A 72,089-nucleotide genomic window follows, 5' to 3' on the forward strand; every position below is an offset into this window, starting at 1 on the left:
GGATGCAGGCGATTGCGTGTGGCTCCTGGAAGCCCCCAGCCTCCTCGTCCTGGTGGCGGTCCTCGTTTCTCCTTGTCTGCGGCGGCAGCGGTGGGAGGCCTGCGTTGCCTTGCGGGCGATCCTCGCGAGGCTGATCCCTCCAGCCTCTGAGGGAGTCCTGGATTAGGGGGTGTTCGGGTAGCCGGACTATACCTTCAGCCGGACTCTTGGACTATGAAGATACAAGATTGAAGACTTCGTCCCGTGTCCGGATGGGACTTTCCTTGGCGTGGAAGGCAAGCTTGGCGATGCGGATATTCAAGATCTCCTACCATTGTAACCGACTCTGTGTAACCCTAACCCTATCCGGTGTCTATATAAACCGGAGGGTTGTAGTCCGTAGGCAATCAACTCCATATACAACAATCATACCATAGGCTAGCTTCTAGGGTTTAGCCTCCTTGATATCGTGGTAGATATACTCTTGTACTACCCATATCATCAATATTAATCAAGCAGAACGTAGGGTTTTACCTCCATCAAGAGGGCCCGAACCTGGGTAAAACATCGTGTTCCCTGCCTCCTATTACCATCCGGCCTAGACGCACAGTTCGGGACCCACTACCCGAGATCCGCCGGTTTTGACACCGACATTGGTGCTTTCATTGAGAGTTCCTCTGTGCCGTCGCAATCAGGAAGGACGCCTCCTCCCGTCTTTAAAGACGGCACCATTGCTAAGGGAGCCTTGGCTGTCGGCCAAACTCTCCGGCTAGGTGGTTTCCTCATGACCGCCTGTTCGGCTGTTGCGCCGATGGTGACCTCTCGGGTCATTAAAAGCAACCTACACATCGGCTTGGAGCTCGTCGAGCAGCTAGATCCAATGGAGCTCTCTTCCGTAAACGAGCTCTTGGATCGCATCGCCGCCCTGGGGATCGCTACGGATTACGACCAGGTTGGGCTTAAACCCGATCTAAGAGAAATTAACTCTCCCCAAGTCACCCACCATGTTGCCGTGGTAGAGGCGCAGAGCGGCGACCCTTCATCTATTTTAAGGACTAGCTATGTCCGAATTCCCAACTCCTCCAAGCCGGATACCCACGGAGAGGAGGATGTAACTCAAGACCTGAGCTTAGGATCAGGCAACGGGCTAGATTCATTGGACAACATCCAAGAATCCGAACTTCAGAGTTCGGAAACTCTTCGGCCTCCGAATCTTGGATTGGGTGAGGTTTCAGATTCAACGACACCCGCCCACCCGAACATAAGCGATCTCTCCCAAATCAGGCAGAGGCCCGAGGAAACAGTACATCATTACTGGGCCAGATTCCTCCTGATTATGAACAGGATAAAGGATTGCCGCGAGGGAGACGCAATCTCAATTTTCTGCAGTAATTGCACGGACGAGGGAATCCTTAACGCCATAAGTCGTCGTGATATTACACGCTTCGCTGACTTGGCGTCCATAGTACAAAAATATTGTGCGATGGAAAGCGCCTGGAAAACCAAAATAAAATTTTGGGATAATCCGGCCTTGAATAGTAATCCCGTCCGAACTAAGAGGGTGCATCATCATAGGACACCCGGGATAAACACCAAAAAGCCAAAACCCTCTACAGGGCATGGAACCATACTGGAAAGGTGGCTTGATGGACCCTGTAGAATCCACCCCGTTCGATATAACCTATAAGCCATGGCGAGCTATTAAATCGCAAGTTTTGGCCGACTTCGTCGCAGAATGGACGGAGGCCGAGCTCCCTAAAGAGTACGGCACATATTCAAACTGGATTATGCATTTCGACGGCTCCAAAATGTTGGCCGGACTGGGGGCTGGCGTCGTCCTGACGTCCCCCACAGGAGACACAGTCCAATATGTGCTCCAAATCATGTACATGGATTCCAACAATGCAGCCGAATATGAGGCCCTCCTACATGGTCTCTGGATAGCAGTATCCATGGGTATCTAGCGCCTAGAGGTACGCAGGGATTCAAACCTCGCGATATCCCAAATAAATGGAGACTTCGATGCCAAGGACCCAAAAATGGCAGTTTACCGCAACGCCATCCTAAAAATGTCAGCTCGGTTCGAAGGGCTGGAGTTTCACCATATAGCCCAAGAAAACAATCAAGCAGCGGACGTCCTGGCATGCATCGGAGCAAAACGCGATGCAGTCCCCCCAACATCTTTTTGGAAAGATTGTTCAAGCCATCCGTAGCACGGGAGGGGGAACCCGCAAATAACAGCCCAGACCCAGCCGCACCACTCGACGTCGAACAATCTGACACAATTGGAGGCTCTGCCAATGAAATTACACCTTCAGCCCACGTAATAATGGCGGTCATCGCCCCGTGGACAGAACCATTCCTAGCCTACCTTACTAGGCAGGAACTCCCGGAGGACCAAAACGAGGCCCGCTGCATAGTGCGGCGATCTAAAGCCTATAGAGTCCATGAGGGAGAGCTTTATAAGAAAAGCACTACCGGAGTCCTTCAAAGGTGCATCTCCGAAGAGGAAGGGTGGAACCTTCTGGCTGAAATTCATGCCGGACTCGGTGGCCACCACGCCGCTGCTCAGTCCCTTGTTAGCAAGGCTTTCCATACAGGCTTTTATTGGCCGACGACCCGGGCAGACGCTCAGGACCTAGTCCAACGATGCGCTGGTTGCCAACTTTTTGCCAACCAAAGCCATATGCCACCCACCGCACTCCAAACTATACCCGTCACCTGGCCTTTTGCGGTCTGGGGGCTTGACATGGTCGGACCCCTTAAAGGTGGGACCGATAGGAAAAAATACTTACTGGTCATGGTGGATAAATTCACCAAATGGATAGAAGCCAAGCCTGTTAAAACGGCCGAATCCGGACCCGTGATAGACTTCATATCCGGGGTTGTACACCGTTATGGCGTCCCCCACAGCATCATAACCAATAACGGTACAAACTTTACCGCCGACGAGGTAAATCTCTGGTGCAAAAACATGGGCATCAAGCTCGATTATGCTTCCGTCTATCACCCACAAACCAACGGCCAGGTCGAACGTGAAAATGGTCTTATCATGAGCGGCATTAAACCCAGACTAATGCGGTCCCTCAAGGAATCTAACACGCACTGGGTAGAGGAGCTCGACTCCGTGCTATGGGGGCTGCGGACCACGCCAAATCGCACCACCGGATACACACCATTTTTTATGGTGTACGGCATAGAGGCAGTTCTGTCATGCGACATAATTCATGACTCACCTAGAGTGCGCATGTACAAAGAAAGAGAAGTCGAGCCCGATCGGCAGGACAACTTGGACGCCATAGAGGAGGAGCGTGACATGGCAAAAGCCCGTTCCGCATTTTATCAACAGCAGGCCCAAAGATATCAAAGCAGAGAAGTACGGGCCAAAAATTACAATGTTGGCGAACTAGTTCTACACGTGCCGGATAAGAAAAAGGACAAACTCAAGCCCAAGTGGAAAGGTCCATTCATAATCGACCAAGTCCTGACTGGCGGGGCGTACCGCCTGCGAGATGCGTCGGATAACCGACTCGAGCCGAACCCGTGGAACGCCACCCATCTCCGAAGATTCTATGCCTAGCGCCAGACTCTGTGTTCGTCTCCTTCCTCTGTCCATTTTTTGCATTTTTTGTCTTACATTTCTCTCCTTCCCCTCTTTTCTTTTATAGCCCTTAAAGGCTCATCTAGTGACACGCCACTCGCGCTCATTAAACCTGGGGGCTTCTTTAACAGAAGCTTATTTATACGGGCTTCACGCCCAACACATGCGTCAAACTTCCGCATGTACCTTTTTCTTCACCATATATGCATCGATATGACTTAAGTTTTGACCAAGCTGGGTTGCCTGGCTCCTGTGCTTACCACTACGTTCCCGATTGTTCCGCTAGGCGGTAAAGGGAGCACCTCTGCGATTGTTACTGCCGGGTCAGCCGGATGTGTACCTCAGACTGGGTGAAGCCGAAAGCTAGCGTTCTTAAGGGAATATTCGGTCGGTGAGATAAAAGATGATCTTTTTGCTCATTTTATGCGCCCCCAGATGCTTTTTCTGCGTCTTTTTACGCAGTCCGGACATGCACTTTAGGGCATGCCTCCCAGCGAAAGGAACCCCTAACGGAACTATTCTCTCTGGAAGATGTTTCTTACTAACCATGTATATAACATAACTAGTTGGGCACTTGTCTGATAAAGTACTAATGACCCCTACGCCTGGTCTCCACGCATACCACGGTTCTTATATAACCGCTATGGTATTCGGACACACTCCGGACTGTCAGGTCCCGAGGTTGAAGCGAAAAGGTCGGCAACGACAAACGATCTACAATCCGGCTAGAAGGCATTACACATGTCAATTCAAAATTACATAGTCATTCTGACTGATTGTATTCCTCTTCTATACCATCTAACAGGCTGTCTAATTTAAAGTCCTGTTGGGAATACTTCGTGGCCAACTCTACTTGGCCGTATACTAAGCTCACAGGGATCTCCTTCCCGTCAGGCCCCACTGGTCCGACCTCGGCCATGTGGTTTGGGTTAGACTTCATAAAACGGGTCTTCACCATGGCCCAGGCTTCCCTAGCGCCTTGTCGGCAGGCCGATATCTTCCACAACTGGAAGCGCCGCCGAGCTCCCTTCAGCTTCTCCGCAAGCTCTCCAAGGCCCTCGGGCATGGAGTGGGCAGGCCATAAGGCTTGGGCAACACCTCGCATCGCCTGCCGAATTCGCTTGTGCAGTTGCATGAGTTCGGGAAGAAGGTCACCCGTAGAACCGGGCATTTCCTTTGCAGGACGACCTATGAGCATACCTACAGACATTACTCTGTTAGTCGACTTCCTCGCTGAACTCTTTTTTTCAAAGTTCGTTCAAGCACTTACTGAATATGCCGCGTCGAAGCCGCTGATTCTCCCTCGTGGAGTCCGACAGCTGGCCACGAACATCTTTAAGTTCGACGTCCAGCCTGGTGTTGGCATCCTAAAGATCATTCTTCTCTCGCCTCACCTTTGTCAACATACTCTCACCGGCCTTTAGCCGGCGTAAGAGTTGTTGCTTTTCCGGATCGAGTCCGGCGCCATCTGCAACATGATTTGTCAGATTTGCACCCACACCGCACAATACTAATCTTTCGAAGCGTATCTTACCTGAGGGGGTCTCTTTGGGCTCCCCTGCTGCGGCTAGTGCGGCCTCTAGTTGGGCCTTGCACTTTTCCAGCTCCTGGGACAGTACGGTATTCTTCTCTGTAAGAACCTGCTTATTAAATGATCCTTAAATCAGTTGCTCTAACTATTTCAAGTCTCGGGGGCTACTGGTATATCTATATTTGACCAAAATTTTCTTACCCATATGTCTTTTACATACTACTCCATGGCTCTGGCTAAACCATTTTGAGCGGCACGGAGGTACGCATCTCCCGAATTAAAGGCATCTAAAGCCTCTTGGGAGAAACAAGCGTCGCGTAGAACTGTCCGGCGATGCCTGTGGTTCATGGCACTCTCCACTTCAGAATTTGTGGTAGACAGGATGTTCGCATCCTTTGTCGGAGGAGCGTCCGGTGCATGCCTTGTGCTCGCCTCCGCTTCCTGGCCAACCGTTGGAGCCTGGCTGGTGGGGGCGCGATTGGCAACCTCTCCGGATGTAGTCCGGCGAGGTCTCCTCGTTCTGAAGATAGCACGAACGTTAATATGCCCTGACAGAATAACACCAGGGAAACAGAGGGTGCGCTATACCTTTGCGCCAGCATCTCAGTCCGGACTGCATTCCTTTTTGCCCCACGGGGTCCTGCGGCCCCTCGTTGGCTAGCCGCCGCAGGTTCGGCCTCCTGCCTCGGAAATCTCCCCTGCAAAACACGGTTGTCGTCAGAAACACCGGAATACGTGAGAGTGGAATCTCTCTCAAGGGAATGAGACTCCAGTTTCTGTCACCTGGGAGGCCGGGATTAACCTTGGGTAGTTAGTCGTGATGGCTACCAAGATATTGTCCTTGCTTAGCTGATGGAACACCCCGTCGATAAGCTCCACCGATATGTCCGGGTCCTCTTCGGAGTCCGGATCGAGGGACCGTTCTGGGTCCTCGGGCCGTGGAGGGCGGCTGTTTATATCCTTTACCTTCTGTCATAGTTCCTGCACTGAAGTCGTTAGACTACATATCTAACCATGGATGTAAAAACGCCCCGGCTTTTCGCATTCGTTTGACACGTGGAAGACGACCATTATTGGGCGTGGGAGTCGAGGAGCGCTACATTACAAAAATCGAACATTATTCCTACAGGCACACAGGATTTGGAGAAGAACCCGCCTTGCAATGCCGAACAATCTGCGCGCCGGACTCATCGTCGTTGAAGCCTGGTTCGGGGGCTACTGAGGGAGTCCTGGATTAGGGGGTGTTCGGGTAGCCGGACTATACCTTCAACCGGACTCCTGGACTATGAAGATACAAGATTGAAGACTTCGTCCCGTGTCTGGATGGGACTTTCCTTGGCGTGGAAGGCAAGCTTGGCGATGCGGATATTCAAGATCTCCTACCATTGTAACTGACTTTGTGTAACCCTAACCCTATCCGGTGTCTATATAAACCAGAGGGTTGTAGTCCGTAGGCAATCAACTCCATATACAACAATCATACCATAGGCTGGCTTCTAGGGTTTAGCCTCCTTGATCTCGTGGTAGATCTACTCTTGTACTATCCATATCATCAATATTAATCAAGCAGGACGTAGGGTTTTACCTCCATCAAGAGGGCCCGAACCTAGGTAAAACTTCGTGTTCCCTGCCTCCTGTTACCATCCGGCCTAGACGCACAGTTCGGGACCCACTACCCGAGATCCGCCGGTTTTGACACCGACAGCCTCCCTCGCGAGGCGGGTCTTGCCAGCGATCCTCACGAGGTTGATCGCGCCACCCCTAGCGCGGGCCACGGTCTTCCCAGCGTCCTACGTTCCTTCCTCCTCCTTGACCGTAGCCCCGGTCACCGCGGTCGGGGCGACAGCCGATCCTTCCTTCTCGCACGGCTCGGAGTTCTTGACATTCGTTGGTGTTGTGGGTGTGGAGGTCGTGGTACACACAGTACCGGCTGCCCTTGGAAGGTTTGGGCTGATCTCTGCCCCGCTTGGTGTCTGGTTCTGCCGCGAGCACGGCAGCCCCCTTGCGCTTCACATCCTTGGCCTTGAGCTTCTTCTCTTTTGGGTCTGTGACAGGCAGCTCGAGGAGGGAGAGACGCCCTTCCTCAGCCTTGGCGCACTTGTTTGCCAAGTTGAACAGCTCCAAGGAAGTGCACAGGTCTTCATGCATCGCCAGCTCCTCCTTCATCTTGACATCGCGCACGCCGTCGGAGAAAGCTGAGATGATGGCCTCCTCAGTCACCTTGGGAATCTTGAGGCGTGTGTTGTTGAAGCGCTGGATGTACTTCTGCAGGGTCTCCCCGGGTTGTTGCTTGATGCGGCGCATGTCACTCACGGTGGGTGGCCGGTCGCGAGTGCCTTGGAAGTTGGCGATGAAGCGGGTGCGCATCTCTTCCCAGGAGGAGATTGTGCCTGGAGCCAGGTTCAGAAGCCAGGTGCGGGCCCCGTCCTTGAGTGCCATGGGAAACCAGTTCGCCATGACCTTCTCGTCTCCGTTGGCAGCTTCGATGCCCAGCTCGTAGAGCTGGAGGAACTCCGCAGGGTTGGCCGTGCCGTCGTAGCGAGGAGGCAGGTCTGGCTTGAACTTGCCGGGCCACGCGACGCTGCGTAATTCGGTGGTGAAGGCGCGGCAGCCTGCTGTGGCCACGGGAGGCCTTGGGTGACGGAGAGCTTGGTCTTGCATGTCCCCACGCGCTGCAGCTGAGAGCAGCGCGGGGTCTTGACGCGCGGGAGCAGGAGCATGGTCGCGACGTGCTGGAGCAGGGAGCGCCCATGCGGCTTCTTGCGGGCGAGGGACTTCTTGGCAGCTCTGTTCTTGTCGCGCTGGCACCTGACGGAGCGGGTTCCGCCCAGGGGCCACGCGCCTTGGAGCCATGGCGTCTTCTTGAGGAGGAGGCGGCTGGGGCGCCGCCGGAGCCTCGTCGCCCGCGCGGGGCGGGGTGCGGTGCAGTGGAACGGACGGCGCAGGAGAGCCCCCCGCGGCGCGAACGAGCTCGGCGACGCGGTCGAGCCATTCTTCGTAGACGTCGTTGACGGGATGGTAGCATGGGAGCTCGTTTGCCGCGATGAGTGCAGCCCGAGCTTCCATGGGCGCGCGGAGCGCACGGGACGAAGATCCAGCTGGGGCGAGCGAGGGAGTTGCGGTGCGGCCGTCTTGCCGCACGTACGGATGCTGGGACGATGCTTGCTGCTCGTCCCCCGCTGGGCCGGTGGCGGCGTTGACGGCAGGTGACGGGGAACGGCGAGGACGCCCGCCGATAGGGGCCGTCTGGGCGACGCGGGAAGCGAGGGCGGCCCGGCGCTCGGTGCGGGCCCGACGAGCGTCAAACATGGGCGCGATGGTCGGAGGAGAACGGAGCGGTGGAAGACGAATTCCGGCGCACCCCTACCTGGCACGCCAAATGTTGGATTTCGGGTTTTGGCAGACCCTTGAGGTTCGAACACTGGCGTGCGCGCGGAGATTTCGCCTCCTACCTACCTGCACCCCTCTGCCATGCTAGGATCTAAACTACGGAAAGAACAACACAAGAGACACAGGGTTTATACTGGTTCGGGCCACCGTTGTGGTGTAATACCCTACTCCAGTGTGTGGTGTGGTGGATTGCCTCTTGGGCTGATGATGATGAACAATACAAGGAAGAACAGCCTCGCGAGGGTCTGTTCTTGGCTGGGGGGATGAACTACTGAAAAGAGTTCAGTCACCTTTCTCTCTCTCTCTCTCTCTCTCTCTCTTTGATCGAGACCCTCTCTAACGAGCCTCTTCCTTCCTACTTCCCAACCTCTTCAACTCACCGCCCTTGCTCTGTGGGTGGCTGGTCCAATTTATAGAGGCCCTGGCCCTCTTCCCAAATATCGAGCGGGAAGGGAGCCAACAATGGCGGGCTAATTTGAAGGGGGACAGCAAGTATCAGCTATCCTGACAAAAGTAGTCTTCGTCTGCGCAAAGCTCTGGTGATGACGCCGTCTTGGGCTCCACGATGACCTCCGTCTCGTAGTCCTCCCGGTCTTGGTCTCATTGCACCTAAATGGCAACCTTTGCCTGATGCCTCGGTACTCCGCGGCTGCGCTTGCCCCCTTTGCACCAAAGAGGAAAGGAGGACGCTGCGCGGGCTGGCACCCGCCTGGCGCCCTGTGTCGTCATGGCTTGCGCCACGGGCACCTCGTGAGGTACCCCGCCTTGATCTCTCCGCCTCCTCGTGAGCCAGCCTGATGAGGCCGTGCCTGAGGAAGCTCCGCGGCGTCCGCCCCACGAGGCTTGGCCCCTCGCGAGGGTCTTGGGTTTGTGTTGGTGAAGACGGGCCGTGCTGGGCACCCCTTTGAGCCACGCCGCAGGCCGTAGGCAGGCAAGTCTGGGGACCCCCGTTCCCAGAACGCCGACAAAACAGGAATTTTTTTAAACACTTTTTTAGTTGTTCCTTTTATTCTAATTTGAACTTCTAGTTTTTTTGTAATGGGGAAAATCTTTTTTTACAAATTCTTTTGATATGTTCCTCTTTTTAGGTTGGACTTCTCTTATTTTTTACAAACGTTAAAAATCCATGAAGATTTTTGAAGTACTTTTTTTATTTTGAACTTCTTGGTTAACTTTTTTAACTTGCTCCGGCCGGTCTCCATTTTCCTCGTACTAATGCTCATGTGCACAGCATGCACGCACACACAGAAGAATTATAGGCAGCCACACACTGATGTTGCTGGACACCTACTATTGCTTTTTCCTTCATTTAATATACACATTGAACCATATAGGCTGCCGGGATGAACTTCTGTCTTTCTGCTCCAGAGAAAAGAGGTGCATCGGTGAATAATGTAAACTACTAGGCGCCATGAGGCCCCAAAATATTGGATACAAAATGTTGACAACAAGTGAATTGCTCGACATAATATAAAGGGCTACAGATTCCGTGAGCAAAGGAGCCACTACCACTTAGACGGGGCCTGACACATTTTTTGTTGTTTGATAGAAGTTTGTATGGCATGCTCATATTCGGCAGAGGGATCTCTGAAATTTCTCTCTGTGTTTTGTCTAAACATTTCAGCAAAGGGATCTTTGAGGTTTGTGCTTAATATTCCTTCTTCACTGGATTTGCATTAGTAGTAGTACGGCTGCAGCAGCTCCCCCGTTTTGGCCACATTCCTTGTGCCATCGTTGGAAGGTGAGGCGGACCAAGAGGGTAGACACGATGAGGTTGGGGACGAGCTGAGCCAGCTCTGGCGGGGATCCTCCTAAACCACTGTACAACAGCGGCTGCAGCACAACCACACGATGGTGGGTGAAAGCTGTAGGCCGGGGAGGCTATCGCTCCCCGACGCACTGGCCAGCATCATAGCGGGCAGAGGAATCTCTTGACCTGCCAAGTTGTACTGCCTGAACTGCACATCTTCAGTCTTCAGGCGCCCACTACCTCCTCCCATGTCCTCTGATCATGTCTGCAATCTGGGCGATGATGCATAGAGCGGGTGCACCGGCGCACCAGAAGTAGGCGGGGCAGTCCAGTTGAAGCTGAGGCGTCCAGCAGATTCGGTGGGGCGAGCGTCGGTGCGTGGTGGCTACAGGCGGTATCGGGATTGGTCCCTGGGTGGATCCGTCGGAGGGGATGGCGCAACTGTTGTATCCGGCAAGCGAAGGCGGAGCGACAGCCATATCCAGAGGCCGGCGGCGGGAGGCACGTCGGGGAACGGGGAGACAGCGACAGGAGGTGCGTCGGAGCCGGGGGACGACGGTGGGAGGTGAAGGAAATATGCCCTAGAGGCAATAATAAAGTTATTATTTATTTCCTTGTATCATGATAAATTTTTATTATTCATGCTAGAATTGTATTAACCAGAAACATAATACATGTGTGAATACATAGACAAACAGAGTGTCACTAGTATGCCTCTACTTGACTAGCTCGTTAATCAAAGATGGTTATGTTTCCTAACCATGGACAAAGAGTTGTTATTTGATTAACGGGATCACATCATTAGGTGAATGATCTGATTGACATGACCCATTCCATTAGCTTAGCACCCGATCGTTTAGTATGTTGCTATTGCTTTCTTCATGACTTATACATGTTCCTATGACTATGAGATTATGCAACTCCCGTTTGTCGGAGGAACACTTTGTGTGCTACCAAACTTCACAACGTAACTGGGTGATTATAAAGGTGCTCTACAGGTGTCTCCAAAGGTACATGTTGGGTTGGCGTATTTCGAGATTAGGATTTGTCACTCCGATTGTCGGAGTGGTATCTCTGGGCCCTCTCGGTAATGCACATCACATAAGCCTTGCAAGCATTGCAACTAATGAGTTAGTTGTGAGATGATGTATTACGGAACGAGTAAAGAGACTTGCCGGTAACGAGATTAAACTAGGTATTGAGATACCGACGATCGAATCTCGGGCAAGTAACATACCGATGACAAAGGGAACAACGTATGTTGTTATGCGGTCTGACCGATAAAAGATCTTCGTAGAATATGTAGGAGCCAATATGAGCATCCAGGTTCCGCTATTGGTTGTTGACCGGAGACGTGTCTCGGTCATGTCTACATTGTTCTCGAACCCGTAGGGTCCGCACGCTTAAGGTTTCGATGACAGTTATATTATGAGTTTATGCATTTTGATGTACCGAAGTTTGTTCGGAGTCCCGGATGTGATCACGGACATGACGAGGAGTCTCGAAATGGTCAAGACATAAAGATTGATATAATGGAAGCCTATATTTGGATATCGGAAGTATTCCGGGTGAAATCGGGATTTTACCGGAGTACCGGGAGGTTACCGGAACCCCCCGGGAGGTATTTGGGCCTTAGTGGGCTTTAGTGGAAGAGAGGAGAGGTGGCCAGGGCTGGGCCACGCGCCCCTCCCCCCTAGTCCAAATAGGATAAGGAGAGGGGGGCGGCGCCTCCCCCCCCTTCCTTCTCTCTCTCCTCTTTCCCCCTCCCGAATCCTATTCCAACTAGGAAAGGGGGGAATCCTACTCCCGGTGGGAGTAAGACTCCTCCTGGCGCGCCCTCCTCCTGGCCGGCCGCACCCCCCCTTTGATCCTTTATATACGGGGGCAGGGGGCACCCCTAGACACACAAGTTGATCCACGTGATCATATTCTTAACCGTGTGCGGTGCCCCCTTCCACCATAGTCCTCGATAATATTGTAGCGGTGCTTAGGCGAAGCCCCGCGACGGTAGTACATCAAGATCGTCACCACGCCGTCGTGCTGACGGAACTCTTCCCCGACACTTTGCTGGATCGGAGTCCGGGGATCGTCATCGAGCTGAATGTGTGCTAGAACTCGGAGGTGCCGTAGTTTCGGTGCTTGATCGGTCGGGCCGTGAAGACGTACGACTACATCAACCGTGTTGTGCTAACGCTTCCGCTGTCGGTCTACAAGGGTACGTAGATCACACTCTCCCCTCTCGTTGCTATGCATCACCATGATCTTGTGTGTGCGTAGGAAATTTTTTGAAATTACTACGTTCCCCAACAGTGGCATCCGAGCCTGGTTTTATGTGTTGATGTTATATGCACGAGTAGAACACAAGTGAGTTGTGGGCGATATAAGTCATACTGCTTACCAGCATGTCATACTTTGGTTCGGCGGTATTGTTAGACGAAGCGGCCCGGACCGACATTACGCGTACGCTTACGCGAGACCGGTTCTCCCGACGTGCTTTGCACAAAGGTGGCTAGCGGGTGACAGTTTCTCCAACTTTAGTTGAACCGAGTGTGGCTACGCCCGTTCCTTGCGAAGGTTAAAACAGCACCAACTTGACAAACTATCGTTGTGGTTTTGATGCGTAGGTAAGATTGGTTCTTGCTTAAGCCCGTAGCAGCCACGTAAAACTTGCAACAACAAAGTAGAGGACGTCTAACTTGTTTTTGCAGGGCATGTTGTGATGTCATATGGTCAAGACATAATGCTAAATTTTATTGTATGAGATGATCATGTTTTGTAACCAAGTTATTGGCAACTGGCAGGAGCCATATGGTTGTCGCTTTATTGTATGCAATGCAATCGCGCTGTAATGCTTTACTCTATCACTAAGCGGTAGCGATAGTCGTGGAAGCATAAGATTGGCGAGATGACAACGATGCTACGATGGAGATCAAGGTGTCGCGCCGGTGATGATGGTGATCACGATGGTGCTTCGAAGATGGAGATCACAAGCACAAGATGATGATGGCCATATCATATCACTTATATTGATTGCATGTGATGTTTATCTTTTATGCATCTTATCTTGCTTTGATTGACGGTAGCATTATAAGATGATCTCTCACTAATTATCAAGAAGTGTTCTCCCTGAGTATGCACCGTTGCGAAAGTTCTTCGTGCTGAGACACCACGTGATGATCGGGTGTGATAGGCTCTACGTTCAAATACAACGGGTGCAAAACAGTTGCACACGCAGAATACTCAGGTTATACTTGACGAGCCAAGCATATACAGATATGGCCTCGGAACACGGAGACCGAAAGGTCGAGCGTGAATCATATAGAAGATATGATCAACATAGCGATGTTCACCAATGAAACTACTCCATCTCACGTGATGATCGGACATGGTTTAGTTGATTTGGATCACGTAATCACTTAGAGGATTAGAGGGATGTCTATCTAAGTGGGAGTTCTTAAGTAATATGATTAATTGAACTTAAATTTATCATGAACTTAGTCCTGGTAGTATTTTGCAAATATGTTGTAGATCAATAGCTCGCGTTGTTGCTTCCTTGTGTTTATTTTGGTATGTTCCTAGAGAAAATTGTGTTGAAAGATGTTAGTAGCAATGATGCGGATTGGATCCGTGATCTGAGGTTTATCCTCATTGCTGCACAGAAGAATTATGTCCTTGATGCACCGCTAGGTGACGGACCTATTGCAGGAGCAGATGCAGACGTTATGAACGTTTGGCTAGCTCAATATGATGACTACTTGATAGTTTAGTGCACCATGCTTAATGCCTTAGAATCGGGATTTCAAAGACGTTTTGAACGTCATGGAGCATATGAGATGTTCCAGGAGTTGAAGTTAATATTTCAAGCAAATATCCGAGTTGAGAGATATGAAGTCTCCAACAAGTTCTATAGCTAAAAGATGGAGGAGAATCGCTCAACTAGTGAGCATGTGCTCAGATTGTCTGAATACTACAATCGCTTGAATCAAGTGGGAGTTAATCTTCCAGATAAGATAGTGATTGACAGAATTCTCTAGTCACCATCACCAAGTTAGTAGAACTTTGTGATGAACTATGATATGCAAGGGATAACGGAAACGATTCCCAAGCTCTTCATAATGCGGAAATTGACGAAGGTAGAAATCGAGAAAAACATCAAGTGTTGATGGTAGACAAGACCACTAGTTTCAAGAAAAGGGCAGAGGGAAGAAGGGGAACTTCAAGAAGAACAACAAGCAAGTTGCTGCTCAAGTGAAGAAGCCCAAGTCTGGTCCTAAGCCTGAGACTAAGTGTTTCTACTGCAAAGGGACTGGTCACTGGAAGCGGAACTACCCCAAGTGATTGGCAGATAAGAAGGATGGCAAAGTGAACATAAGTATATTTGATATACATGTTATTGATGTGTACTTTACTAGTGTTTATAGCAACCCCTCAGTATTTGATACTAGTTCAGTTGCTAAGATTAGTAACTCGAAACGGGAGTTGCAGAATAAACAGAGACTAGTTAAGGGTGAAGTGACGATGTGTGTTGGAAGTGGTCCCAAGATTGATATGATCATCATCGCACACTCCCTATACTTTCGGGATTAGTGTTGAACCTGAATAAGTGTTATTTGGTGTTTGCGTTGAGCATGAATATGATTTGATCATGTTTATTGTAATACGGTTATTCATTTAAGTAAGAGAATAAATTGTTGTTCTGTTTACATGAATAAAACCTTATATGGTTACACACCCAATGAAAATAGTTCGTTGGATCTCGATCGTAGTGATACACATAATCATAATATTGAAACCAAAAGATGCAAAGTTAATAATGATAGTGCAACTTATTTCTGGCACTGCCGTTTAGGTCATATTGGTGTAAAGCGCATGAAGAAACTCCATGCTAATGGGTTTTTGGAATCACTTGATTATGAATCAGTTGATGCTTGCGAACCATGCCTCATGGGCAAGATGACTAAAACGCCGTTCTCCGGAACTATGGAGCGAGCAACTGACTTATTGGAAATAATACATACTGATGTATGAGATCCGATGAGTGTTAAGGCTCATGGCGGGTATCATTATTTTCTGACCTTCACAGATGATTTGAGCAGATATGGGTATATCTACTTAATGAAACACAAGTCTGAAATGTTTGAAAAGTTCAAAGAATTTCAGAGTGAAGTTGAAAATCATCGTCACAAGAAAATAAAATTCCTACGATCTGATCGTGGAGGAGAATATTTGAGTTACGAGTTTGGTGTACATTTGAAATAATGTGGAATAGTTTCGCAACTCACGCCACCCGGAACACCACAGCGTGATGGTGTATCCAAACGTCGTAATCGTAGTTTACTAGATATGGTGCGATCTATTATGTCTCTTACTGATTTACCGCTATCGTTTTGGGGATACGCTCTAGAGACGGCTGCATTCACGTTAAATAGGGCACCATCAAAATCCGTTGAGACGACGCCTTATGAACTGTGGTTTGGCAAGAAACCAAAGTTGTCGTTTCTGAAAGTTTGGGCTGCGATGCTTATGTGAAAAAGCTTCAACCTGATAAGCTCGAACCCAAATCGGAGAAATGTGTCTTCATAGGATATCCAAAGGAAACTATTGGATACACCTTCTATCACAGATCCGAAGGCAAGACTTTTGTTGCCAAATTCGGAAACTTTCTGGAGAAGGAGTTTCTCTCGAAAGAAGTGAGTGGGAGGAAAGTAGAACTTGACGAGGTAACTGTACCTACTCCCTTATTGGAAAGTAGTACATCACAGAAACCTGTTTTTGCGACACCTACACCAATTACTGAGGAAGCTAATGATAATGATCATGAAACTTCAGAACAAGATACTATTGAACCTCGTAGATCAACCAGAGTGAGATCCGCGCCAGAGTGGTACGGTAATCCTGTTCTGGAAGTCATTCTACTAGATCATGATGAACCTACGAACTATGAAGAAGCGATGGTGAGCCCAGATTCCGCAAAATGGCTTGAAGCCGTGAAATCTGAGATGGGATCCATGTATGAGAACAAAGTATGGACTTTGGTTGACTTGCCCAATGATCGGCAAGCAATTGAGAATAAATGGATCTTCAAGAAGAAGACTGACGCTGACGGTAATATTACTGTCTACAAAGCTCGACTTGTCGCAAAAGGTTTTCGGCAAGTTCAAGGGATTGACTATGATGAGACCTTCTCACCCGTAGCGATGCTTAAGTCTGTCTGAATCATGTTAGCAATTGCCGCATTTTATGATTATGAAATTTGGCAGATGGATGTCAAAACTGCATTCCTGAATGGATTTCTGGAAGAAGAGTTGTATATGATGCAACCAGAAGGTTTTGTCGATCCAAAGGGAGCTAACAAAGTGTGCAAGCTCCAGCGATCCATTTATGGACTGGTGCAAGCCTCTCGGAGTTGGAATAAACGCTTTGATAGTGTGATCAAAGCATTTGGTTTTATACAGACTTTTGGAGAAGCCTGTATTTACAAGAAAGTGAGTGGGAGCTCTGTAGCATTTCTGATATTATATGTGGATGACATATTACTAATTGGAAATGATATAGAATTTCTGGATAGCATAAAGGGATACTTGAATAAGAGTTTTTCAATGAAAGACCTCGGTGAAGCTACTTACATATTAGGCATTAAGATCTATAGAGATAGATCAAGACGCTTAATTGGACTTTCACAAAGCACATACCTTGACAAAGTTTTGAAGAAGTTCAAAATGGATCAAGCAAAGAAAGGGTTCTTGCCTGTGTTACAAGGTGTGAAGTTGAGTAAGACTCAATGCCCGACCACTTCAGAAGATAGAGAGAAAATGAAAGATGTTCCCTATGCTTCAGCCATAGGCTCTATCATGTATGCAATGCTGTGTACCAGACCTGATGTGTGCCTTGCTATAAGTCTAGTAAGGAGGTACCAAAGTAATCCAGGAGTGGATCACTGGACAGCGGTCAAGAACATCCTGAAATACCTGAAAAGGACTAAGGATATGTTTCTCGTTTATGGAGGTGACAAAGAGCTCATCGTAAATGGTTACGTTGATGCGAGCTTTGACACTGATCCGGACGATTCTAAATCGCAAACCGGATACGTGTTTACATTAAACGGTGGAGCTGTCAGTTGGTGCAGTTCTAAACAAAGCATCATGGCGGGATCTACGTGTGAAGCGGAATACATAGCTGCTTCGGAAGCAGCAAATGAAGGAGTCTGGATGAAGGAGTTCATATCTGATCTAGGTGTCATACCTAGTGCATCGGGTCCAATGAAAATCTTTTGTGACAATACTGGTGCAATTGCCTTGGCAAAGGAATCCAGATTTCACAAGAGAACCAAGCACATCAAGAGACGCTTCAATTCCATCCGGGATCTAGTCCAGGTGGGAGACATAGAGATTTGCAAGATACATACGGATATGAATGTACCAGACCCATTGACTAAGCCTCTTCCATGAGCAAAACATGATCAGCACCAAGGCTCCATGGGTGTTAGAATCATTACTGTGTAATCTAGATTATTAACTCTAGTGCAAGTGGGAGACTGAAAGAAATATGCCCTAGAGGCAATAATAAAGTTATTATTTATTTCCTTATATCATGATAAATGTTTATTATTCATGCTAGAATTGTATTAACCGGAAACATAATACATGTGTGAATACATAGACAAACAGAGTGTCACTAGTATGCCTCTACTTGACTAGCTCGTTAATGAAAGATGGTTATGTTTCCTAACCATGGACAAAGAGTTGTTATTCATTAACGGGGTCACATCATTAGGTGAATGATATGATTGACATGACCCATTCCATTAGCTTAGCACCCGATCGTTTAGTATGTTGCTATTGCTTTCTTCATGACTTATACATGTTCCTATGACTATGAGATTATGCAACTCCCGTTTGCCGGAGGAACACTTTGTGTGCTACCAAACGTCACAATGTAACTGGGTGATTATAAAGGTGCTCTACAGGTGTCTCCAAAGGTACATGTTGGGTTGGCATATTTCGAGATTAGGATTTGTCACTCTGATTGTCGGAGAGGTATCTCTGGGCCCTCTCGGTAATGCACATCACATAAGCCTTGCAAGCATTGCAACTAATGAGTTAGTTGTGAGATGATGTATTACGGAACGAGTAAAGAGACTTGCCGGTAACGAGATTGAACTAGGTATTGAGATACCGACGATCGAATCTCGGACAAGTAACATACCGATGACAAAGGGAACAACGTATGTTGTTATGCGGTCTGACCGATAAAAGATCTTCGTAGAATATGTAGGAGCCAATATGAGCATCCAGGTTCCGCTATTGGTTATTGACCGGAGACGTGTCTCGGTCATGTCTACATTGTTCTCGAACCCGTAGGGTCCGCACGCTTAAGGTTTCGATGACAGTTATATTATGAGTTTATGCATTTTGATGTACCGAAGTTTGTTCGGAGTCCCGGATGTGATCACAGATATAACTTGGCAAGTTAACTCCTAGTGATTGCGTACATAAGCTTGCAAAGATTTTACTGACCAATGCAGTAATAGACGTGCAATCATGTGTTTATGTTTTTATAACATTTCTCCGTCTAGCCCAACATGATATTTTCACCTAGCCCAGCATGTCTGCGGATTTCGAGAAAAATTCAAATGGGCTTTAAGTTCTATCATATATATATAAACGGGCTGCATAGATGCTACATCATTGTTTCACCCAGCCAACCAAATGGACTAAAAAAACAAATGAACTGGCTGAAATGTGGACCAGTAGGTCGAAGCCTAAGAAGGCGTTGGATTTATATCCAACGGCCGACATTCTTCTTCAATTTCTCGTCTTCTTCCCCCAGCGCTGCCGGGACCGCCTGCTCCAGCCTCCGGCGTCTAGCGGCGTTGTTTTGCGCTCCTCAGCGAAACGCTACCCCGCCAACGGCTAGGCCATCCCTCTACTCTGGAGCTCCTGTTATTCTCTGCCGAGTGTAGGCCCACCCCGCACCCGAACCAGTCAAGTTTCTCACTCCTCTCCGTCTGTGACTCCACTGTCGCGTCTTCCCCATCTCCGGGACGTTCCATTCTAGGGCCTCACCGTCATCCACCGCCTTGGTGCGCTCGACGCGGCGTGGTCAACATACAAGAGTCATCGGAAGAGGACTGTACGTGGAGAGCCTGACGGCTAGAACCCACGAGGTCCATGGTCGCACACAAGGAAAGTTCCTCCTTATTACGCACTGTACGTGGACTGTACGTGGGAAGGGCTTCTGTATTTAGCGAAAAAAACGTTCCCCCGCTGACAGGTCGGACCCACCAGCTATATCTTCGCACGCAAGGAAGTGCCTCCTTATTACGCACAAAAAAATGAATACCCCTGCTAGCTAGGACCCACCATAGTGGGTGGCTAACTTGTGGGCCTACTAAGTTGACGGGGACAGAGGGCTTTGTCAACTTAGTCAATATGAACGATTCTAGCTCCAGTGACCGTACGATGTCCAACAAACGGCCATAGTGCTTCTTCAACCTCTGGTCTTCTTGCTCCAGCTGCCCAAAGTAGCGCCGGTTGTGCCGCGTGCTCCTGCCTCCCGTGGCCGGCTGTGATGCCGCAGAGGCCTCACCGCCCCCTACTACTCCCACCGCTAGCCAGGGCATTCCTCTACTCACCCACACCCCCTGTTATTCTGCGGCGACGGCAGCCTCACACCGCAGCCGAACCAGTGAACCCTCGTACTCCTCTCCGTGTGGGCATCCACTGCCACATCTTCCCCGGCTCCACGTCGTCCCCTTCCTAGGCCTCGCCGTCGTCCACCGCCTTGGTGCTCTCGGCGACTTCCATCAGAAGAGTACTATACATGGAGAGGCTGACATCTGGGTCCACGGACGCAACTGGGTCCACGGCCACTGCCCAGTTTTTTTGTGATTTGCCAAGTAAGTCGCTCCTCTTGGGCTGCAAATCTTTCAAGACAAGGAGAGCTTCATTCGGCTGGCCGAGAAAATGGCCTATCAGTAATGAGAAATGGGCTGAACATTTTTAAAACACATCAAACCGGCAATTAGTTTCAAATTTCTTTTTTTCATTTCGAGATTTTAAATTGCATTGATTTTTATGCGTGAAAAATTTGTTGGATTTTATATTGATATATATTTATTTTTAAAATCAGTTTGAATGTGACTCAAAATTTCGGGATTAAAAACAGTTCGGACCGCACCGAAATATGCAAAATTTCGTATAATTTTTTAACTGTGGCCACAATATGGCCTGTAATGCTAACAAAAATAATATGGGCTCCAAAAAACCGTTAAGAATTAGCAAATGGGTTGTAAATTATTAGAAATAATGGCAGATGGGTTGTATGCTGTTTTCCACAAATTTGAGGCTTTCCTGAAAAAAGGTTGACGCACAAGCAGTGACTGTTGGGTTTCCATCCAACGGCCGTCGTGCTGCTTCAATCTCTGCTCTTCCTGCTCCAGCCGCTCAAACAAGCGCCGGCGGGACTGCCTGCTCCCTCCTCCCCGTGGCCGGCTGTGCTGCCGCGCAGGCCTGACCGCCCCACCGTACTCCCATCGCTGGCCTAGCCATCCCTCACCCACACCTGCTGTTATTCTCCGGCGACGGCTGACGAACCAGTAAACCCTCGTACAGTTGTACTCCCCTCCGTGTGGGAAAAAACTGCCGAGTCTTCCCTGCCTCCGTGTCGTTTCCTTCCTAGGCCTCACCGTCGTCCACCGCCCTGGTGCTCTCGGCGCGGCCTGGTCAACGTGGTCAACGACCGACATGCATCTGAAGTGGACTGTACGTGGAGAGGCTGACAGTTGGGTCCACGGCCGCACGCAAGGAAATGCCTCCTTATTACGCGCAAAATAATGATTCCTCCACCTGACATCTGGGACCCACCGAAAGGGCCTCTGTATTTCGCGAAAAAACGTTACCGCCGCTGACAGCTTGGACCCACCAGCTATATCTTCGCACGCAAGAAAGTGCCTCCTTATTACGCAGAAAAAATGAATACCCCCTGCTAGCTGGGACTCAGTATAGTGGCAGACTGATTTGTGGGCCTACTAAGTTGACGGGGACGGAGGGCTTTGTCAACTTAGTCAATATGCACGATTCTAGCTCCAGTGACCGTACGATGTCCATCCAACGGCCGTAGTGCTTCTTCAACCTCTGGTCTTCTCGCTCCGGCCGCCCAAACCAGCGTCGGTCGTGCCTCGTGCTCCTGCCTCCCATGGCCGGCTGCGATGCGGCGGAGGCGTCACCACCCCTACTACTCCCACCGCTGGCCAGGCCATCCCTCTACTCACCCACACCCCCTATTATTCTGCAGCGACGGCAGCCTCACACCGCAGCGAACTAGTGAACCCTCATACTCCTCTACGCGTGGGCATCCACTGCCGCGTCTTCCCCGGCTCCGCGTCGTCCCCTTCCTAGGCCTCACCGTCGTCCACCGCCCTAGTGCTCTCGACGCGGCGTGGTTAACATGGTCAAGGAACGGCTTCCACCGAATGTGGACTGTACATGAAGAGGCTGACAGCTGGGTCCATGGCCGCAGCAAGGAAGTGCCTCCTTATTACGCGCAAAATAACTATTCCTCCACCTGACAGCGGGGACCCACCGGACGAGCCACCGTATTTTGCAAAAAAACGTTTCTCCCTAACTGCTAGGACCCACCAGCTACATCTTTGCACGCAAGGAAGTGCGTTCGGGCAAAAAAAAAACAATTCGCCCCCGTGACTGCTGAGATCCACCAGCTACATCTTCACACGCAAGGAAGTGCTTGGCAGTCGGGACCCACCTGGTCAAAGCGTACGTAGTGTTGTCATTCTGGTTGCGAACGTGTACGTACATACTAGTCGATGTAGAGGCGCGCACGTGTCGTAGTAGAGGCGCTCATGTAGCATGTACACGTACGTGCAGCGGCCAGTGTGTAAGAAAGAAAATATGGCCACGTACATACATACATACGGGCAGGGTCTCGAATGCCTACTCACGCATACGTACGGCTAGGTCTCATGTACATGGCTGGGTGGGAACGGAGAAACAACATAGTCGTCGTGTTCATGGGGAGCCAACCGGCTGGGTCGGAACGGAATGCGTCGTCGTGTTCATCTGGAGGGCTTGGACGGAACAACCGATGGAAACGAGGCCTGGCATACCGCAGAATGGAGGAAACGGCCTTGTGTTCAACCGGCCATGTTCAAAACAGAATCCTGTTCATCGGGGAGGGTCTGGCGTACCGTAAAACGGAGGAAACGGACCTCCTACGGTCGAAACGGGGGTCCTGTTGATCGGGATGGGTGTGGCGTACTGCAAAATGGAGGAAACGGACTTGTGTTGGAGCGCTACGGTCGAAACGGGTGTCCTGTTCATCGGGAGGGGTGTGGCATACCGCAAAACGGGACTCCACGGGATACTGTTCATCTCCACCGTCGACCCCCTCCAGCCTCCACGAGCTACTGTTCATCCACCATAGACCTCCTCCAGCCTCCACCTGCGACTGTTCATCCACGGGCTCTTGTTCATCCAGCCTCCACCGCGCGCTACTCCGCCGGCTACTGTTCAACCAGCCCTATCCACGGGCTCCTGTTCAACCACCCCTCCACGGGCTACTGTTCATCCAGCCATCCATCGTCTACTGTTCATCCTGCCCTCCACGGGGTGGTCCTGTTCATCCAGCCCCAGCCGGCTCGATCGCTCATACATATAATAGTCTACTGTTCATCCAGAGGCAACACCACGGGGTCCTGTTCATCCACCCTCACCGGGAACTGTTCATCCAAACTCCCAGTAACACTCACTGTTCATCCAGAGGCAACACCACAGGGTCCTGTTCATCCACCCCCACCGGGAACTATTCATCCAAAGCCCCCCAGCAACGCTCACTGTTCATCCAGAGGCAGCATCGGTCGGCTTCAGTTAGCAGTAGTAGCGAAGGAATCGCTCGATCGGGTTCAGTTAACACCCATTGATCGATCGCTCGGGTTCAGTAACGCGTAGACTGCAGTACAATCGCTCCGGTTCAGTTAGAGCCCAACGCCTCGCTCGGGTTCAGTTAGAGCCCAACGCCTCGCATGCACGCGCGTGCGTGTACGAGAGAAACGCGCATCACTCGGCCCCGACCACCCGCCGTAACCGGGAACACCCCGATATTTTCCTCGCCCTCGCTTCTACCACGGTTTTTTCCATCATGGACGGCCCAAAGAATGTCATGCAGCTGTGTCTCCGGCCCGCCCAGGACGAAAAGCCCATTTTCTGTCATGATTTTTTGTAGGACCCCACCACATCTACGATGATACTGGGTTTGGTCACAATTATCATCATAGAAGTGTCCAAAGTATGACAGAAAAAAATTTCGTTCGGCCCAAAATGTCACGGATGTGTCTTTTTTTGTAATGGGCCCCGTGGAGGTGGTGCGTCACCGTGTCAGTGAGGAGAACGCGCATGTCCGTCGCTACTTGTTTTTGTTGGAGCACATGTTCTCCAATACCTGACAGGTTCTCCAGGGATCTCACTAGAGCTATGATCCTGTGATGGTTCCTTCTCTGTGGGTGTCCACCGCCCGCGCTGATACCCGTCGTGCGCTAGGGTTTTAGTTGTATTAGTGATGTTATATGTATGATACTATTCGGGATGTATTAGTGATAATATTCGACGATGTACAGACGCATGAGATGATTTACTTTTGCTTATTGAATGCATGCTAATTTTAATACTTATTTATTTTACGATTTGGTTTTGCTTATTGAATGCTCATGTCAATATGAGTCCTATAAGATATTTTGAAATGTATATCTTGTGTTTCTCAAATAGGATATGTGCTTGCCCAAGTGGCCGGTCATGTTTGCAGGTTACACCTCCGAGTGGCCTATATTTTGCCGGAGTGTTGATTCATTTCCGTCCAGGCAAATTTCAGGCGCTCGATATGTCCTATTTTAGCAAAGGTCATGCCGGTTTTTTCCATGAATTTTGGCATGACTTGTGCCAGAATATGTAGGAAATATCGAGTGCCTCAGATTTGTGTGTTGAGTATCATGGTAGTTGCCTTCGATCGATTTTCAATTAATGTTTCAACTATGAACATAGGAAATGTCTGACGACGAAAAGGATTTCGGTATTTGCGAATACTGCAAAGACGAGCGCGACCTGTGCGACATAATCTTCCTAGATGATGATAGGCGCTTCAGCATCAAGCTGGACGAGAACTTTGAAGGGGATACAGTAAGTCACAACGACAAGTCTTTTTTCATAATTAAGCATGGCATCTGCTTCATTTGCTTCAACTTATATTTTTTTACTATTCTACTAGTGTATCCCCTGCCATGCAAGAGTTTTTTGTCTTGGATAAGATAGGTTTCAGTTCTATGAAAAATACTATGGAGGTAAAGAGAGTTTACTTGAAGACCGAGCATGGTTATACTTTCCACACAAAATTATACAACGTAGACACCTACACCTATTTTGAATGCAAAACTTGGCAAGCACTATGCAAGACTTATGCATTTGAGCCTGATATGGTTATCACCTTTGATATTCGTCCGGAAGATGATATTGAAGGTAATATCGACATCTGGGTCGATGTGCAGATGCCTCCAGTTATACAATTATGTGAGTTTCTCAACCATATTTATGTCTTCGATATTGTTTATTCAAAAATAGTTGACAACTAATTTCTATTGACAGCTTATTTCCGTTCAAACAAACATGTCCAGCGCTTGGTAGACAGGACCTACTACTGTCCCGGGGCTGAACTAAACTACGAGGAGATAAGTCATTATGTTTCATGGCTTGAGGATCTTCATACTATGAAGACAAATTATTTTTCTGGACTTAAAAATCTTAGTACTCAAAACGTGCGACCAATAGTGTTCGTACTAAACTGCGGTCACATCTATTTAGGAAAGATGGTAAGATTTTTACTATTTGTCCTCAGTGCATCTTTTGCATACATTATTTTTTAAGATAAACTTCATTGCTAAGTATGTTACTATACGATGTTCTTCAACATGGACTCCCGATGAATATTGTGCCTCATTGGATTGAGACTAAAGGTTGCATGAGAATTGTTAGCTTACGGCCAAGATTTCCTACAATGCACTTTAGTGCATTCAGGATTTCTAATAGCGAGGAATGCTTAATAGTGAAAGACTGGAGCAAAATTCTGAACGATCGCAGAGAAGTACTAGGGGGGAAGCAATCAGAAGTGCAACCCATGATTAGGAGACATGTTCATCTGCATGCTCCAACTTGATGAAGCAGGAGTGCTACACATGTTTTATGTTATTTTAGCTGAGAGAGAGCAGCAGGAGTGATTAGCTAGCTAGAAATGAGTTATGATGATTAAATAGCTAGTGTTGGTGGTAATGACTATTATGATTATTATTAGCTAGTGTTGGTGGTGATTAGATAGCTACCGCAGCTAGTGTTGGTGGTGATTAGCTAGCTAGAATGAGTTTGAAGATGATGATGTGTGCTACACTATGACTATGATGATTAAATAGCTACTGTTGGTGGTAATGACTATGATGATGATTAAATAGCTTGTGTTGGCGGATTAGATTCAAGTGGAGGCAACATGTGGTGCACATCGAAAGTACTACTAGTCCAAACTAGATCAAGTTTGGATTAGTAGTATACTTTTGACATGCGCCACATGTTCCCTCCACTTAAGCCTAATCCACCTTCATTTGACACATTGTTATGGACATATTGATATAACAACCTCATAAATTGGTATTGTACCAAAATTTGTATAACGGTGTACAAATACACTAAAAATAAAATAAAAATAAGAAAAAGAATACTAGTAGCGATGGAGAGTAAACACATTACAACTAGCTATATTAGCAGTAGCGCTGGAGTGAAGAAACGTTGCTGCTATATGTCTTAGCAGCAGCGCGCGTAGCACGCGCTATAGCTAAGGAATAGCTGTAGCGCCTTATCAGTAGCGCGTCCTCTCGTGCACTGATAGGCAAAATACCTGCGCTACTGCTAGGGTTTTCCCTACTAGTGAATAAGCAGGTGGTTAATGAGACCACGGGAAATTGTTTTTGTCGGCTATCTGCTCTGAGGAGCTTGAGCAACTTATGGCGAAGAAGTCGATGCCAACAAACATGGCGCGCAGATTGCCCAGGGACGAAGCCCCGCCGCCGAGCACGTGCTCCATCAGGAGTTATTTGGCCAGGGGCTCGAATTCCCACTGCACAAGTTCGTGCGCGGACTCTTCTTTTTCTTCGGCGGCCAGCTCCACCATCTGATGCCGAATGAAGGTTTCCATGCCACGAACTTCATTATGTTCTACGAGTGTTTTCACAGGAGAGCTCCCTACTTCAATTTGTTCTGTTATTTCTTCCGGGTGCGAGTGTGGATGAATGGTGAGGCCATCTGCAATCTCGCAGGGGCAACCTGCAACTCTGGCCTACGACAAAATTCTTTTTGGTCGCCTTCTCGAAATCTATGCGAGAATGGTACTAGGTATGGTTCTATGCTTCCGGCCTCGGGACAACTTGTCAACCTTTGTCAACGAGCCTCCAAAGAAGCTAGGTTCTTGCGCTCCCCTCGACTACCTATCCAAGAGCACCTAGGAGCTCACTGAAGCTAGAGCCCCCCTGAAGGACCGCAGACTCAAGGGGGAGCACATCCTCAGGACTTGGGTGTTGCATCGTGTCCTCCCGATGGCAGCTCGGGAGACTCCAATGTATGCGTACACAGGGCGAGAGGATCCGACGCGGGTAGCCAGGAACAAGCTTGGACTGATGGAGGTCCGACACCGTTTCAACATCTTGACTGGCTGGAGCCGAGAAGGTCCCTATGGAGGTTGTCGTGGAGCCCTTCCATGTTGAGAACCCGTCGAGCGGCGTAAGTCATTCTTGATCATCTTGCTTCGGTACTGGATTTTGCTTTTGTCACCAAAGAACTAACTATGGACAAGAACACGTGTATATTTGTGATAGCACCATGACTTGGTTTCGAGATCTTGTGAGTGTTAATCCTAATCTACCCTAACTTGTTTGGGACCGGAAGGATTTGTTACTGTGTTACTATCCCTTTTGTAAATATATAGCTTGTATTGAACTCTTCTGGTATTCTCCCATCTTAATGAAAATTGGCGGAGCGCCTGCCTATTACGAAAGAAAAAAAAATGCACGTAGAAATTCACATGACATGTACTCTCTTCAGTCCAAAATAGATGACTCAATTTTATATTAACTTTGTAGTAGTTTCTGCGTTTTTTTCGTATTCTTTAATAGTACTCCAAAAGACGTTATATTCCGACAGCGAAGAAGGGCAGCAGCGCTGCACACGCAGGCACGCAGAGAAAACAAACAAACAAAGTCAGACGAAAAAGCCGATGACTGCCCGAGACGGGCTCCACCTGTCAGTGTCTGCGCGTCGGCCTGTCTCACGTGTCCCCTAGTAGCCGCTACGGCTACCCGCTCGCCCTAGTGCCCTAGCCTCGCGTCGCCCTCATTTCAAAATTCAAAACCCACCTCTCTCACTCAGACCAGACCAAGGAGAGAGAAGGCGGCCAGCAAATCCTCGAACCCTCCGCGACCTCGTCTCGGAATCCGGCGAGGAGCCCCATAGAAAAATCCTGGGCGTGGGGAGGGGGACGCAGGAACGAGGCGAGCATCCGAAGCTGCCCTGCCCTCCCTTCCCTCCCTTGTCGCGTCCACCCTCCACCTCCTCTTCCTCGTCCTCCCCTCGTTCTGCTCCCGTCCCCTTCTCTGTTCATCAGTAGCTGCTCAGCTCGGTTTCCAGGGGGGGAGGCCAAGGTCGCGGCTCTGTCTGGGGCGCCGCCGGTAGGTCTCAAGCTCAGGGCTTGGAGCATGTTTGTTTTGGGTGGGGGCTTCTGATGTCGGAGGGGGTTTGTTTGCCGCTCGAGCTCAGATTCGTGTTTTTGTGCAGTGTTTTCAGGTGCATCGGAAGGTGTTCTGACAATCTCCACTCTTTCTTCGCCGGACGCCGGTCTGCTGCATTCCGGCAGCGGGATGGGAGGTGAGTTTGTCTGAAAATCACTCATCTCAACTGGCATGTAGTACTACAGTAAATAGTTACTGCACTATTTAAGCTCGATTTCTTCAGCTTAAAGGTTCGATTTTGCCATGCTGTTTGGGCGCAAATGTGTTGTTCTGGGCAGCAAGGATTAGGGATCTGGTACTTCTCGATGTGCGGCCTCATACCACTGAACTTGATTGGTCAGGCCTGTACGATACCTGTTTGCAATTTGCTTCTTGTAAATACTACTGCGGATGATTGGGGGATAGATAGATTCAGTTTCCAATGCTACTATGCTAGCGATAAACGTTACTTCCTTCAGAGCCCAGCCCGCACTGCATAAAAGGCATTCATGGGAGCAACTAGACATGCATTCTCAAGGTTAAGTGTCTCTTTATGATCCTGCCTAGAGTCTTGCCGATAAGAGCTCATGGTCCTGGCTAGAGTCTAGCGAAAAGGACTAATTTGAACAGATATTGAGTTGATGTGCTTGTTTGTTTATGGGAAAGTTGGAAGGGCATTTATATCTGGTCCTTCAGTTCTGTAGCAATGCCTGTTTGTTATACCGTTTATTTTTATACTGTGGTGGTGACATTTGTTTCTTCCTGGTGAATTACTCACATTTCCGTTCTCTTTTATTTGCAGGCAGTGTGACATTGTAGTAAAATTCTGCCACCGTTGCATGGTTGGTGTTCAGAGTATATTTGTCTTGAGTAAACATGAAAGAGGAGATCATGTTCGACAACCAATCCAAGCCATGCAGATCGAGGGTTGACTCCAAGAGTAACCAAAATCCTCTCAAGCCCAAGTTCGGGTCATCATGGGGATCCCAAATTGTCAAGGGGTTCACAGCCGACAAGAAAACCAAGAAGACATCAGCTATTGCAAGCAAGAAGCCGCCTCTTGCAAGCATGGAGAATGTTAACCAGAGCAACCAACAGATTACATACCAATCTAGGGTTAAGAGATCTCTGATAGGAGATTTTCCTTGCTCGCCTGCTGGTGCTCAAGTTCATCCCCATGCCTTTGATTGCCACGGTATTAGGTCCCCGGCATCTCATGATCTTTTTCTTGAGTTGGACCATCTCAGGGAACAACTGCGTGAGTCCAAGGAAAGAGAATCAGCTTTGCAATCAGAGTTGCAGCAATGCAGAGAAAATCCAAGGGTTTCGGCACTTGAGAAGGAGCTTGATTCTAGGAAGAATGAGATTGACAAGCTTGCACGGCTTAAAACTTCACTAGAAACTGAGAAAACAAGCCTTTCTGAACAGCTATCAGTTCTATCTTCTATGGTGGAGCAGCATGAAGAAACTGTAAGATTGGATGGGCATGGCAATCGCACTTCTAGTGCGGATGGGGACAATGTATATTCTTCAGGAAACTTGGAGTTTGAAGTTGTTGAGCTGCGTCGTTTAAACAAGGAGCTTCAGTTTCAGAAACGAAGTCTTGCAATCAAGCTCTCTTCAGCAGAGTCCAAATTGGCTGTCCTTGAAAAGAATGCAGAGGTACCATCACATCAATTTGACCATTTCTAGCACACTACTAGTTCTACTTCAACTAATCTTTTCTGCATCCTTATTTTCAACAGAGCGAGATAGTCGCCAAGGTTCAAGCAGAGGCCTCATTGTTGCGGCACACCAATGCAAACTTGAGCAAGCAAGTTGAGGGCCTGCAAATGAGTCGGCTGACTGAGGTTGAGGAGCTTGCTTATCTTCGCTGGATCAATTCATGTTTACGTCATGAGCTCTGTAGCTCGGATCAAACAGCCAGAGCAATCACTGATCTTGATTATAATGATGGTATGGCTTGTAATGATGATCATTGTGATGGCAACACCAGAAATGGTGAGAACAGTTCTGATGATAAAAGGCTCAGCATTGCCGAACGTATCAAGCAATGGTCTCAGAACGATACAAACTGTCAAACATCTAAAAAGGAATCTCTTCTTGATAGAGCATGGATTGAAGCCACAGAACCGCGAAGCCCCACACGTAGGCACTCACTTGGTGGATCAAAGGGATGTGCACAGGACTTGAACATTGTGAAGAGGAGGCAATCTGATACCTTTATCTGCCTTCCAGAGGCAACAGAGGAAGCAGTATCCTGTAATAAGGATCAGGCAAGCAGGGAGAAGCGTGAGCTCCTTGTGGACAAGTATGATTTTGGTCAATCTGATAGTTCAAGATTTGCTCTTGGCAAGCCAGAAATATGCAAGTCTCAATGCTTGGATGTCGAAAAGCGCACCCTGCGCATTCCAAACCCTCCACCAAGACCTTCAGTGTCTCTGCCATATTCTGGTCCATCAAATGGATCGACTGTAAATCCACCCCGCCCACCTCCTCCGCCTCCCCCGCCTAAGTTTTCCACAAGAAGTACTGGAGTCATGAAGAGGGCACCACAAGTTGCAGAGCTATACCATTCACTTATGAGAAGGGATTCAAAGAAAGATACTTCTGGGGGTGGAATCACTGAAACTGCTAACTCCGCAAATGTGCGGAGTAGTATGATTGGTGAAATCGAGAACCGTTCTTCGCATTTGCAGGCTGTAAGTAAAGTAGCCAGATTGAACCCATAACCATGATACAATGTAGATAACAGTAAGCAGCTGGTTCCTGCACTGACTCTGTGCTTTGACTTGTCATTCCATTTTCAGATCAAGGCGGATGTTGAGACTCAAGGTGAATTTGTGAAATCATTGATCAAGGAGGTGACTGATGCAGCTTACAAAGATATAGAAGACGTTGTTGCATTTGTGAAGTGGCTTGACGATGAACTCGGTTTCCTGGTATGCATATTCTAATATTACCATTCTGCAAGCATTCTTTTCAGCTGCAGCAGTCACTGAAGCTACTCTTTTTTCATTTAATTGTGTTACTTGAAGGTGGATGAGAGAGCAGTGCTGAAGCATTTTGATTGGCCCGAGAGGAAGGCGGACACTTTACGAGAGGCGGCTTTTGGCTACCAAGACCTCAAAAAATTGGAATCGGAAGTTTCTAACTATAAAGACGATCCACGCCTTCCCTGTGACATTGCACTTAAGAAAATGATAACAGTGTCTGAAAAGTATGGCCAAGTTAACTAGTATAAGAAAAAATTGATCTGTAGAATCACACTGTGTACTGAACTTTGGTTGGCATTCCTAATCCAGGACGGAGCGAGGTGTGTACAACGTTCTGAGGACGAGGGATGCAATGATGAGGCAGTGCAAGGAGTTCAACATTCCAGTTGACTGGATGCTTGACAACAATCTCATTAGCAAGGTAAATGCTGTATAGTTTTCTGTACTAGACCACCCCTCTGCAGGTTTTTGAGCTCTTGGTGCCACATTACTATCATACCAGTACCGGCAAATGTAGTTTGGACATATCATCGGAGTAATCCATTTCCCTTGGCCACTGCAGATCAAATTTGCTTCTGTGAAATTAGCAAATATGTACATGAAAAGAGTTGCTATGGAGCTTCAGTACATGGGACCTCTGAACAAGGATCTAGCTCTGGAGTACATGCTCCTTCAGGCTGTGAGATTTGCCTTCAGAATTCATCAGGTTAGTACCTATCATTACTTACTATCGCATCTGCCTTCTTGATTTTTTTTGTTTATGTTTAATCTCCATGCTATCTGTGTTGCTTGAGAACCTCTGGCTATTTGGGGCTATTCCCAGGGGAAACCTTATGGCGCGTGCTCTAAATTACCGTTCATTTTGTGTTTCAGTTTGCTGGAGGATTCGACACGGAGACCATGGATGCATTTGAGGAGCTGAGGAATCTTGTTCATGTCAGGAACAGTACCCAGTAGGAAGGCAACTCGATGTAGCATGATCTGAACTTTTTTGTTCGCGAGAAACTCTGGCTTACCTTCTCGGTAAGCATGACGGACAGTTTGAAGGGTTGGTGTGTATGTATGTTGTGTATTTGTGTGTGCTAGCATGAAGAAACCAGCTTCGGCGGGTGTAGGGATTTGGTAGCAACATTGCTGAAACATGCGATTTATGCATGCTATGTTTTCAGTTTGCAGAGGCAGGGTGTTTCAAGCTCCTTTTCGAGAGAAAAATGTTTTCAGTTTGCAGTTCCGGTACTCAACGGGAACTCTCGCCAGTCTGCTAGGAATGGGCGAGCTCCTAAGATGTCATCTCAGCCGAAAATTTGAAACCATCTCTTTAATGTGTAGAATTTTCCATTTTTTTAATTTGTTTGATATTTTTTAAAATTTACTGTTCACTCAGGTGCAGATGTGCAGATACATCTGAGCTCCGAAATGTTGCTCTTTAAAAAACGCTTAAGTAGCTTTATATTTTACTAAGAAAACAGAAGCTTGTTACACCTACCTTTGCACCAACTAAAAATATGTACAATCAAATTATTACAGACATTAAACACCGCAAAATGTTGTCATCATGGGTCTAAATAGCCAGACCTAAGTTTTCACGATAAGTACAAAATAATGAAGATATGAGAAACGTTAATCACACCAACACATGCACATCACACTTGCCGCCACCACTGTCAAGACATGCATAAGTGCTAGACAACAGACCACTAGATCTATTTCGACAATGTGGGCCAAAACATCACACTGTAGTCGGTAGGCTCCCGAAGATAGAGCCACAAGAATTTTTTTCTGCGTGACATTGTCTGTACCCTTAAGCTTCGCCACTAATGATACATAAACTAGCATTGAAAACAACTAATTAGCTGCATGGAGAACATGCTTTCTCACACGGTTTGGTCGCACTATTCTTGTTCAGACAGTTCTAATAGATATACCTATTTCCCCCTTCAATGTCGCTTGATCCATCGGCTTGGGTTTTCAAAGCCATTGGCAAAATTCAAAGAGCCTTCTTATGGAAAGGGGTCGAAGCCATTGCTGGGGGTCATTGCTTGATCAATTGGAAGGCAATTGGCCGGCCTAAAATCGACGACAGTCTCGGCATTCTCAATCTCACAATCACGAGGAGGGCTCTCAGACTGCCACCGCCATATAGACTGCATGCAGCTACTAATCGGCCATGGCAATCGTCTGGCAATTTTCTAGAGATTGAAGAAGGGACATATTCAACACACCTATTTTTGGTGCGACAGGTGGCCGGAGGGTGCCTCCCTCTGCTCCATCACGCCAGAGATCATTGGCATGCTTCCTCCGACTAATCTTGCGCGGCAAACGGTGGCCAAATCTTGTATCGACTCTACTTGGCTCAAATACATCAAGTCATGAACGTCTGCACCTGCAATTTCCATTTTTCTCAACAACAACAGGAAGACAACTGGTCATGGTCATGGATATATTAATGATTACACTGTTATTACATATTTTTTGTGATTAAGAGACTATTAGATATATTAAAAGGTGAATATGTAGGGAGTAAACAATGGACTCAATTTCATGTAGCATTCCCACATCACAAAGCAATATTGTGCACCACGTAGAAACACATCAATCTACTTGGTTTTTTTCGAAAAGGGGGAGATCCCCGGCCTCTACATCAGAACGATGCATACGACCACATTTATTAAAAAGCAAATAAATTCAACAGAGGTCTTGCAGTCTCAAACAAAAGAACCAAAATGCTCACAAAGAGCAGAAGAGTAAAAGTAAAGCCACAACCGGCTGGCAAAAGAAAGATAGGAAAACTAATTGCCTATCCTATTACATAACCGCCATCCAAACCGATTGAAAATAGCCTGTCGGTGTCAAAACCGGTGGATCTCGGGTAGGGGGTCCCGAACTGTGCGTCTAGACCGGATGGTAACAGGAGGTAGGGGACACGATGTTTTACCCAGGTTCGGGCTCTCTTGATGGAGGTAAAACCCTACGTCCTGCTTGATTAATATTGATGATATGGATAGTACAAGAGTAGGTCTACCACAAAATCAGAGAGGCTAAACCCTAGAAGTTAGCCTATGGTATAATTGTATATTATGGTTGTCGTCCTACGACTAAAACCCTTCGGTTTATATAGACACCGGAGAGGGTTAGGGTTACACAAGGTCGGTTACAAAGGAGGAGATATCCATATCCGTACTGCCTAGCTTGCCTTCCACGCCAAGTAGAGTCCCATCCGGACACGAGACGAAGTCTTCAATCTTGTATCTTCATAGTCTAACAGTCCGGCCAAAGGATATAGTCCGGCTGTCCGGAGACCCCCTAATCCAGGACTCCCTCAGTAGCCCCTGAACCAGGCTTCAATGACGATGAGTCCGGCGCGCAGTATTGTCTTCGGCATTGCAAGGTGGGTTCCTTCTCCGAATACATCACATAAGAATTTGAATACGAGGATAGTGTCCGACCCTGCAAAATAAGTTCCACATTCCACCGCAGAGAGAATGATATTTTCGCAGATCTAATTTGCTGACTTGTTTTGGCAGCATGATGTTATGTCATGACCCGGTGATTATTCGAACCGTTTCTTTTAACCAGCTCCACACATAACGCGAGGCGGTTTCTTGACACGTCTTGCCGAAGCAGAGATCGTGTTCCCCCAATTACGGGATTCTCATTAATGCGATCGTGGGTAACCCAACCGTGTCTAGGACTCCTAGATTATAGGCAAGTCCTAAATGGCTACGGAGAGGACGCTTGATATTCACCCTCTTTATAAAGGGACGAGGTTTTCGCTTTTTCTCTCTCGTGCTCAATCGAACCCTTCTCCCGCCTCGAGTTCTAACACCCAAAGCCCAGGTTAGGTGCTCCGGATCTTCAATCATGTCTGGATCCAGCCTTCAAGGCCGATGGATGCCCTCCTCCGTTACGGAAGAGGACATTAAGAAGTTGAGGGAGGCCAGATACCTGACTGCCGAGGTTTCGCATCGGCTGCCTGCTCGAGGGCAGATCGTCCCTACTCCCGAACCCAACGAGAACGTTGTGTTCGTCTCCCACTTCCTCCGAGGTCTAGGCCTCACTCTAGATCCTTTCGTCAGGGGTTTGATGTTCTATTACGGGCTAGATTTCCACGATCTAGCTCCGGACTCCTTTCTCCACATCTTGACATTTATTGTCGTGTGTGAGGCCTTCCTCCGCCTTACCCCTCACTTCGGCTTGTGGCTCAAGAGCTTTGAAGTAAAGCCGAAGATAATCAAGGGGCAACATGCAGCGTGCGGAGGTGCATCAATAGGCAAGATGGCAGGAGCTCCATGGTCGAAAGGTTCCTTTTCAGAGGTGTCATAATTATGGCAACGGGAGTGGTTTTACGTCACGGCTCCCAGAAGTGCCAAGTGGGCGGATGCTCCCGCTTTCCGCTCGGGCCCCCCACCACAACTGATGTCATGGATTAGCAGAGGTCTGAGCTGGGGTCCAGCCAAGGACGTGCCTATACTGCGAAGCCGCATCCGAGATCTCTTCAAGGGAGATTTTAATTTGGCTGTGGTAATATAAGTTATGCTGGTTCGTCAAGTCCAGCCTTGCAGACGCCGGCCCCTTCGCTTGTGGGAGTTCAACCTAGAGGGACCGCGTGCCATTCAAAGTTTCCTCGGCCTGACGCACGAGGAGATGTACAAGTCATTCTTCGGACCTCAAGTAGAGTGTCCGGATATTACCGAGGACGTGGGCCTGAGCAGTAACCGCGCCGCCGAACAAGTAAGAAATCCTCTGGCCGAACACACTGTCTTTTATTCGTCACGAAGTTATTTCTGAGAGTTCGCTTTTTGACCAGGACTGGCTAACAAAGGCGAAGATGATTCGGTGTTTGGCCCCCCTCCCTGAGGGTTTGGAAAATCCGGTATTGGAAAAGATGCTCGACGTCGCACCTTGCCCGGAGCCCTCAAAGGAAGATACCGGGGGGGGATAATACGGGCGGACGCGGCCCTCATCGCTGCCCGTTCCAACCGAGGGAATGAGCGTCTCCACGAAGGAGGACAACCGAGGAAGGAAAAGGACTGCTTCCGAGGATCCGGAAGCCGAAGCCTCCAAACGGGAGAAGAAGTCTCCCACAGAGGGTCCTGCCTAGGGGGGGGTGCTTTTGCCGCACAAAGTCGCGGGGGGATCAGCCCTTCAACGAGTCGTAAGTGATCCAAAAATACTTTAATAGTAAAGGTATGCTATCTTTTTCTGAGAAAATAACCACCGCATATATCTTGCAGTTCAGGCCTTAGCCCCTCTTAGATGAGCTCGTCTTCGAGGGATCTTCTTCCAGAGATGATGGAGAGCGAAACGCCTCCTCCGGACTCCTCCGCTCAAGAAGCAGGCGACCCCGAAGTGTCGTCACGGAGGGCCTCTCCGGATCCGGTGAGGCCAGAAGATAATCCCATAGATCCCCAAAGTCCCCAGCGTCCGGCTCCCAAAGAGAGCAGACAAAAGAGTCCGGCACCGTCTGGTGTGCGGTCGGACGTTCTAAGGGAGTTGGTGGGGCGAGCGACCATCTCAAAAGAACACCGTATGCTGATGGGTACGGTGATGGAGAGAATCTCGTCCGCCGAAAGTGGATTACATGAAGCCTTTATGAGTCTATTGACAGGCTTTGAGGTACGTGAGATAATATGTGATAGTACTGCACATGTTAGGTGTGCCTTGTGTAGATAGTAGTCCCTGAGACTCTGGTTGTCGTCGAGAACGGCGACGAACAGAGGATCATATTCCCAGTCAATAACCAGACTGCCCCTATGTGCAGGTGGTGGAAGCTCCAGTGGCTAGCCGGACTAGTGAGTTTGCCAAATTAAAACGGCAACTGGATGCGGTAGACGCCGACATCGAGCTTGTTAACAAGAGGCTTGACGAGGCACATGATAAGTGTTATTATCTGGTGAACGTCACATAGTAAGAGCAGCATGATGCCAGTATCTTTAACATGTTGTGACTGCAGATGGAGCTGCCACCGTGGAAACCTTGCAGGCAGAACTTGCCCGAGCCAAGGAACAAGCGAGGATGAGTAATGCCGCTGCTTTGAAGGCGGCCGAAGAATTGAAAGCCGAGAAGGCCGCACATTGCAAGAGCCAAGAGAATATGGCCAAGATGGCCGTAGAATTAAAAGACACTGCCGACCGTTGCCGGGTCCTTGAAAGAGAAAACCGAGTGAAGGCAACGGACCTTGAGAAGGCCACGACGGCGGACAAAGGCACCCGTTCTGCTATGAGAGCGAAGAAGGAGGAGCTGCGGGAAGCCGGGGATATTGCGGCTGGGAAACCCTTCATGTTACAGAGGAAGTTCGGAGATCCACGGTATGCCCCTCTGGATCATCTATGGAGTTCGGCAGATGCGTATATGGATTTGGCGGCGAGCGCTGCCGATGCGGCCAAATACTTCCAAGGTTAGACTGATCGTGAAGTGGACAAGCTGTTCTGGTCACAGTTCCACATTCCAGAGCGTCCGCTTTCATTGACTGACCAGCTAGCCGAATGGGCCGAACTGAATAGGTTGTCTGGACTTGCCATGAGGTCTGTTGTGGATCAGCTATGGCCGGAAAAGCCAAAGCCGAACAGCTATTTCAGCTTAGTGCAGCAGTTCCTTGGTGCGGTGCCGCGCATTGATGCGATGAAGAGGTCGGCGTGCATAGAAGGCTCACGGATGGCCCTTGCCCGTGTTAAAGCATACTGGGCAGAGATGGATGCTACCACTGTTGCGGCGCAGGGTTCGGCCATAGGCCGAGTGGCTGCCAAGCATTATTTCGAGGAGGTTCTCGAGGGTGCTCGTTTGATAGAGGCCCAGTGCTCGAAGAATATTATGTTTGAGTGATATGTATTCTCATTGTAAAAACAATGCTTTTATGAAGTTTTTATAATGCTATGTTTATACTTTTGCCTGAAAGTAGTATGATGCCTCATGTGCGGCCGTTTATGTATACATGTGTATAACCTGAAAGATTGCAGCCGTCGGCTTCAACCCCCACGCATATAATGCGGAGGTGCTCGCAAAAAACGCGTGTTCACACTTAACCCAACGTCTTGGTCCTATTAAGGAGGTGATAGCGTAGCGAGCGAGGCAACCGGACTATAATGCTTTAACACTTTCACTTAGCCATAGGAGTTTGACAGTGGGGCTACTAGATAGCCCCTGGTGGCTCCGCACTCTCCCGATCGCGGATGCTTACATGCCTGGCCGGAAAACGGCCCTTCGTTAAGGCGGAGGAATTCTAACATTCTGATAGGTCATCGAGTGGTTGACCAGTCTCACGCTATATCATGACAGTCAGTTTTCGGCTTTCTCGGTGCTCGTCCGGATGAACCAAGGCACAATCGCAGTAGTTCTCCTGGTGCTACCTTAGCCGATAAAGCTGAATGTAAGGCACCAAAACACAGGAGCCGGGCAAACCCAACATTTGACCAAAGACAATGATTCGGAGCTGATGCATATAAGGCCAAACTCGCGACACCGAACACTCCCTAAGGTATTCGGTCTTCATGGTATAAACCGGGCCTAGATAGTGCCCTTTGTAAGAAGCCCCTTGTGTCCAGGTACGTGCATTATTCTGACGTGGCCACATGCCAAGACGTCAGCATCCTTCTCAACTGTGCTGAGAATTCGGTGGATATGTATCAACAAGAGACAGTAAAAAAGGTTTACGCATGGTCTTAATCTAAAAAGAATACTTGGAGCGGGTCCCTGCTGCACATCTGTGCCTGTGTCTTCGTTGTGCCGTATCTTGGACGGGTGTAGCACGATGATCATCTGTAAAAGAGAGGAACTTAGGTGAAAAAGTTGTCGTGCAAAAGATAGTTTTTAAAGAAACCATGTATAATTTGAGATGAGTAAAAATTGCCACTTGTCTGCGCGCGTTGAGCCCCTTGTATTTGTAATAGGGGTGTGGCCATTGATCCGGTATGAATTACATATAGCTGCGCCGGACTCGTCTAACCGTGTCTGAAGTCTTGACGACCTGTTAAATGCTTTAGTTGGTGAGGCCATTTTTAGTGTGCGGCTGCCAAGGCAGCCGCACTCTCTTCGGCACGCAAAGATCACTTAATACTTCTGTTTACTGTAATGATGCCACGTGAAGGAAATATGCCCTAGAGGCAATAATAAAGTTATTATTTATTTCCTTATATCATGATAAATGTTTATTATTCATGCTAGAATTGTATTTTCCGGAAACATAATACATGTGTGAATACATAGACAAACAGAGTGTCACTAGTATGCCTCTACTTGACTAGCTCGTTAATCAAAGATGGTTATGTTTCCTAACCATGAACAATGAGTTGTTATTTGATTAACGAGGTCACATCATTAGTAGAATGATCTGATTGACATGACCCATTCCATTAGCTTAGCACCTGATCGTTTAGTATGTTGCTATTGCTTTCTTCATGACTTATACATGTTCCTATGACTATGAGATTATGCAACTCCCGTTTACCGGAGGAACACTTTGGGTACTACCAAACGTCACAACGTAAATGGGTGATTATAAAGGAGTACTACAGGTGTCTCCAATGGTCGATGTTGGGTTGGCGTATTTCGAGATTAGGATTTGTCACTCCGATTGTCGGAGAGGTATCTCTGGGCCCTCTCGGTAATACACATCACATAAGCCTTGCAAGCATTACAACTAATATGTTAGTTGTGAGATGATGTATTACGGAACGAGTAAAGAGACTTGCCGGTAACGAGATTGAACTAGGTATTGGATACCGACGATCGAATCTCGGGCAAGTAACATACCGATGACAAAGGGAACAACGTATGTTGTTATGCGGTCTGACCGATAAAGATCTTCGTAGAATATGTAGGAGCCAATATGGGCATCCAGGTCCCGCTATTGGTTATTGACCGGAGACGTGTCTCGGTCATGTCTACATTGTTCTCGAACCCGTAGGGTCCGCACGCTTAAGGTTACGATGACAGTTATATTATGAGTTTATGCATTTTGATGTACCGAAGGTTGTTCGGAGTCCCGGATGTGATCACGGACATGACGAGGAGTCTCGAAATGGTCGAGACGTAAAGATTGATATATTGGAAGCCTATGTTTGGACATCGGAAGTGTTCCGGGTGAAATCGGGATTTTACCGGGTTACCGGGAGGTTACCGGAACCCCCCGGGAGCCATATGGGCCTTCATGGGCCTTAGTGGAAAGGAGAAAGGGGCAGCCCAAGGTGGCTGCGCCTCTTCCCCCTCCCCTAGTCCTATTAGGACTAGGAGAAGGTGGCCGGCCCCCCTCTCTCCCTTCCCCTCCGAGGAATCCTAGTTGGACTAGGATTGGAGGAGGAATCCTACTCCCAGAGGGAGTAGGACTCTCCTGCGCCTCCCTCTTTGGCCGGCCAGCCTCCCCTCCTCTCCTCCTTTATATACGGAGGCAGGGGCACCTCTAAACACACAAGTTGACACAAGTTGATCCACGTGATCGATTCCTTAGCCGTGTGCGGTGCCCCCTGCCACCATATTCCTCGATAATACTGTAGCGGAGTTTAGGCGAAGCCCTGCTGCTGTAGTTCATCAAGATCGTCACCACGCCGTCGTGCTGACGGAACTCTTCCCCGACACTTTGCTGGATCGGAGTCCGGGGATCGTCATCGAGCTGAACGTGTGCTCGAACTCGGAGGTGCCGTAGTTTCGGTGCTTGATCGGTTGGATCGTGAAGACGTACGACTACTTCCTCTACGTCGTGTCATCGCTTCCGCAGTCGGTCTGCGTTGGGTACGTAGACAACACTCTCCTCTCGTTGCTATGCATCACATGATCCTGTGTGCGCGTAGGAAATTTTTTGAAATTACTACGAAACCCAACAGTGGCATCCGAGCCTAGGTTATTGATGTTGATGTTATATGCACGAGTAGAACACAAGTGAGTTGTGGACGATACAAGTCATACTGCCTACCAGCATGTCATATTTTGGTTCGGCGGTATTGTTGGACGAGACGACCCGGACCAACCTTACGCGTACGCTTACGCGAGACCGGTTCCCTCGACGTGCTTTGCACAGAGATGGCTTGCGGGCGACTGCCTCTCCAACTTTAGTTGAACCAAGTATGGCTACGCCCGGTCCTTGCGAAGGTTAAAACGGAGTCTATTTGACAAACTATCGTTGTGGTTTTGATGCGTAGGTGAGATTGGTTCTTACTTAAGCCCGTAGCAGCCACGTAAAACATGCAACAACAAAGTAGAGGACGTCTAACTTGTTTTTGCAGGGCATGTTGTGATGTGATATGGTCAAGGCATGATGCTGAATTTTATTGTATGAGATGATCATGTTTTGTAACCGAGTTATCGGCAACTGGCAGGAGCCATATGGTTGTCGCTTTATTGTATGCAATGCAATCGCGATGTAATGCTTTACTTTATTACTAAACGGTAGTGATAGTCGTGGAAGCATAAGATTGGCGAGACGACAACGATGCTACGATGGAGATCAAGGTGTCGCGCCGGTGACGATGGTGATCATGACGGTGCTTCGGAGATGGAGATCACAAGCACAAGATGATGATGGCCATATCATATCACTTATATTGATTGCATGTGATGTTTATCTTTTATGCATCTTATCTTGCTTTGATTGACGGTAGCATTATAAGATGATCTCTCACTAAATTATCAAGAAGTGTTCTCCCTGAGTATGCACCGTTGCGAAAGTTCTTCGTGCTGAGACACCACGTGATGATCGGGTGTGATAGGCTCTACGTTCAAATACAACGGGTGCAAAACAGTTGCACACGCAGAATACTCAGGTTAAACTTGACGAGCCTAGCATATGCAGATATGGCCTCGGAACACGGAGACCGAAAGGTCGAGCGTGAATCATATAGTAGATATGATCAACATAACGATGTTCACCGATTGAAACTACTCCATCTCACGTGATGATCGGACATGGTTTAGTTGATTTGGATCACGTGATCACTTAGAGGATTAGAGGGATGTCTATCTAAGTGGGAGTTCTTAAGTAATATGATTAATTGAACTTAAATTTATCATGAACTTAGTCCTGGTAGTATTTTGCAAATTATGTTGTAGATCAATAGCTTGCGTTGTTGCTCTCATATGTTTATTTTGATATGTTCCTAGAGAATATTGTGTTGAAAAATGTTAGTAGCAATGATGCGGATTCGATCCGTGATCTGAGGTTTATCCTCATTGCTGCACAGAAGAATTATGTCCTTAATGCACCGCTAGGTGACAGACCTATTGCAGGAGCAGATGCAGAAGTTATGAACGTCTGGCTAGCTTAATATGATGACTACTTGATAGTTTAGTGCACCATGCTTAACGGCTTAGAATCGGGACTTCAAAGACGTTTTGAACGTCATGGACCATATGAGATGTTCCAGGAATTGAAGTTAATATTTCAAGCAAATACCCGAGTTGAGAGATATGAAGTCTCCAACAAGTTCTATAGCTAAAAGATGGAGGAGAATCGCTCAACTAGTGAGCATGTGCTCAGATTGTCTGGGTACTTCAATCGCTTGAATCAAGTGGGAGTTAATCTTCCAGATAAGATAGTGATTGACAGAATTCTCTAGTCACCATCACCAAGTTAGTAGAACTTCGTGATGAACTATAGTATGCAAGGGATGATGAAAATGATTCCCGAGCTCTTCGTGATGTTGAAATCAACGAAGGTAGAAATCAAGAAAGAGCATCAAGTGTTGATGGTTGACAAGATCACTAGTTTCAAGAAAAGGGCAAAGGGAAAGAAAGGGGAACTTCAAGTAGATTGACAAGCAAGTTGTCACTCCCACGAAGAAGCCCAAAGCTGAACCAAAGCCTGAAACTGAGTGCTTACACTGCAAAGGAAATGGTCACTGGAAGCGGAACTACCCTAAATATTTGGTGGATAAGAAGGATGGCAAAGTGAAAAAGGGTATATTTGATATACAGGTGTTTGATGTGTGCTTTACTAGTGTTTATAGCAACCCCTCGGTATTTGGTACTGGTTCAGTTGCTAAGAGTAGTAACTCGAAACGGGAGTTGCAGAATAAACAGAAACTAGTTAAGGGTGAAGTGATGATGTGTGTTGAAAGTAGTTTCAAGATTGATATGATCATCATCGCACACTCCCTATTCTTTCGGGATTAGTGTTGAACCTAAATAAATGTTATTTGGTGTTTGCGTTGAGCATGAATATGATTTGATCATGTTTATTGCAATACGGTTATTCATTTAAGTAAGAGAATAAACTGTTGTTCTATTTACATGAATAAAACCTTATATGGTTACACACCCAATGAAAATGGTTCATTGGATCTCGATCGTAGTGATACACATATTCATAATATTGATGCCAAAAGATGCAAAGTTAATAATGATAGTGCAACTTATTTGTGGCACTGCCGTTTGGGTCATATCGGTGTAAAGCGCATGAAGAAACTCCATAAAGATGGATTTTCGGAATCACTTGGTTATGAATCATTTGATGCTTGCGAACCGTGCCTTTTGGGCAAGATGACTAAAACTCCGTTCTTCGGAACAATGGAACGAGTTACTGACTTGTTGGAAATAATACATACCGATGTATGCGATCCAATGAGTGCTGTTGCTCGTGGCAAGCATCGTTGTTTTCTGACCTTCACAAGATGATTTGAGCAGATATGGGTATATCTACTTGATGAAACATAAGTCTGAAATAGTTGAAAGGTTCAAAGAATTTCAGAGTGAAGTGGAAAAATCATCGTAACAAGAAAATAAAGTTTCTGCGATCTGATCGCGGAGACAAATATTTGAGTTACGAGTTTGGTCTTCAATTAAAACAATGTGGAATAGTTTCACAGCTCACGCCACCTGGAACACCACATCGTTATGGTGTGTCCGAACGTCGTAACCGCACTTTATTTGATATGGTGCGATCTATGATATCTCTTTACCACTATCGTTTTGGGGTTATGCATTAGAGACAGCTGCATTCACGTTTTAAAATAGGGCACCATCTAAATCCGTTGAGACGACACTGTATGAACTATGGTTTAGCAGTAAACCTAACCTGTTGTTTCTTAAAGTTTGGGGCTGCGATGCTTATGTGAAAAAGTTTCATCCTGATAAGCTCGAACCCAAATCGGAGAAGTGCGTCTTCATACCCAAAGGAAATTGTTGGGTACACCTTCTATCACAGATCCGAAGGCAAGACATTCGTTGCTAAAATGGATCCTTTCCAGAGAAGGAGTTTCTCTCGAAAGAAGTGAGTGGGAGGAGAGTAGAACTTGATGAGGTAACTGTACCTTCTCCCTTATTGGAAAGTAGTTCATCACAGAAATCAGTTCCAGTGATTCCTACACCAATAAGTGAGGAAGTTAATGATGATGATCATCAAACTTCAGATCAAGTTACTACCAAACCTCGTAGGTCTTCCAGAGTAAGATCCGCACCAGAGTGGTACGGTAATCATGTTCTGGAAGTCATGTTACTAGACCATGATGAACCTACGAACTATGAGGAAGCAATGATGAGCCCAGATTCCGCGAAATGGCTTGAGGCCATGAAATCTGAGATATGATCCATGTATGAGAACAAAGTTTGGACTTTGGTTGACTTGCCCGATGATCAGCAAGCAATTGAGAATAAATGGATCTTCAAGAGGAAGACGGTCGCTGATAGTAGTGTTACTATCTACAAAGCTAGAATTGTCGCAAAAAGGTTTTCGACAAAGTTCAAGGTGTTGACTACGATGAGATTTTCTCACTCGTATCTATGTTTAAGTCTGTCCGAATCATGTTAGCAATTGCCCCATTTTATGAAATCTGGCAAATGGATAAACAAAACTGCATTCCTTAATGGATTTATTAAAGAAGAGTTGTATATGATGCAACCAGAAGGTTTTATCAATCCTAAAGGTACTAACAAAATGTGCAAGCTCCAGCGATCCATCTATGGACTGGTGCAAGCCTCTCGGAGTTGGAATATACGCTTTGATGAGTTGATCAAAGCATATGGTTTTATACAGACTTTTTGAGAAGCCTGTATTTACAAGAAAGTGAGTGGGAGCACTACAGCATTTCTGATAAGTATATGTGAATAACATATTTTTGATCGGAAATAATGTAGAATTCTTCTGCAAAGCATAAAGGAGTGTTTTAAAGGAGTTCTTTAAAAGGAAAAGACCTCAGTAAAAGCTACTTACATATTGAGCATCAAGATCTATTGAGATAGATCAAGACGCTTGATAAGATTTTCAATGAGTACATACCTTGGCAAGATTTTGAAATAGTTCAAAATGGAACAGTCAAAGAAAGAGTTCTTGCCTGTGTTGCAAAGGTGTTAAATTGAGTAATACTCAAATCCTGACCACGGCAGAAAATAGAAAAGAGAATGAAAGTCATTCCCTATGCCTCAGTCATAGGTTCTATAAAGTATGTTATGCTATGTACCAGACCTATTGTATACCTTGCTCTGAATTTGGCAAGGGAGTACAATAGTGATCTAGGAGTAGATCACTGGACATTGGTCAAAAGTTATCCTTAGTGGAATAAGGATATGTTTCTCAATTATGGAGGTGACAAAAGGTTTGTCGTAAAAGGTTACGCCGATACAAGTTTTGGCACTGATCCAGATGACTCTAAGTCTTAATCTGGATACATATTGAAAGTGGGAGCAATTAGCTAGAGTAGCTCCGTGCAGAGCATTGTTGACATAAATATTTGCAAAATACTTACGGATCTGAATGTGACAGACCCGTTGACTAAGATTCTCTCACAAGCAAAACATGATCGCACCTTAGTACTCCTTGGGTGTTAATCACATAGCGATGTGAACTAGATGACTGAATCTAGTAAAACCCTATGGGTGTTAATCACATGGTGATGTGAACTATTGCTGTTAAATCACATGGCGATGTGAACTAGATTATTGACTCTAGTGCAAGTGGGAGACTGAAGGAAATATGCCCTAGAGGCAATAATAAAGTTATTATTTATTTCCTTATATCATGATAAATGTTTATTATTCATGCTAGAATTGTATTTTCCGGAAACATAATACATGTGTGAATACATAGACAAACAGAGTGTCACTAGTATGCCTCTACTTGACTAGCTCGTTAATCAAAGATGGTTATGTTTCCTAACCATGAACAATGAGTTGTTATTTGATTAACGAGGTCACATCATTAGTAGAATGATCTGATTGACATGACCCATTCCATTAGCTTAGCACCTGATCGTTTAGTATGTTGCTATTGCTTTCTTCATGACTTATACATGTTCCTATGACTATGAGATTATGCAACTCCCGTTTACCGGAGGAACACTTTGGGTACTACCAAACGTCACAACGTAAATGGGTGATTATAAAGGAGTACTACAGGTGTCTCCAATGGTCGATGTTGGGTTGGCGTATTTCGAGATTAGGATTTGTCACTCCGATTGTCGGAGAGGTATCTCTGGGCCCTCTCGGTAATACACATCACATAAGCCTTGCAAGCATTACAACTAATATGTTAGTTGTGAGATGATGTATTACGGAACGAGTAAAGAGACTTGCCGGTAACGAGATTGAACTAGGTATTGGATACCGACGATCGAATCTCGGGCAAGTAACATACCGATGACAAAGGGAACAACGTATGTTGTTATGCGGTCTGACCGATAAAGATCTTCGTAGAATATGTAGGAGCCAATATGGGCATCCAGGTCCCGCTATTGGTTATTGACCAGAGACGTGTCTCGGTCATGTCTACATTGTTCTCGAACCCGTAGGGTCCGCACGCGTAAGGTTACGATGACAGTTATATTGTGAGTTTATGCATTTTGATGTACCGAAGGTTGTTCGGAGTCCCGGATGTGATCACGGACATGACGAGGAGTCTCGAAATGGTCGAGACGTAAAGCTTGATATATTGGAAGCCTATGTTTGGACATCGGAAGTGTTCCGGGTGAAATCGGGATTTTACCGGGTTACCGGGAGGTTACCGGAACCCCCCGGGAGCCATATGGGCCTTCATGGGCCTTAGTGGAAAGGAGAAAGGGGCAGCCCAAGGTGGCTGCGCCTCTTCCCCCTCCCCTAGTCCTATTAGGACTAGGAGAAGGTGGCCGGCCCCCCTCTCTCCCTTCCCCTCCGAGGAATCCTAGTTGGACTAGGATTGGAGGGAGGAATCCTACTCCCAGAGGGAGTAGGACTCTCCTGCGCCTCCCTCTTTGGCCGGCCAGCCTCCCCTCCTCTCCTCCTTTATATACGGAGGCAGGGGCACCTCTAAACACACAAGTTGACACAAGTTGATCCACGTGATCAATTCCTTAGCCGTGTGCGGTGCCCCCTGCCACCATATTCCTCGATAATACTGTAGCGGAGTTTAGGCGAAGCCCTGCTGCTGTAGTTCATCAAGATCGTCACCACGCCGTCGTGCTGACGGAACTCTTCCCCGACACTTTGCTGGATCGGAGTCCGGGGATCGTCATCGAGCTGAACGTGTGCTCGAACTCGGAGGTGCCGTAGTTTCGGTGCTTGATCGGTTGGATCGTGAAGACGTACGACTACTTCCTCTACGTCGTGTCATCGCTTCCGCAGTCGGTCTGCGTAGGGTACGTAGACAACACTCTCCTCTCGTTGCTATGCATCACATGATCCTGTGTGCGCGTAGGAAAATTTTTGAAATTACTACGAAACCCAACACCACGTGGGCCGGGCATCTTGAGTGTGAGGGAAGCGTAGTGCGGTATTGCATTAAAGCGAGCGAAAGCTTCGCGTCCGAGTAGTGCTTGATAGCCACTTTGGAACGGAGCGATGTGGAAGGTTAAATGTTCGCTACGGAAGTTATCGGGGAAGCCGAATATAACCTTTAGTAGCAGGGAGCCCGTGCAATGAGCCCCTGGGCCTAGCGTTACTCCTTTAAAGGTAGTATTGCTATGGCAAATTTTTGTTGGGTCTATCCCCATTTCACGGATTGTATCCTGGTATATCAGGTTTAGACTGCTGCCACCGTCCATCGGGACTCGTGTGAAGTGGTATTCATCAATTATTGGGTCTAATACCAAGGCAGCCCATCCTGCATGCCGGATACTTGCTGAGTAATCACGATGGTCGAAAGTTATCGATTGAGACGACCAGTGGCAGGACTCCGCGGTGATAGGCCCTTCGGCATATTTTTCTGGGAGTGTCGTTTTGTTTCTTCCCTTGGTCACGTGTAACACGTTTACTGTTTTGACTTCTGGTGGAAATTTCTTTTGTTCCCCAGTGTCTTGCTTGAGAGGCTCATCCTCGTCTTCGCTTGGTGTATCCTCCCCCTTGTGTACGGCGTTGAGCTTGCCGGACTGCTTGAAGACCCAACATTCTCTGTGGGTATGATAAGCAGGTTTACCAGGGGTGCTATGGATCTGACATATTTGGTCCAGAATTTTGTTTAGGCTGGACATTTTGTCTCTGGCGCCTTTAGAGGGCGGCTTTTGCTGACCGAGAGCTTTTGAATCCGGCGTTTACTGCCGTGCTCTTCGTGCTGTCTTCTTTATTCCGGCGTTTGTAATTGCTGTTGCGCCGTGATTTCCTGTTTCCATCTCCAACTTCAGATGTACTGGGGTCGCTGGTGCTGCATCTGGCTAGCCAGCTGTCCGCACCCACGCAAAAGCTGGTTATGAGGCTTGTTAATGCTGCCATTGTTCTCGGCTTTTCTTGGCCGAGGTGTCTGGCAAGCCATTCGTCATGGACGCTATGCTTAAAAGCTGCCAAGGCTTCGGCGTCCGGACAGTTGAAAATTTGGTTCTTTTTAGTAAGAAACCCGTTCCAAAGTTTTCGTGCTGACTCTCCGGGCTGTTGAGTTATATGACTCAAATCGTCCGCGTTCAGAGGTCGGACATAAGTCCCTTGAAAATTTGCCCGAAAAGCGTCTTCGAGCTCTTCCCAGCTTCCAATGGAGCTTTCGGGGAGGCTTTTAAGCCAGTGACGAGCTGGCCCTTTGAGCTTGAGGGGTAAGTACTTGATGGCGTGGAGATCATCTCCTCGAGCCATATGGATATGGAGGATATAGTCCTCAATCCAGACCCCAGGGTCTGTTGTTCTGTCGTATGCCTCTATGTATACGGGTTTGAATCCCTCTAGAAATTCATGGTCCAGCACCTCATCGGTGAAACATACGGGGTGTGCGGCACCCCTGTATCTGGGTGTACCGCGTTGTTCGGATGTTTGTTGTGTTACATTGTATGCTGGGGCGTGCTTGCGTGGTCCATAGATGGATCTGGTTGCCCCGTCCTTTTGGTGCGAGCCCTCGCGTGGATCGCGTATTGTCTTGTGAGTGGCATTGTTTGCCGCTCTATGTTGGCCGTGAGGTCGTCTATCCGGCCAGGTGGCTGTTTTGATTTTTGGTTGTGGGGGGTCTGAGGCCTCCTCATCGAATTCAGGTAGCAACTTCCGCTTTGGGTAGATCTTGGTGGGGTGATTGTCGCCGTACTTCGCTGCTGTGTTGAGTACTTTACTCCATCTGATTTGGAGTGTGTCCTGCGCAGCCTTGAGCCTTTGCTTCTGCTTTTTCAGACTCCTCGCGGTGGCAACAAGCCTTTGACGGGCGTTCTGCTACTCCGGGTGCCTGTCCGGCGTTATGTCGTCCGGACTATTATCTTTGACAGAATTGGTTTGTTTGGTTTGATTCTCCGTATTGCCGTGGTCCGGCAGTGGTTCGCCCTGCTCCAATGCTGGGTCTGTATGATCGTTATTTCTGCCGAGGCGGGATTTGGGGCGGTGCTTGCACCGCCGCTTTCACTGCTTCTCGAGGGAACAAGCCTTCGGTGCGTCCTTTCGTTCCTCCTCGTCGTCTTCTATTGGTGTGTCCACCATGTATATGTCATATGATGAAGTGGATGTCCAGCGCCCTGTGGGCGGTGGTTCCTCTTCGCCTCCCGCATCGTCGTCCATACCGTCGATGTCTTCGGAGTCGAAGTCGAGCATGTCGGTTGAGTCATCGACAGTGGCTATTAAGTGGGTGGTGGGTGGGTGTCGAATTTCTTCGTCGTCCGCATCCCAATCCTGTGGGCCATAATCCGGCCAGGGCTCTCCTGAGAAAGAGAGAGACCTTAGTGAATTCAGAATGTCGCTGAAGGGTAAGTGCTGAAAGATATCCGCGGCGGTGAATTCCATGATCGGCGCCCAATCGGATTCGATTGGCAGGGGCGCGGGCGGTTCAGAGTCAAAAAAGAGTCCGACACCTTGGATTCACGGGCTACACAGAGGGTTAGGCTGGTGTTTGGCTCGATCGCCGTTGAGACTGCAGCCCCTGAGGCAGTGTCTAACCACCCGTCCTCGTTTGGCACAGTTGTCTCCGAGCTAAAGGTCGGAGCTGATGCGTGCGCGGCCTCTGGGGTACTGTTCGGCAGCAGAGCTAGGTCATACCTATCACGACAGTGCAGCACGCCCGGCTGTGGCTCGAATCCATCGAAGATCAAGTCTCCACGGATGTCGGCCGTGTAGTTCAAACTTCCAAATGTGACCTGACGGCCAGGGGCGTAGCTTTCAATCTGCTCCAGATGGCCAAGCGAATTAGCCCGCAGTGCAAAGCCGCCGAATACAAAGATCTGTCCGGAGAGAGAAGTCTCACCCTGGACCGCACCGCTATCGATGATAGTAGGATCCATCAAGCCTAACAGTGACGACACAGAGGAACTCTCAATGAAAGCACCAATGTCGGTGTCAAAACCGGCGGATCTCGGGTAGGGGGTCCCGAACTGTGCGTCTAGGCCGGATGGTAACAGGAGGCAGGGGACATGATGTTTTACCCAGGTTCAGGCCCTCTTGATGGAGGTAAAACCCTATGTCCTGCTTGATTAATATTGATGATATGGATAGTACAAGAGTAGATCTACCACGAGATCAGAGAGGCTAAACCCTAGAAGCTAGCCTACGGTATGATTGTATGTTATGGTTGTCGTCCTATGGACTAAAACCCTTCGGTCTATATAGACACTGGAGAGGGTTAGGGTTACACAAGGTCGGTTACAAAGGAGGAGATATCCATATCCGTACTGCCTAGCTTGCCTTCCACGCCAAGTAGAGTCCCATCCGGACACGAGACGAAGTCTTCAATCTTGTATCTTCATAGTCTAACAGTCCGGCCAAAGGATATAGTCCGGCTGTCCGGAGACCCCCTAATCCAGGACTCCCTCATAGCCCGTGCTACCATCTCCCATCGGATAGATCAAGTAACCAAATGCTCCCTAGCCTCCGTCGGAGTGAGTAGCGACCACATAAGGAATAATGCAGTGGCTCGGAAGATAACCTGCAAAAAATGGGTATTTGTTGATAGTGGCTAATTTAGTTACACTGCCAACCCTCTCTCCAGTGAAAGCCCTTGCGAGTTGTACCAAAGGTAAAAGGTTATCTTTGTTACGGTGCTCTTTTAGCACTATGTATAGAAAAAGCAGACAACAACAAACTATTAAAGTCATTATAATATGTATAAGATGTTAGAAATATGCCCTAGAGGCAATAATAAAGTGGTTATTATTATATTTCCTTAATCATGATAAAAGTTTATTATTCATGCTAGAATTGTATTGACCGGAAACTTAAATACATGTTTGGATACATAAACAAATATCGTGTCCCTAGTAAACCTCGACTAGACTAGCTCGTTGATCAAGAGGTGGTTAAGGTTTCCTAACCATAGACATGTGTTGTCACTTGATAACGGGTTCACATCATTAGGAGAATAATGTGATGGACAAGACCCATCCGTTAGCATAGCATATGATCGTTCAGTTTATTGCTACCGCTTTCTTAATATAAAATACATATTCCTTCGACCATGAGATCATGCAACTCCCGGATACTGGAGGAATACCTTATGTGCTATCAAACGTCACAACATAACTGGGTGATCATAAAGATGCTCTGCAGGTATCTCCGAACGTGTCTGTTGATTTGGTGAAAGTGCAACTATCCCTAGGTGGTTTTGGTAATTCATAACAACATATAGCTCATTGAGCTAATGCTATTCCAAGATGACTATTTCAGGAAAGCTCAATGATTGGCATGGCATGGATGTGAAAGTGGAACCCTCAAAATGCTAAGGACAAAGGATTGGCTCAAGCTCAAAAGCTCAAGACTCTTCATTTTATATTTTAGTGATCCAAGATCACATTGAGTCTTTAGGAAAAGCCAATACTATCAAGGAGGGATGAGGTGTTGCTTAATGAGCCTCTTGCTTCATGTGCTTAGTGATGTGCTCCAAAACCCTCAACTACTTTCCCATATCCACATATGACCTAAACCCTAAGCCAAACTCGGTCCTACCGATTCTTTCTATCCGGGGCCACCGAGTTTCACTTGTCATAAGCCACTGCCAAACCCTAGCAATTCGGTTCTACCAATAGGGATCTCGGTCTCACCGAGATGGGATTGCAAACTCTCTGTTTCCCTTTCGTAACTTTTCGGTCTAACCGAAAGAGCGAATCGGTCCCACCGAGATTGCAGTGTAAACTCTATGTTTCCTTTTTGTAACTTTTCGGTCTCACCGAAAGAGCAAATCGGTCCCACCGAGTTTACCTGACCAACTCTCTGGTTAGCTTATTACCAAACTCGGTCTCACCGAGTTTGTGTAATCGGTCTCACCGAGATTACGTTATGCCCAAACCCTAACCATATCGGTCCTACCGAGTTGCATGCCAGTCCCACCGAAAATCTCTAACGGTCACTAGGTTTACCTTTTCGGTCCGACCGAGTTTGTTGATTCGATCCCACCGAGATTGGAAAACTATGTGTAATGGTTGGATTTTGTGTGGAGGCTATATATACCCCTCCACCTCCTCTTCATTCGTGGAGAGAGCCATCAGAACACATACACAATTCCAACTCATATGTTCTGAGAGAGAACCACCTACTCATGTGTTGAGACCAAGATATTCCATTCCTACCATATGAATCTTGATCTCTAGCCTTCCCCAAGTTGCTTTCCACTCAAATCTTCTTTCCACAAAATCCAAATCCTATGAGAGAGAGTTGAGTGTTGGGGAGACTATCATTTGAAGCACAAGAGCAAGGAGTTCATCATCAACACACCATTTGTTACTTCTTGGAGAGTGGTGTCTCCTAGATTGGCTAGGTGTCACTTGGGAGCCTCCGACAAGATTGTGGAGTTGAACCAAGGAGTTTGTAAGGGCAAGGAGATCGCCTACTTCATGAAGATCTACCGCTAGTGAGGCAAGTCCTTCGTGGGTGATGGCCATGGTGGGATAGACAAGGTTGCTACTTCGTGGACCCTTCATGGGTGGAGCCCTCCGTGGACTCATGCGACCGTTACCCTTCGTGGGTTGAAGTCTCCATCAACGTGGATGTAGGATAGCACCACCTATCCGAACCACGGGAAAAACATCCGTGTCTCCAATTGCGTTTGAATTCTCCAAACCCTTCCCTTTACATTCTTGCAAGTTGCATGCTTTACTTTCCGCTGCCAATATACTCTTTGCATGCTTGCTTGAATTGTGTGATGATTGCTTGACTTGTCCTACAATAGCTAAAATCTGCCAAGAACTAAAATTGGGAAAAGGTTAAGTTTTTATTTGGTCAAGTAGTCTAATCACCCCCCTCTAGAAATACTTTCGATCCTACAAGTGGTATCAGAGCTTTGGTCTCCGTTTGCTTTGATCTCCATAGCTTTTGGTGGTTATAGCCTTGGTTTCACAACCTAGGAGAGTATGGAGTCTAGCAAGGGAAATTATCACCGTAGAGGTCCTTACTTTGATGGTACTAATTTTGCTAGTTGGAAGCATAAAATGAAAATGCATATTCTTGGACATAACCCCGCCGTTTGGGCTATTGTGTGTGTTGGTTTGCCAGGTGACTTCTTTGATGGGAAAGAACCAAACCGTGAAGCTACCGCGGATGAGTTGAAGATGTTGCAATACAATGCTCAAGCTTGTGATATTCTCTTCAACGGATTGTGCCCCGAAGAATCCAACAAAATCAGCCGTCTTGAGAATGCAAAGGAAATTTGGGACACTATGATTGATATGCACGAAGGTACCGACTCCGTCAAGGAATCCAAGTTGGATGTGCTTCAAAGTCAACTTGACAAGTTCAAAATGAAGGATGGTGAAGGTGTCGCTGAAATGTACTCTAGGCTTGCTCTCATCACAAATGAGATTGCCAGCTTAGGAAGTGAAGAGATGACCGATAGATTCATCATCAAGAAGATTCTAAGAGCCTTGGATGGAAAATATGATACCGTGTGCACATTGATCCAAATGATGCCCAATTACAAAGATCTCAAGCCAACGGAGGTGATTGGAAGAATTGTTGCTCATGAGATGTCACTTAAGGATAAAGAGGAACTTCACAACAAATCAAGTGGTGCCTACAAAGCCTCATGTGAAGCCCCTACATCATCAAGTGAGAAACAAAACTTCAATGAAGAATTGAGCTTAATGGTGAAGAACTTCAACAAGTTCTACAAGAGTAGAAGCAAAGATAGAAGCTTCAAGTCAAGGTCCTACAATGACAAAAGATCTTCTAGTCGAGAGCGAAACTGCTACAGTTGTGGAAGACCCGGACACTATTCCAATGAGTGTACGGCTCCCTACAAGAGAAGAGAAGATTCTCCAAAAAGAAGAAGCAAAGAATCACCACCAAGAGAGAGAAGGAGTAGAGATGATCGTTATGAACGAAGATACTCACGGAGAAGCAAGGATTCGGAAAGGAAGGGAAAATCATCAAGGAGCTACACAAAATGAAGACATCAAGCTCATGTTGGTGAATGGGTATCCGGCTCCGACTCCGACAGCCACTCCGAGAGAAGTTATCACTCTGACTCCGAAGATACTCAAGATGAAGGTGTTGCCGGTCTAGCACTTGTGTCAACCAACTCCTACGACATATTTGACTCACCAAATGAAGGAATTGGAAGATGCTTCATGGCCAAAGGTCCTAAGGTAACACACCCCGAGTATGTTGATTTCAATAGTGATGAAGATGACTTGTTAGGTGATGATTTGCTTGTTGACAACTCTAGTGATGAATACTATGATGAAACATCAATTAATCATGCTAATCAAGATAAAATGAATGACAATGATAAGGAGAAGATTGAGGCTCTAACTAAAGAACTAAACACTCTTAAGTTAGCTCATGAAACTATCTTCGAAGATCATCGAGAACTTTTAAGAGCTCATGAGAAATTACGCTTTGAAAAGCTCAATCTTGAGCAAGAGCATGAGTTCTTAAAAGCAATCAATGATGATCTCCGCAAGAAAAGTTCTTCTTACATTGCCAAGCGTTTACTCTTATCCACTTACATGCCTCAAGTAAAGTCTAGTAACAAGAACAAGAAAGATTCTTCCTCTAGCAGTAACAATGATCATGCTAAATCCAATATTGTTGCTTCTAGTATTTCTCTTGATTCCACTAATGATTCTCTTAGCCAAGTTACACTTGAGTAAGAAAATAGCTTATTGAAGGGAATTATAGAGAAAGGAGTGTACAAAAGCCTTGCCGGGAGTAAGCAATTCGAGGAAATTGCGCGCAAGCAAGGAATGCACCAGAAGAATCAAGGTGTTGGTTTTGAACGAAAGTTCAATGCCAATGGAGTTGAGTGGGAAGAAGATCAATACCCCAAGACAAAGATTGTTCCTCAACAAGAGAAGTATGATACTTCTTTCAAGGGGACACAAGCTCAAGATGATCTTCCACCACAAGACTACAAGCAAAAAGGCAAGGACAATCTTCAAGAGGAAATTGATGCATTTGAAGAAGCTCCTAAGACCTTAGTCAAGTGGATTCCCAAGACTACTTCAAGTTCCACTTCATCAAGTACGACTACAACTCCAAGGATTCCCATCAAGATGGTGTGGATCCAAAAGAAGAAGAACTAGAGAGTTCTTGAGGGTGACTCCGCCCACATACTTCACTCTTATCATTTTGGCAAGAACAAGTGCAATCAACTTCCACATCTTGCACTAGTTCAAGGAGTCACAAACCCTCTTGTTGGTAAGACAAGGGACAAGGTAACCTAAAAGTTTTCATGGACATCATCTTGTGTGTGTATCACTCTATGTCTATGGATATCCTTGTTTGTTCCTTGTGGGACTAACCCATGTAGGTATTGAAAGTGCAATTCACTCAAATGGATAGCTCCAAGTGATCTACATCAACATTGAGCATCCACATCTTCAACATCTACATGAAGCCATCATCGACAAAACCCGAGGTTAGTTCATCCCTCTAAGGGGGGATATCACATCTAGGGGGAGCTTTACTCTAAGACTTGAGCTAAAGCAACTCTAAAGATGTGAACACAACAATGCTTTATGTAAAAGTGGTAACCCCACTTGAGCTTAAACGATGAGTATGACCTATGATCAAGTGTTCTCACTTGACTCCTAAGTCAATATACTCATATATAGATGACCTTGTCATCGCAAATTGCTTGATAGATGCTAGAATTGGTTGTGCATGCCTTGTCACATATTTCATTTGCCATCTTATTGTGTGAGCATGCTGGTTGCATATTTTACTCATTCGAGGACATCCACTTGTTGTTTTGATTGTTTGGTTTTATTTCCTTTTTCCAAGTGGATGGACAAGAATGCCATAAGAATAGGGGCAGCTGCTTCCAAGGCCAAGCCAGCTCCAAAGCCAAAGCCAAAGAGGAACACAAGAAGCATCCCAGCTACTGAGAAGAACAAGGCCCAGTGCCTGAAGCTGCAGAAGAAGAAGAAGAAGAGAATGTTCTTAGAAAGCTCAAGCCCAAGATCCCAGACCACAACGATGCTCATCCTGTGGCTGAGGATATGAAACTCAGGAGAGATTCAGGGCTCCGGAAGTGGAGAGAAGCAGACCGGTATGCTTCAAGGAGAAGGACTGCAGTTGACTACAGGTTTCACACCAAGGAGCAGCAAGACTTTTATGAGACAGTGCTGCTAGACAAGAAGCCAATTGTCTGTGATATGAGATGGGTTGATTGGCAATACATCAAGGACAACGAAGAGTACTACCCTGGAGTGCAGGACAGCTTCAAGGCATTGGAGTAGAGGACTTTGTTGGGCAGAAGCTCACAAAGTGGAACGAGGAACTCATCATGCAGTTCTACTCCACAGCCCATTTCTATCCAGATGGCAGGATTGTATGGATGTCAGAGGGTACGAGGTACCAGTCTACAGTTGTTGAATGAGCTCAGCTGATTAATGCCCCAGAAGAGCATGACGATGACTTGGACATTTATGCCAAGAAGAAGATGGACCACAACTCAATGTCAAACATGTACAAGGAGATTCCAAATGAAGCACTTGATACATTCAAGTTTGGCTCAGTACACTATCTTCTGTCAGGGCTGCCAACCATCAACTGGATTCTTAGGCACACCCTATTGCCCAAGTCTGGAGATCACAAGATGATCAGGGGCCACGCGATCAACTTGCTTCATATCTTTGACGTGCCACAGAAATTCAAAGTCATGAGCCTTATGATTGAAACAATCAAGAGGACAGCAGTAGACCAGAAGAGGAGCTGTGGATATGCCCCACAGATTCAGGAGCTCATCAACTCTAAGATGGGCACGGGCATATACTTATTGGACAAGGAACACCTGCCCATCCGTCCAGACTTTGAAGATAATCAAGTGGTCATGACTGAGAATGAGCCATCATCTGCCCAAGCACAAGCCAAGAAGGAGAAGGCGAGGAAGGAGAAAGCTGCCAAGATGCCTACTCAAGAGGAGGCATCTGAATATTTCCTGAAAACCAAACAAGAGCAGCTTGGTTACTTGATTGTATCCACCCTGCGGATTGAGCAAGGACTAGCCACCCTAACTCAGAACCAGGCAAGCTTAGAGAGGATCATGGAACAAAAGTTCTATGACTTGGATGTCAAAGTGACAGAGATTCAGACTGCAGTGGAGCAGCTCCAGGATGACATGCAGGAGAGGAGAGGCAAGACTACAACTGATGCCTTTGCCAGAGTGCCACGAGGTCCGAGGTTGTCTGCAGTGCCAGTTGCTGACCCCAGAGCCACCACGTCTGCCCCAGCTACAGCCTCAGTTCCACCAGCTCCAGCGTCCACTTCAGCCTCGACTCCGACCACGTCTACAGAAGGCTTCGTCCTTGGAGTGCTCCGGACTCCACCACCACCTGAAGATCAAGCCCGAGTGTCGACTTAGCACTATGCATTTTCTAGGAACTTTTGGTAACTTGTTGCCAAAGGGGGAGAAAATGTATAGATCATAGGCTTCGAGAGAGAGTGTTGCTTTTATTCTCTCTTGTTTTATTTGGTGGTTTTTCGAACTTTGTTTGCTTTTGTGTGAGATACTATGTCATTGCTCGTGAGACATTCATGATCATGTGTTTGATCATAAGCTACACTTAATGTTTGCTTAATATTATCATCTTATCTATCTTATGTGATCATTCACTATTCTTGGTGATGAGTGCATGCATTTCATTCTTATCATTTTAAGCGCTCCACCAAGATGTATGTGACATGGAAGAGTAACCCATGACTCTAACTCTTTGTGCATTTGCAGTCCAAAGCAAATTTTAAATATGCACAAATTTAGGGGGAGCTCTTACTTGTCACATACTTCTCAAAGCGACGATATATTTCATGCTTATTATCATTTGTTGAAGCTTTGATCTATATGTTGTCATCAATTACCAAAAAGGGGGAGATTGAAAGTGCAACTATCCCTAGGTGGTTTTGGTAATTCATAACAACATATAGCTGATTGAGCTAATGCTATTCCAAGATGACTATTTCAGGAAAGCTCAATGATTGGCATGGCATGGATGTGAAAGTGGCACCCTCAAAATGCTAAGGACAAAGGATTGGCTCAAGCTCAAAAGCTCAAGACTCTTCATTTTATATTTTAGTGATCCAAGATCACATTGAGTCTTTAGGAAAAGCTAATACTATCAAGGAGGGATGAGGTGTTGCTTAATGAGCCTCTTGCTTCATGTGCTTAGTGATATGCTCCAAAACCCTCAACTACTTTCCCATATCCACATATGACCTAAACCCTAAGCCAAACTCGGTCCTACCGATTCTTTCTATCCGGCGCCACCGAGTTTCACTTGTCATAAGCCACTGCCAAACCCTAGCAATTCGGTTCTACCGATAGGGATCTCGGTCTCACCGAGATGGGATTGAAAACTCTTTGTTTCCCTTTCGTAACTTTTCGGTCTCACCGAAAGAGCGAATCGGTCCCACCGAGATTGTAGTGTAAACTCTATGTTTCCTTTTTGTAACTTTTCGGTCTCACCGAAAGAGCAAATCGGTCCCACCGAGTTTACCTGACCAACTCTCTGGTTAGCTTATTACCAAACTCGGTCTCACCGAGTTTGTGTAATCGGTCTCACCGAGATTACGTTATGCCCAAACCCTAACCATATCGGTCCTACCGAGTTGCATGTCAGTCCCACCGAAAATCACTAACGGTCACTAGGTTTACCTTTTCGGTCTGACCGAGTTTGTTGATTCGGTCCCACCGAGATTGGAAAACTGTGTGTAACGGTTGGATTTTGTGTGGAGGCTATATATACCCCTCCACCTCCTCTTCATTCGTGGAGAGAGCCATCAGAACACATACACAATTCCAACTCATATGTTCTGAGAGAGAACCACCTACTCATGTGTTGAGACCAAGATATTCCATTCCTACCATATGAATCTTGATCTCTAGCCTTCCCCAAGTTACTTTCCACTCAAATCTTCTTTCCACAAAATCCAAATCCTATGAGAGAGAGTTGAGTGTTGGGGAGACTATCATTTGAAGCACAAGAGCAAGGAGTTCATCATCAACACACCATTTGTTACTTCTTGGAGAGTGGTGTCTCCTAGATTGGCTAGGTGTCACTTGGGAGCCTCCAACAAGATTGTGGAGTTGAACCAAGGAGTTTGTAAGGGCAAGGAGATCGCCTAATTCATGAAGATCTACCGCTAGTGAGGCAAGTCCTTCGTGGGCAATGGCCATGGTGGGATAGACAAGGTTGCTACTTCGTGGAGCCTTCGTGGGTGGAGCCCTCCGTGGACTCGCGCGACCGTTACCCTTCATGGGTTGAAGTCTCCATCAACGTGGATGTAGGATAGCACCACCTATCTGCACCACGGGAAAAACATCCATTTCTCCAATTGTGTTTGAATTCTCCAAACCCCTCCCTTTACATTCTTGCAAGTTGCATGATTTACTTTCCGCTGCCAATATACTCTTTGCATGCTTGCTTGAATTGTGTGATGATTGCTTGACTTGTCCTACAATAGCTAAAATCTGCCAAGAACTAAAACTAGGAAAAGGTTAAGTTTTTATTTGGTCAAGTAGTCTAATCACCCCCCCTCTAGACATACTTTCGATCCTATAGTTGGCATGGATCGAGATTGGGATTTGTCACTCTGTATATCAGAGAGGTATCTCTGGGCCCTCTCGGTAATAGAGCATCATAAGAAGCTTGCAAGAAAAGTTACTAAGGAGTTAGTTACGAGATTATGTATTACAAAACGAGTAAAGAGACTTGCCGGTAACGAGATTGAACTAGGTATGGAGATGCTGACGATCGAATCTTGGACAAGTAACATACAGACAGACAAAGGGAACTACGTATGTTGTCATAAAGGTTCGACCGATAAAGATCTTCGTAGAATATGTAGGAACCAATATGGGCATCCAGGTCCTGCTATTGTTTATTGATTGGAGAAGCGTCTCAGTCATGTCTACATTATTCTTGAACCCGTAGGGTCCGCACGCTTAACGTTCATTGAAAATATAGTATTATATGAGTTATGTGAAATAGTGACCGAATGTTGTTAGGAGTCCCGGATGAGATCACAGACATGACGAGGAGCTCCAGAATGGTCCAGAGGTAAAGAATGATATATAGGACAATACTATTTGGTCTCCAGAAAGGTTTCGGAATGCACCGGGTAATTATCGGATCATCGGAAGGGGTTCCGAGAAGGCCACGGGGAGTTATTCGGCTTAGGGAAGCATGCCAGCCCACAAGGCGCTGGTGCACCCCACCTCTAGGCCGCCGGCCCTAGGGAAGGAAAGGGAGGAGGGCTATCCCTTCCTGCCTTCCCCTCCACATGAGAGAAAGGAAAGGGGGGGGGCTCCCCTCTTGCCTTCTCCCCAGGCGCCATAGAAGGAAGGGGGCGCGGCCAGGGCAGGAACCCAGGGCGCCCGTCAGCCCTCTTGGGTGCACCCTAAGCTGCCTCCCCCCACCTATATATATGAGAGGAGGGAGAGGGACAACACACACCATGATCCCCAAGACGTGTGTGGCGCCCTGTCTCCCTGTACTTCTAGTTACTCCTTCGTCCATGTCCGTTGTGCTTGGCGGAGCCTTGCAGATAGTTTCACCACCTCCATCACCACGCAATCATGCTGCCGGAACTCACCTACTACTTCGCCTATCTTGATGGATCGAGAAGGCGAGGACGTCATCGAGCTGAACGTGTGCTGAACGCAGAGGTGTCGTACGTTTGGTACTTGATTGGGATGGGTCATGAAGGTGTACGACTACATCAACTGCATTGATAAATGCTTTTACTTAGTGATCTACAAGGGTACGTAGATGCTCTCCCCCTCTCGTACCTATGCATCTCCATGGATAGATCTTGCGTGTGCCTAATTTTTTTTTGTTTTCCATGCAACGTTCCCCAACAGTGCCATCATGAGCTAGGTCTATGCGTAGATGGTTTGCACGAGTAGAACACAAAGGAGTTGTGGGTGGTGATGGTCATACTTCTTTCCACCAACGTCTTATTTTGATTCGCCGGTATTGTGGGATGAAGCGGCCCGGACCAACCTACATGTCCACGTACATGAGACCGGTTCCACCGACTAACATGCAACTTGTTTTGCATAAGGTGGCTGGCGGGTCTCTGTTTCTCCTACTTTAGTTGAATCAAATTTTGAAGGAAATATGCCCTAGAGGCAATAATAAAGTTGTTATTTATATTTCCTTATATCATGATAAATGTTTATTATTCGTGCTAGAATTGTATTAACCGAAAACTTAGTACATGTGTGAATACGTAGACAAACAGAGTGTCCCTAGTAAGCCTCTAGTAGACTAGCTCGTTAATCAAAGATGGTTAAGTTTCCTAGACATAGACATGTGTTGTCATTTGATGAACGGGATCACATCATTAGAGAATGATGTGATGGACAAGACCCATCTGTTAGCTTAGCACTATGATCGTTTAGTTTATTGCTATTGCTTTCTTCATGACTTATACATGTTCCTATGACTATGAGATTATGAAACTCCCGAATACCGTAGGAACACCTTGTGTGCTATCAAACGTCACAACGTAACTGGGATGCTCTACAGGTGTCTCCAATGGTGTTTGTTGAGTTGCCATAGATCGAGATTAGGATTTGTCACTCCGTGTATCGGAGAGGTATCTCTGGGCCCTCTCGGTAATGCACATCACTATGAGCCTTGCAAGCAATGTGTTAGTGTACAAAAGTAGGGGCTATCCTTTTGACCCCTTTACTTGTGCGTGGGCGGTCAGAGCCACGTGCCGCGGCCACACTTAGCAGGGCAGAGGAGAGAAGCCGGAGAGAAGCCGAAGCACCAAGGCAAAAAAGACAACGCCAAGCCCAAGAGCACAAAGAGCAGAGGGACGAAGCAAGTTCCCCCGGCAAGACTCTTGCCGGGGCAGCCTCAGCGGCTCCGACAAGACCCTTGCCGGGGCAGCTTGACCAACGCCAGCGGAGCGCACCACCCTTGAGCCCACGGTTTCCAACACCATCAACCATGTTGGGCCAGGGCTCAGGAGGCACCTCCATGGTGGCATGCAGATCTTTGTGAAGACAGAGAAACACTCAGGATCAGATGAGGACCAGAAGACGATGACCCTCGGCGGGATCCTAGCCCAGGAAGTCCACAAGGCCCCCGGCAAGACCCTTGCTGCGGATGACAGCAAGGCCCCCGGCAAGACCCTTGCCGGGGATGACGGCAACGCCACGGCAGAGACCCTTGCCGGGTGTCGGTGTCAAAACCGGCGGATCTCGGGTAGGGGGTCCCGAACTGTGCGTCTAGGCGGATGGTAACAGGAGGCAAGGAACACGATGTTTTACCCAGGTTCGGGCCCTCTTGATGGAGGTAAAACCCTACGTCCTGCTTGATTAATATTCATGATATGGGTAATACAAGAGTAGATCTACCACGAGATCAAGGAGGCTAAACCCTAGAAGCTATCCTACAGACTAAAACCCTCCGGTTTATATAGACACCGGAGAGGGTTAGGGTTACACAAAGTCGGTTACAATGGTAGGAGATCTTGAATATCCGCATCGCCAAGCTTGCTTTCCACGCCAAGGAAAGTCCCATCTGGACACGGGACGAAGTCTTCAATCTTGTATCTTCATAGTCCTGGAGTCCGGCTGAAGGTATAGTCCGGCTACCCGAACAACCCCTAATCCAGGACTCCCTCAGTAGCCCCTGAACCAGGCTTCAATGACGACGAGTCCGACGCGCAGATTGTCTTCGGCATTGCAAGGCGGGTTCCTCCTCCAAATTCTTCATAAAAGTTTGTGAACACCAAGAGTAGTGTCCGGCTCTGCAAAATAAGTTTCCACGTATTGCCACAGGGAGAATAATATTAACAATTCCGCAGCGTGACATCACACTACGGCCAAGCCTTTATTCGAATCGTTTTCACTTCTCCACCTCAGCGTGTTTTGCGAGGCGGTTTCCTTGGCACGTCTTGTCAAAGCAGAGATCGTGTCCCCTTTATTTACGGGATTCTCGTTAATACGGACGTGGGTAACCCAACCGCGCCATTTATCACGGCGCTTGGGAGGCAAGCGAGTTTTACTAGGCTGGTGGGGACGCACAGTCGCATCCGCCCATATAAGGGGATAAGGATCCACCTTTTTACCTACGCCTTCTTCCTCCTTTGCCTATCCATCTTCTGCACACCCGAGCTCCAGCGCCCAAGTCCGCACTTCCTACCTCAACCTTCTCCAACAATGTCCGGAGCGGGAGGCAAGTGGATGGTCTCCTCCATCACAGAGGGCCATGTCAAAAATCTAAGGAAGGCCGGATACTTGTCCAAAGACATCACGCACCGGCTTCCTGAGGAGGGGCAGCTTCTCCCCACCCCAAGGCCCCATGAGAGGGTAGTATTTCTTCCCCACTTCCTCCGCGGACTAGTTTTCCTCTCCACCCATTTTTCCGCGGGCTCATGTTCTACTATGGCCTAGATTTCCACGATCTGGCCCCGAACTTCATCCTCAATATCTTGGCGTTTATGGTCGTGTGCGAGGCTTTCCTCTGCATCCGCCCCCATTTCGGCCTCTGGCTCAAGACCTTCAACGTCAAGCCAAAGGTGGTGCGTGGCAACCAGGCGGAGTGCGGAGGTGCCATGGCAAGCAAAATAGCCAACGTCCTATGGCTCGAGGGCTCCTTTGTGGAGACCTTGAAGGGGTGGCAGTCAGGGTGGTTTTACATCACCGAGCCACGTGATCCGAAGTGGATCGCAGCCCCTGAATTCCGATTCGGACCCCCTACGCGGCTCACGTCCTGGAAGGAGACGGGCTTGTCGTGGGGTGACGAAGAAGAGGTGACTAGACTGCAAAAATGCATCCAGTCCCTGGTGAATAAGCAGCTCAAGCTTGTCAACGTAGTTCAGGTCATGCTCGTCCGCCGGATCTTTCCATGTCAAGAATGAGACTTCAATTTGTGGGAGTTCAACCCGGCGCATCACTGAACTCTGAGCAAGCTCTTCGACACGACATACGAAGATGTCTGGAAGGGGCTAACCAAAGGCGCCGAGGCTCCCGCATCTGCCTTCGAAGACCGCGGATTCAGCTCGCAGCGTCCTGCTGGTGAGGTAAGATATTTTCATCTTTTACAGGATGTTAAGTTTTTTCATAGTTTGACTCTATGCGGGATCTAAACTCCCTCACCTTTGACAGGATTGGCATGTGAAGTCCGGACTGATTAACTGTCCGCCTCCATTGCCCGAAGACCCAGCCCCTGCTCTCCTAGTGAAGCTGCTGGTTCCGACACCTTATGTGGTGCCGGAGAAGAAGGCCACGGGGACTCGAAAGAGTTCCCGGCATATGGTGGTGTCAGACTCGTCGTCCGACGAGTCCGAGACGCACTCCTCTCGTGAAGATGAGGAGGAGGAAGAAGAAACCTCTCCCCCCCCAGCGGGGGGAGGAAAGAAGAGGAAGGCCTCCCCAGTAGGGGAGGCCGAAAGGTCCAAGAAGAGGAAAACCCCTCCGCCGGACTACGCCCCCGACGCCGACGAGGACGAAGAGGAGTGGCCGGACAGGGCCAAGCGTCCGGCGAAATCGTAAGTGTTCAGATACCAGAGTAACTCATGATATTCCTTTTGTTGCACAACTTTCCCTATTGTCGAATATAATCATGCAGCCCGCCCAAGGACGGGCTCGACGAGTCGCCAAGCGGCTCCCTGGATTCATCGGACGTGAATTCAGTTCCACCCGCTGCCTCCCCCTGTACTGCGGATGACGCCGAAGTGGCGTCACGACAAGCTCCGGGGCAAGAGGAGGTGGTCCAGGAGGAGCTGCGAGGCGACCTCCCAGACTCCAGGAGTAAAGGGGACAAGACCCCCAGGGCTCCAAGTCCGGCTTTAAGCCGGACACCGCGCCAGAATCATCAACGGTTCCGGACCGCGACAGGCGAACTCCTGCCAAGAGGAGCAAGCCTATTGAGCCAGCATCCTCCGTCTAACCGGAGGCGCCAGACAATCTGCTGGAGGCGCTTAAGGGCGCCTCCATCAACGAGGAGCACCGTACCATCATGAGTACGGTGGTCCAGAAGGTTCGGTCCGCCAAAAGCGGACCGACTGAAGCTTGTGCTAGCCTTTTAATAGGCTTCGAGGTAAGTAAAAATATGTAAAAATATTACCGCATAGACAGTAGCCCCTGATGCTCTGTTTGGAGTTCGGAAAGAAAAGCCGAATAGAGGATCTATTAAATATCGCAGGAGTCTAACTAAAAAGGAGTCAATATATGTACGCAGGCTTCGCTGCTGGCCACCGCCGCACTGACTGCGGAGGTGGGTGCCCTGAAGCAGGGCCTCGAGCGGACCGAGCAAGAGCTCGGCCTTGCCAAACGGCAGCTCGAGGAGAAAGAAGGTAAGAAATACCTTATAGAAAAATGCCTATAAGAAGACGCAATTGCAAAAAATGACAGGAGTATAGTGCTTATTGTAGGGGCCACAACTGAGGTGGCGACCCTCAAGCAGGCGCTGTCTGAGGCCGAGAAGAAAGCGGCCACGGAGCGCACCGAGTGGGAGAAGTTTGAGGTGCAGGTCGGCGAGGTGCAGCGAGAGCTTCAGGCTCTCACGAAAAAACATGAGAGTTTGGAACTAGACTCGAAGACGCGAGCGTCCGAGCTTGCTGCGGCCCTTAAAACTGCCGAATCTGCCAAGGCCGAAGCCCAAAAGGCCCTCCAGGAATTGGATGCGGTGAAAAAGATAGCGGCAGGTAAGGCATTCTCTATGCAAAGCAGACATATAAAAGTAAACTACTTGTTACTTACCCGAATCCAGAGCTCTCCAGGGGCATTCGCGGATCTTCCCCACAGTGTATCCGATGCCGCCGCATTCTACCGAGCCGAGGAAGGTAGCTCGACGGAGAAGGTGTTCTGGTCTCAGTACGCTGAGGCTGGACACCCTGTGCCCTTGAGCGACCAGCTGAAGCAGCTGGTCGAGCTCCACAAGGCGGCCGAACAGGCCCTGAAGGGCTTCATAGTTCGGCTGTGGCCTGGAGAGGCCCTGCCTGGGAGCTACTTCGGACTGGTGCGGCGGCTGGTGGAGGCTTGTCCAAGGCTCGAGGTCATCAAGCGTTCTGTCTGCATCGAAGGTGCCCGTAGGGCCCTTGCCCGTGCAAAGCTGCACTGGGGTAAGCTGGACGGTGAGAAGCTTGTGAGGGACGGGCCGCCACCGGGGAAGGAGCATCGCAAGCCCGAGAACTATTACAAGGATGTTCTGGCTGGCGCCCGCCTTATGGCAGATGAATGTACCACGGATGTAATTTTTGAATGAACTCGCTCGTGTTATCCTGTGCGCTGAAAACTTGTTCATATGCGCTAAGCAATGCTTATTGAATTTAAAATATTACTTTCTGTGCGACCGTTTATCAAAAAATTGAGAGATGGCCAGTCGTCGGCTTCTGCCCCCATGCCACTAGTGCTGGGGTGTTCGAGATAAACCTGAGCGCTCTTTTTCCCATGATTGGGTCCGTCGAGGGAGACGATCAACACAACAAACAAGGCAATCGGACTATAATGCTTGAACACTCTCACTTAGCCATAGAACTCTATAATTTTAAATTTTGGCAAAGCCCCTAGTATTCGGAAGACCGAGTTCGGGGCACTATCCACGCCTTGGCCGGACAAAGCCGGTTCCTCGCTCGAAGCGACATAAGTCTTTAAGGACTCGAAAAACCTCTCGAATAGCGACCGGTCTCTCGCTTCATCATGACAGTCAATTTTAGCTTTCTCTACTGAGGTGCTCAGCCCAGCTCAACTGGGGCACAATCGCAGTAGTTCTCCTAGTGCTACCTTAGCCGATATAGCGGAACGTAAGGCACCAAAACATAGGAGCCGGGCAAACCCAACCATTGACCCAAATCATGATTCGGAGCCGATGCATATAGTGCTATAAGTTCGGGGTGCCGCACTTGTGAAAGTGTACGGACTTCTCATGCCATATAGATGGGTACTGAAGCCCCTGGCGTATTTTGCCGTACCACAGTGTACGGATGCGACATGTCATTAATAAACATATATATATATATATATATATATATAAAGAGGATAATGCAAAAAATAGACAAAAAGCTATGCATTGTTTATAGAAAGGTTGCTATGAAAGTGGAACGATACAAATAGTGCGATAAGCAAAAGAAATTGGACTATTTAACATGTCCCGGCTAGGGGCAGGCCGCGGAATTGTATTAAAAAACAGGTATACTGCTCGCAATAGAGACCACCTGGGAGTTCCATGATGCGGCGTGGCTTGTCTGCTTTCCTGGATCTTTCATCATTTGTGCGGCAGTTGAATTGCCGAACGGGTCGTCCGAAGTATGGAGTCCTGAGAGTAAGAGAAAAAAAGAAAAAAAGGAATCCGGCAGCCCCTGGTGCGGTTTAAGCCGTATTTCGGGCGTGCCGTGATAGTGCCCCTTCCCCTATGCCCATGGTATTTCAAGAGCGTAGTTATGTACGCAAAGCACTAGTTTCGCTATATCACGAGGGCTAGGGTTGGGGCCGCATTGCTACGCTAGCTCAGAACGTGCCAGGCGATCTTGTTGTAGGGTACTCCAGGCGCGCTTGACAGTGTCCAGCTTTTTGAAGGCCGAACTGGAGAACTGCCTAGAGAGGCTGCTTTGTACTTCTGCTGCGAGCGCTACCATGTGCTCCTCCGTTCGGAGGGAGCGTTCAGTGTTCCCATTGACCGTGATCACTCCTCTAGGGCCTGACATCTTGAGCTTGAGGTATGCATAGTGCGGTACTGTGTTGAATTTTGCGAATGTGGTTCGCCTGAGCAGTGCGTGATAGCCACTACGGAACGGGACTATGTCGAAGATTAACTCCTCGCTTCGGAAGTTATCCGGAGATCCGAAGACCACTTCCAGTGTAACTGAGCCTGTACAGTTGGCTTCTACACCTGGTATGACGCCTTTAAAGGTCGTTTTGGTGGGCTTGATCCTCGAGGGATCTATGCCCATTTTTCGCACTTTATCCTGGTAAAGCAGGTTCAGGCAGCTGCCGCCGTCCATGAGGACTCTTGTGAGATGAAATCCGTCAATGATTGGGTCTAGAACCAATGCGGCGAAGCCGCCATGATGGATGCTAGTGGGGTGATCCCTTCGATCAAAGGTGATCGGGCAGGAGGACCATGGGTTGAACTTTGGGGCGACTGGCTCTGTCGCATATACGTCCCGTAACGCACGCTTCCGCTCCCTCTTGGGATGTGGGTTGCGTATATCATGTTCACCATCCACACTTGCGGGGGAAATCCCTTCTGTCCATGTTGTTCGGCGGCCTGGGCTCCTCCTCGTCGTTGCTATGCAGCCCCTTGTCTTTTTTTTGGCTCTTAACTTGGCTGCCTGCTTGAACACCCAACAATCCCTGTTGGTGTGATTAGCTGGCTTTTCGGGGGTGCCATGTATCTGGCACAAGCGGTCGAGTATTCGGTCCAAACTGGACGGGCCCTGAGTATTTCTTTTGAATGGCTTTTTCCGTTGACTGGATTTGTAGCCTCAGAATCCGGCATTAACTGCCGTATCCTCGTTGCTGTCGCTGTTAACGCGGCGCTTTTGTTTGTTCTGACGCGACCTGTCACTTTTGTCCTTGGTATTCGAATTACCAGGGTTCTTGCTTAAGTTGTTGCTGCGAGCTAGCCAGCTGTCTTCTCCCGGGCAAAAGCGGGTCATGAGTGTCGTGAGGGCTGCCATAGATTTCGGCTTTTCCTGTCCCAGGTGCTGGGCAAGCCACTCGTCACGAATATTATGCTTGAAGGCCGCTAAGGCCTCTGCGTCCGGACAGTCAACTATCTGGTTTTTCTTTATTAGGAACCGTGTCTAGAATTTCCTGGACGATTCCTCTCGCTGCTGAATTATGTGGCTTAGGTCATCGGCGTCCGGTGGTCGCACATAAGTGCCCTGGAAGTTGTCAAGGAATGCTTCCAGGTCCTCCCAAGAACCGATTGAGTCTGCTGGCAAGCTGTTGAGCCAATGCCGGGCCGGTCCCTTAAGTTTGAGTGGGAGGTATTTGATGGCGTGTAGATCATCACCGCAGGCCATGTGGATATGAAGGAGATAATCCTCGATCCATACCGCAGGATCTGTTGTGCCATCGTACGATTCGATGTTTACGGGTTTTGAAGCCCTCAGGGATTTTATGATCCATTACTTCATCTGTGAAGCATAGTGGGTGTGCGGCGCCTCTGTATTGGGCTATATCACGACGTAGCTCGAAGGAGCTTTGTCTGTTGAGTTCGGCCCGGCCGGATTTATTGCATCTAGAGTGACGATCACCGTCATGTGCCGTGGGGCGCCTGCGCGATCCATAGATCGATCTTGTTTGCCTTGCCTTGTCCTCCAGTATGTCGTGCAGTTCAGGCGCATTTTCCCGTGCCTTAGTATGCTTGACGCGGCGTCGGGGCATGGCTTGAGTGGAGGGCCAAGAGGCCTCTCTGTCGCGGCCACGAGGTGGCCGGTCGGCCGTGTCATGCGCTGGTGATGTAGGTGCTTCCTCCTCTAGTCAGGGTAGCAGCCTGCGCTTTGGATAACTCTTGGAGGGGCATTCGAGTTCATACTCTTTGGCCGCAAGGACTTCAGTCCATCTGTCAGCTAGGAAATCCTGATCAGCTCTAAGCTATTGCTGCTTTTTCTTGAGGCTGCTTGCCGTGGCCATAAGCCTGCGTTTAAAACGCTCTTGTTTGGCGGGATCCTCTGGCATGACGAACTCGTCGTCGTCGAGGCTTGCCTCGTCTTCGGAGGGAGGCGTATAATTATCGTCCTCAACCTCTTGGTCCGCCACCCTCTCGTGAGTGCTGGCTTCTCTGTCCTCCTCTGCTGAATCTTGTTGGAGGGGGTGTTCTTTGGCGCTATCCGGAGTAGTATTATCTCCCGTGCCGGAATCACCGTTTTTTCTTTGGCGGGATTTAGAGCGGCGCCGCTGACACCGGCGCTTGGGCTGTTTCTTAGAGGTATCGTCCCCCGCTGTTTCATCGCCATCTCCATCCTTTGGAGTGTCCACCATATATATGTCATATGACGAGGTGGCCTTCCAGCACCCTACAGGTGCTGGTTCTTGTTCGTCTCCTGCATCGTCGTCCATGCCGTCGATGTCTTCGGAGTCGAAGTCAAGCATGTCGGTTAAGTCGTCGACAGTGGCTACGAAGTGGGTGGTGGGTGGGTTTTGAATTTCTTCATCGTCCATATCCCAACCTTGCTGACCGTAGTCCGGCCAGGGCTCTCCTGATAAAGAGAGAGACTTTTAGGGAATTCAGGATGTCGCCGAAGGGCGAGTGCTGAAAGATGTCCGTGCCAGTGAACTCCATTATCGGTGCCCAATCAGATTTGATCGGCAGGGGCGCGGGGGGCTCGGAGTTCGAAGAACAATCCGGCTCCTCGGAGTCACGGGCCATGCGGGGTGCGGGGCTGGAGTTCAGCTCAATTGCCTCTGAGATTGCAGCCCCTGAGGCAGCGTCCAACTGCTGGTCCTCGATCGGCGCAGTAGGCTCCGAATCAATGGTCGGAACTAGTGCGTGTGCGGCCTCCAAAGCGCTGTTCGGCGGCAGAGCTATATCATGCCCATCGAGACAGTGCAGCGCGCTTGGCTGTGGCTCGAATCTGTCGAAGATCAAGTCCCCCCGGATGTCAGCCGTGTAGTTTAGGCTTCCAAACCTGACCTGATGGCCAGGGGCGTAGCTTTCGATCTGCTCAAGGTGGCCAAGCGAATTGGCCCGCAGTGCGAAGTCGCCGAAGACGAAGATCTGTCCGGGGAGAAAAGTCTCACCCGGACACCCGCAGTGCAAGGAACACGATGTTTTACCCAGGTTCGGGCCCTCTTGATGGAGGTAAAACCCTACGTCCCGCTTGATTAATATTGATGATATGGGTAATACAAGAGTAGATCTACCACGAGATCAAGGAGGCTAAACCCTAGAAGCTAGCCTATGGTATGATTGTTGTATGACGAAGTTGTCCTACGGACTAAAACCCTCCGGTTTATATAGACACCGGAGAGGGTTAGGGTTACACAAAGTCAGTTACAATGGTAGGAGATCTTGAATATCCGCATCGCCAAGCTTGCCTTCCACGCCAAGGAAAGTCCCATCCGGACATGGGACGAAGTCCTCAATCTTGTATCTTCATAGTCCTGGAGTCCGGCTGAAGGTATAGTCCGGCTACCCGAACACCCCCTAATCTAGGACTCCCTCACCGGGCCCCTGGCAAGACCCTTGCCGAGGGCATCAGCAGGGCCACTGCCAGACCCGTACCTGCCAAGACTACCACCACCGTTCGCATGCAGCTGCCAGCCCAACCAGCTGGGCAGGCACCTGCATGGCAACATGCGACTTCCATGCCAAATCAGTAGGCACCTACATGGCGGCGTGCGGACCTTCATTAATGCC

General features: G+C 48.0%; 1 protein-coding gene across 1 annotated transcript; it reads left to right on the forward strand.

The window, feature by feature from the left end:
* The first annotated feature begins 27,676 nt into the window (after positions 1–27,676).
* Positions 27,677–32,250, forward strand: LOC123147467 (protein CHUP1, chloroplastic). The gene is made up of 9 exons (XM_044566719.1): positions 27,677–28,018; positions 28,125–28,214; positions 28,860–29,719; positions 29,803–30,759; positions 30,868–30,999; positions 31,096–31,277; positions 31,363–31,474; positions 31,616–31,759; positions 31,927–32,250. The coding sequence occupies exons 3-9, from the start codon at positions 28,934–28,936 to the stop codon at positions 32,008–32,010; spliced, it is 2,397 nt and encodes a 798-aa protein (XP_044422654.1). The 5' UTR covers positions 27,677–28,018; positions 28,125–28,214; positions 28,860–28,933; the 3' UTR covers positions 32,011–32,250.
* The last annotated feature ends 39,839 nt before the right edge of the window (positions 32,251–72,089 follow it).

The sequence above is a fragment of the Triticum aestivum genome, chromosome 7A (genome assembly GCF_018294505.1).
Source record: "Triticum aestivum cultivar Chinese Spring chromosome 7A, IWGSC CS RefSeq v2.1, whole genome shotgun sequence".
Classification (NCBI taxonomy): domain Eukaryota; kingdom Viridiplantae; phylum Streptophyta; class Magnoliopsida; order Poales; family Poaceae; genus Triticum; species Triticum aestivum.

What these genes read in the sequence shown, in the direction of transcription:
- LOC123147467 (XM_044566719.1), top strand. Translation starts at nt 28,934, where the DNA reads ATGAAAGAGGAGATCATGTTCGACAACCAATCCAAGCCATGCAGATCG. An exon ending in TCCTTGAAAAGAATGCAGAG is followed by an intron (nt 29,720 to 29,802) that starts GTACCATCACAT and finishes TATTTTCAACAG; the next exon opens with AGCGAGATAGTCGCCAAGGT. An exon ending in ACGATGAACTCGGTTTCCTG is followed by an intron (nt 31,000 to 31,095) that starts GTATGCATATTC and finishes TGTTACTTGAAG; the next exon opens with GTGGATGAGAGAGCAGTGCT.